The sequence below is a fragment of the Coregonus clupeaformis genome, chromosome 15 (assembly GCF_020615455.1).
Source record: "Coregonus clupeaformis isolate EN_2021a chromosome 15, ASM2061545v1, whole genome shotgun sequence".
In the NCBI taxonomy this organism is placed as follows: Eukaryota; Metazoa; Chordata; class Actinopteri; order Salmoniformes; family Salmonidae; genus Coregonus; species Coregonus clupeaformis.
The window spans coordinates 67,114,258-67,166,224 of record NC_059206.1 but is presented as its reverse complement, the minus strand read 5'-3'; the positions used below and the strand labels follow the sequence as shown (position 1 = coordinate 67,166,224).

Genomic DNA, 51,967 nt, shown 5'->3' with positions numbered 1-51,967 from the left:
TTTCTGTGTGTTCTACTGCAGTGTGTTTCTGTGTGTTCTACTGCACAGTGTGTGTTCCTGTGTGTTCTACTGCAGTGTGTTTATGTGTGTCCTACTGCACAGTGTGTGTTCCTGTGTGTTCTACTGCACAGTGTGTGTTCCTGTGTGTCCTACTGCACAGTGTGTGTTCCTGTGTGTCCTACTGCACAGTGTGTGTTCCTGTGTGTCCTACTGCACAGTGTGTGTTCCTGTGTGTCCTACTGCACAGTGTGTGTTCCTGTGTGTCCTACTGCACAGTGTGTGTTCCTGTGTGTCCTCTCTTGTCTCTCTGCCCTGTATTACTGTTGTTTATATGGAGCATGAATCAGTCTCCTAAGCCTAAAGGATATTGTTTGTTCTGTTGTGCCAGAGTCATAGCCAGTAGCTAGCTAGCTATCACCCCAATTTAAAAGCCCTGACACGTCCTCTGTGTTTTAATCTGTATACACACGCATGCACACACACGCACACAGTAGCACACGCACACAGTAACAGACACACACAGTAACACACACATACATACACACATACGCACAGTCATACAGACAGACACACACTCTCCCGTCTGAGTAGCTATGTGTACTGAGTCTCATGCTGAAGAGCGGAGGTGATGCATAATGAGTATTACAGCAGAGTAAAGGACACACACACACCTCGTGTGAGAGAGGAAGGCATGCTAGTATCTGATTAATTAGGCAGATCTAGGCTTAATCCTCTCTCCAGTTTCCTCATACATACACACTGGCTGACTGACTGACTGGCTGGGCTGACTGACTGACTGGCTGGGCTAAACTCACTGTAGCATTACACTACCTACCTACAGTACCTAGCTAGCTAGCCCACCTGAGGATAAGAGATGGGGAGGATAGAGGGAGGGAGAAAAAGGACGGAGGGAAAAGATAATGAAATAAGAGAGAGGGTTTATGGAGTGATGGAAGGAGTGGGTAGAGGGATACAGAGAGATTGAAGTGTGAGATTGAATGTGTTACCGTGTGTGTGTGTGTGTGTTCGGCCGGGGGCTACTCTTGTTTCTGGGAGCCCAGAGCATGCTGGGACAGCAGGGCAGTGTGTCTCTGACCCCTCCATCTGGAGCTTGGCGCGCATACACACACACACACACACTATCTATCCACGCCCAGAATGTGTGTGTGTGTGTGTGTGCTCAGAGGTAGAACTCTCCAGGCTCTGTTTGTCCCTGAAACGCTCACTCACAAACAAGCTCTCTCTCTCTCTCTCTCTCTCTCACTCTCTCTTTATCTCTCAATCTATCTCTATACAGTATTTTATTCCTCCATATATCTCTCTTCTTCTTCTTCCAGGTAAACATACTAACAATAGCTCATACACAGTTCACCCAGTTCACACACATTCTCCTCCAGAAACCATCCTACTGCTCTCTCTCCACCTCTCTTTCTCTCTCTTTATCTCTCGCAGTCTTACTTCCCCTCTCTGGCAAAATAACACACACCATACTCTTGGAAAAAAGGGTTCCAAAATGGTTATTCTGCTGTCCCCATAGGATAACCCTTTTTCGGTTCCAGGGAGAACCCTTTTTGGTTCCAGGTAGAACCCATTTTGTTTTTCAGGCAGAAACCCTCTACATGGAACCCAAGAGTGTTCTACCTGGAACCAAAACGGGTTCTTCAAATGATTATCCAATGGGGACAGCCGAATAACCCTTTTAGGTTCTAGATAGCACATTTTTTCTAAGAGTGCACTCACACACACACACACACATCACACAAACCCTTGAAACACACACTCCCTGTGTGTATATCCCCTCCCCCACATATTGATGCAGATTAGGTGCTTTGTACTGTGTTGCCAGAGCGTGGCCGAGGCTGTGTGTGTGTGTGTGTGACATGGCTGGTGTGTGTGTGAGGCAGGGTTTGTGTGTGTGTGTGGCTGGGGGATGGTATGGCATATGGAGGCAGGGTTGGCTCGGCGCTGCTATGCACACCAGGTGTGAAATGGACTGTTTAATTAAGTGCTGATGTTGTTCTAATGCAGGGAGGGAGGAAGAGAGGGAGGAGGTGGAGGAGGGAGGGAGGGAGGGAGGGAGGGAGGGAGGGAGGGAGGGAGGGAGGGAGGGAGGGAGGGAGGGAGGTGAAGAACAGCTTGTCGCTAGCTGGCAGGGCTGTGTCTGGGGGTGTGTTTGGGGCTGTGGAGGAAAGAGGGAGGTTGGGGCTTTGGATAGGGCCAGGGAGGGAACATGAGATTTGGGGCTTGAATGGCACAGTCGGTTGGAGTGTAGAGCTGGAAAGATCAAGGTTGTGGGTTCAATTCTCGCATGGATCACTTTCCCTGAATGTTTGTGTTAACGGCAAGTCCCCTTGGATAAAAGCAGCAGGTGAACGAGTATATTGTTATGTTTCTTTGATGGGATTAGAGGTGGAAGGATAAGGTGCTGGGGCAGAGAGAACTTAGCCTGGGGCTGTGTGGAGCTTTGTGTGTACGTGCGTGCATACATGCTCGCGAGCATGTGCGTGAGTGTGATATGTGTGTGCGTGCGTATGCGCCCGTGTGTGTGTCTGTGTGTAGCTCTCTCTCCCAGTTAGGGTCAGCTTGGGCGGTCATGCGTGGAGAGAGGTCTGGGAGAGAGGGACTGGTAATGGCGCAGCGATGGAGAGAGGAGCTACACATTAATCACACACACACGTTTGCCCACACAGACATACACTCAAACACACACACACACACACACACACACACACACAAGCAGGGACAGACACAGAGCGCTCTCTCTCTCCTTCTCTCTGTAGTGTAGGAGCAGAGTGTGGAGCCACAGCTTGGCCTGCAGTCTCTTATCCACCACTAGAGGGCAGAGGACTAGCCTGTTGTTCTTACTGTATGTCCTAACAGTACCAGCAGGGGACTGGCTTACATCGTTTCTGGCTGCATCTCCTCACCCCCTTTCTTTAATGTCTGACTGATCTGAAAGAACTGGACTGGTGAAAGCTACCACCATTTTGCTTTCACCTATCCTTTTTGATTAGACCAATGCAGAAGAAGGAGAGGACAGGAGAAAGGGGAGAGGAAGCATGTTAAGACTATCGAGATACATCCGTAATGCCCAGGGCTGTGTTTGAAACCAGGACACTCCCTTCCTTCTCTCCTCTCCCCTCAGCCCTCAGTGAGTGTGAGCATGTGTGGTGACACGTAAATGAATAGACGAAGGCTGGATCTGCATATGGCAGCATGACACTAGTTTAGGGCCACTCAGATGGCCTGCATATCATTTCTGTCCCATCTGCCCAGTGATGGACTGACTTCCTGTCAACTAGCACTATCACCACAAGAGGAGTGAGGAAGGGGGAGTTACAGGAAAAGACTGGAGGGGGGTTGTATTTACTGGAAAGAGGGAGAGGGGGTAGTTTAGACTTTAGTAAGTGCTGAATATCTAAGATTAAGTGCGCGCACACACACACACCACCCCTCTCAGGCTGTTAAGCGTTCAGGGCCAATTCTCTTTCTCCTTAACTGTCTGTAACTGTTGTAAATGTGTCTATGAAAAATGGATGGCTTCCCTGAGAGATCTCTGCTTGGGAGGCAGGCCGTTTGAAGAACAGAGAGGGGGAGGGAGGGATGTGTGGAAAGAAGGAGGGAAAGAGAGATGGAGGAGAGAGAGTGAATAACAGAACAGGCTGGAGCTGGTGGTGTGGGTGGTTTCCAGAGAAGGAGGGAGGGATGGAGCCTGTGTCGGTGGAGGTATACAGAGGTGATGATGTTGGCTTGTAGAGGAGGACAATGAAGAGGAGAATCAGATGAGGGAATACCAACCCCTCCTCCTCCTCCTCACTTGCTTCTCCTCCAGCTTTCACTCAATTATTCAGTGTGTCCTTCCTCAGCTCCACACACACACACACACACACACACACACACACACACACACACACACACACACACAGGGAAAGGGAGTGAGAACAATGAGGGGGAGATGATGAGAGAGTGTGAGGGGGAGGAAGGGATGGTACCAGGGGAGTAGAGGTCTGTTGCTTGAAGCTCTGGCAGGTCTGGATTACTGTGATCATTATTCATTTCTGCTCTATCCCTTTTTTATCTCTGTCTCTCATTCACTCTTTTGTAATGATTCTTATTTCTCTCTCTCTCTCTCTCTCCCATCCCACCCATTCTCTCTCCCCCCTCCCTCTTTCACTCCCCCGTGGTGGTAGTCTCTTTCTCTCTCTCTTTCTATGAGTATATGAGGTGTGATAGTGGAGCTGTATTAAGTGTCACTCTGCTCGCGAGCCTGAGTGCTCTGGTATTGATTGTCCTGGTCTTCCAGGGGAGAGTAATGGCTCTCTGAGGTGAGGGGGGGAAGGATTAGGCCACTAATTGCTGTTGTGCAGACAAGGTACGCTTCTTCCTCTCTCACCTCACACACATCACCTCATCACCCCTTTCTCTCTCTCTCTCTCTCTCTCTCTCTCTCTCTCTCTCTCTCTCTCTCTCTCTCTCTCTCTCTCTCTCTCTCTCTCTCTCTCTCTCTCTCTCTCTCTCTCTCTCTCTCTCTCTCTCTCTCTCTCTCTCTCTCTTTCTTCCTTTCCCTCTTGTGAGTGTTCTTTCTCCCCTCTAACACTTACAATGTTTTCACCTCACCTAACATGTAATTCCATATCACCCCCCTCTCTCTCTCTCTCTCTCTCTCTCTCTCTCATATAAACTAGCCACAGAGACCCGCTGTGTAGTCTACACCCATTTCCCTTCAAAGCTTTTCCTCATAAACATAAAAAAAAGTAATTACATCTCTAAACAATATTTGTCTCATTAGTAATTGATTAGATTTATAAACAGGTATGTGTCTTAATTATTTCTACCCAGTTCATATACAGACCACCACCATACCTAACCATCAAACCCTATTGTAGCGTGATGTCTGTTGCTAGGGTAACTAAGCTAGGTCACAATGCTTGAATGATAAGGAGTGTTTGATAATCCAGACATATCACACACATCCAGACATCTTGACCTATCACACTCTCCTCAGGCTGTCTCTGTGGGGTCAGGTGGATAGATTGGAGAGGATAGAGAACTGAAACTGGCCTGAGGTTTAAAGCTAATGCTGCTGTGTGTTGCGTACACCACACACTCCTCTGTAGCTCAATTGGTAGAGCATGGCGCTTGTAACGCCAGGGTAGTGGGTTCGATCCCCGGGACCACCCTTACGTAAAAATGTATGCACACATGACTGTAAGTCGCTTTGGATAAAAGCATCTGCTAAATGGCATGTTATTATATTATACATATAAATGTGTGCACACAAACACTTAAAAACAAAAACACACATCCACTCTCTCTCTCTCTTTCTTTCTCTTTATCTCTCTCTATCTCTCTAACTCTCTATTTCTCTATCTCTCTCTCTTTATATCTCTCTCTCTATTTCTCTCTCGTGCTTTCTCTCTCGCTCTCTTTCTCTCTCTTTATTTCTAATCTCTCTCAGTAAACATTACATTCACAAAAGTTACAAAAGAATAAAGACATTTCAAATGTCATATTATGTCTATCTATAGTGTTTTAACGATGTGCAAATAGATAAAGTACAAAAGGGAAAATAAATAAACATAAATATGGGTTGTATTTACAATGGTGTTTGTGGTCCTCTGTAGCTCAGCTGGTAGAGCACGGCGCTTGTAACGCCAAGGTAGTGGGTTCGATCCCCGGGACCACCCATACACAAAAATGTATGCACGCATGACTATAAGTCGATTTGGATAAAAGCGTCTGCTAAATGGCATATTATTATTATTTATTATTATTCACTGGTTGCCCTTTGCAACAGGTCACAAATCTTGCTGCTGTGATGGCACACTGTGGTATTTGAGCAAATAGAAATTGGATTTGTTTTCTAATTCTTTGTGGGTCTGTGTAATCTGAAGGAAATATGTGTCTCTAATATGGTTATACATTTGGCAGGAGGTTAGAAAGTGCAGCTCAGTTTCCACCTCATTTTGTTGGCAGTGTGCACATAACCTGTCTTCTCTTGAGAGCCAGGTCTGCCTTCGGCGGCCTTTCTCAACAGCAAGGCTATGCTCACTGAGTCTGTACATAGTCAAAGCTTTCCTTCATTTTGGGTCAGTCACAGTGGTCAGGTATTCTGCCACTGTGTACTCTCTGTTTAGGGCCAAATAGCATTATAGTTTGCTCAGTTTTTTTCCAATGTGTCAAGTAATTATCTTGATTTGGTTGGGTCTAATTGTGTTGCTGTCCTGGGGCTCTGTGGGGTCTGTTTGTGTTTGTGAACAGAGCCCCAGGACAAGCTTGCTTAGGGGACTCTTCTCCAGGTTCATCTCTCTCTGTAGGTGAGGGCTTTGTTATGTAAGTCCTGTGTAGATCAGTTGGTAGAGCATGGCGCTTGCAACGCCAGGGTTGTGGGTTCGATTCCCACGGGGGACCAGTATGAAAAAAGATATATGTATGCACTCACTAACTGTAAGTCGCTCTGGATAAGAGCGTCTGCTAAATGACAAAAATGTAAGGTTTGGGAATCGCTTCCTTTTAGGTGGTTGTAGAATTTAATGGCTATTTTCTGGATCTTGATAATTAGCGGGTATCGGCCTAATTCTGCATTATTTGGTGTTTAATGTTATACACAGGATATTTTTGCAGAATTCTGCATGCAGAGTCTCAATTTGGTGTTTGTCCCATTTTGTGAATTCTTGGTTGGTGAGCGGACCCCAGACCTCACAACCATAAAGGGCAATGGGTTCTATAACTGAATCCAGTATTTTTAGCCAGATCCTAATCGGTATGTCGAATTTTATGTTAGTTTTGATGGCATAGAAGGCCCTTCTTACCTTGTCTCTCAGATCGTTCACAGCTTTGTGGAAGTTACCTGTGGCTTGAGGTTTGTATAGTTTTTTGTGTGCTCTAGGGCAACGGTGTCTAGATTACATTTGTATTTGTGGTCCTGGCAACTGAACCTTTTTTGGAACACCATTATTTTTGTCTTACTGAGATTTACTGTCAGGGCCCAGGTCTGACAGAATCTGTGCAGAATCCTCCTCTCTCTCTATTTCTCTCTCTATTTGTCTCTCTCTCTCTCGCTCTCTCTCTGTCATTGTACTGCTGCTGTGGTAGAAAGCTGTGGCGTGCCCCATAGACAGGGCTGTGACCCAGTTTGACTGTCTTGGGCAGATGCTTCAGTCAAGCTGTGAGGAGGAGAGAGGGCACACAGAGGAGGAGGAGGAGGAGGAGGAGGAGCACTCAGGTTACCAGAGAGAGAACAACAGAGAAACATAAAGTGAGAGAGGTTGAGAGGAAGTGAGAGAAAGAGAGGAAGGAAGGAAGGAAGGAAGGAAGGAAGGAAGGAAGGAAGGAAGGAAGGAAGGAAGGAAGGAAGGAAGGAAGGAAAAAGAGGAAGAGGGAGAGAAAAATGATCATATGAGATGAGAGCTGCGAAGAGAGAGACATGTGACCAGACCATCACCTTACTCTGCAGGGTTTCCCCGGAGGGACTGCAAATGTGCCACAGCTCATTGGGCCAGCTCTTACTCCCTGCTGTGTGTGTGTGTGTGTGTATGTGTGTCCTAGCGGTGTGTCAGGGCCGTGTGACTCTCACAGGGTTGCTCGTCCTGATCACTGTCACTATCTAATGGCCACCCCGGGCCATCCATCTAGGCCTGTGTGTACGCTAGGCTAGGATATGCTAACCCAGAACAGTGTATCTGAGGCCGCTGCTTCCCCTCTACTACGCTATGCTAGGATATGCTAACCCACAACTGTGTGTCAGAGCCCACTGTCTCCCCTCTAAGGCATACTATATAGCTGCTATTGTGTTCTAGCAATGTTATTTTAGCCTTGCATTGCAGCTATGCTACGTTAGCTCAGAGTAGAGGTCTTCACGGGTCCAAACAGGTTACGAAATGGACCTGGGGCTTTCCCACACGGATCCGATATGAATAAGTAAATGTTTTAAATACAGATCTGTTCCAAACAGACCCGAGAACAACTAGACCCGTTCCGTATAGACCGGGTCAGATCCAGACATAGATAATCTATTTTTTTAAGCTACTTTATTAACCGGAGCTGATAAAGCGCGGGATGAGGGAGAAAGGTTGAGGTGCCGCTCTAGCAGGTGGGGGAGGGGCCGTACTATAAGCGAGTGAAACCGGGAGCAGGGAGGGAGAGACGAGAGACAGCAACCAACCCAGCCGACTCACGCTATAGTAGACTATTAGCTGCCATAGCTAGGTTATTTATCATCAAATGTGATTACGTAGTACCTGTCTTGACTACATCAAACCGGGAGAAGCTAGTCAAGCTAGCTAATGTTCGCTAGCTAGGCTAATTGAAGCTGCAGTGCATGCGCTTTCTCATCCTACAGTTACAAATAACAATAACTCCATTCAGAATATTAAGTAGCAGCCTACCTGTTGGTTGTTCTGCCACACACTGAGGCTCTATGACTGTAGCCTATTGCCGCTTTGATGACTTATGATTGGCCAACAACAACAACAAGCTACACGCTCCACTCGTGAAAAGCAAGAGCAGCATAAATGATAAAAGGCAGTTAAAATTACACATACCCGAGACCTGTGACAATCATATTAGTTCAAATAAAATCTAATGTATTTATAAAGCCGTTTTATATCAGCAGACACAGAACCCAGACTAAAACCCCAAAGAGCAAGCAATGCAGATGTAGAAGCACAGTGGCTAGGAAAAACTCCCTAGAAAGGCAGGAATCTAGGAAGAAACCTAGAGAGGAACCAGGGGTGGCCAGTCCTCTTCTGGCTGTGCCGGGGTGAGATTATAAGAGTACATGGCGATTAAGGCCACTTCACGATGTTCAAACATTCATACATGACCAGCAGCATCAAATAATGATCACAGTGGTTGTAGAGGGTGGAACAGGTCAGCACCCCAGGAATAAATGTCAGTTGGCTTTTCAGAGGTCGAGACAGCAGGTACGGTAGAGCGGGAGGGAGAGAGAGGGAGAGAGAGATCCGACCCAGACGCGTTACGGGATCTGGACCCGCTCGGGTATTCAGGGAACAGGTGGATCCGTGAAGACCTCTAGCTCAGAGACTACACAACTTTTCTGTAGATTCGCTAGCTGAGAACAGCTACTGTGTGGTTAAGCTCTGTCTAGTAACATGTAATGTAATAAGGCTGTATAGTAATAAGGCTCTGTAATAATGTAATTTCCTCCCTTCTCTCTCCATAGCTGGCTCGTCCATCAGTAGTGAGTCGTCTCCGGTCTCGTCCCCAGCCACCAACCACAGTTCTCCGGTGAGCACGCCCAAGAGAGGTCACCTGGGCCCGGGGCCTGTTCTGGTGCCACCTGGGGGCCACAGTGTGCCAAGCACCCCGCCCGTCGTCACCATCGCCCCCACTAAGACCAGCAATGGCCTCTGGAGGAGCGAGGCACGCCAGGTGAGACACACACAGAGACAAACACACACACACACACACACACACATACACACACACAAACAGACAGACAGACAAACACACACACACATACTGTATGTACTTGCTGTGGCTGTCTCCCTTCCTCTCTCTGTCATCTTTCTCTTTTCACATCTTGTTGCCTGTTACGTCATGTGTGTTTTTAACCACTATATTTTCATCCATCTTTCTCACATTTTATCAGCCTAGTCAAAGCAGCGTTTCAACCTCTCTGTCCCTGGAGAGAGATCTAGCACAAAGAGGCTGCCTACACACACACATACACACACACACAGGATCGCGAGGGATTAGCGGATATCCAGGCTGGCCTGTAACCCATGGCGTGGTAGAATGTATGTGACATATGTACATGTGACATAACTGGCGTCTCTGTGAACGCCTCCTCCCCCCTCTCCTCCCCCTCCTCTCTCTGTGTGTTAAACAATGCCAGCTGCCACCAGGCCACCGAGGTGACAGTCTCAACGGCAGCCAACATCTGTGCCCCCTTGAGCCCCCCCCCCAACCCCCAACCCTAGCTTCATCCATAACCCTCAGCCCCTGTCAGACCCTGTCAGCCCTATTTTATAACCCTCACCCCTGTCACCCCCTGTCAGCCCAATTTTATAACCCTCAGCCCCTGTCAGCCCTATTTTATAACCCTCAGTCTGTCAGCCCTATTTTATAACCCTCAGCCCCTGTCAGCCCCTGTCAGCCCTATTTTATAACCCTCAGCCCCTGTCAGACCCTGTCAGCCCTATTTTATAACCCTCAGCCCCTGTCAGTCCCTGTCAGCCCTATTTTATAACCCTCAGCCCCTGTCAGCCCTATTTTATAACCCTCAGCCCCTGTCACCCCTATTTTATAACCCTCAGCCCCTGTCAGCCCCTGTCAGCCCTATTTTATAACCCTCAGCCATAGCTTTATAATCCCAGCCTCAAGCACTAACTACAGCTCTAGCCCCAGCCTCATTCTAACCCCCAGTCCCAGTCCAAGCCTTGTTCTAACCCCCAGTCCCAGTCCAAGCCTTGTTCTAACCCCCAGTCCCAGTCCAAGCCTTGTTCTAACCCCCAGTCCCAGTCCAAGCCTTGTTCTAACCCCCAGTCCCAGTCCAAGCCTTGTTCTAACCCCCAGTCCCAGCCCAGTCCAAGCCTTGTTCTAACCCCCAGTCCCAGCCCAGTTCAAGCCTTGTTCTAACCCCCAGTCCCAGCCCAGTCCAAGCCTTGTTCTAACTCCCAGTCCCAGCCCAGTCCAAGCCTTGTTCTAACCCCCAGTCCCAGCCCAGTCCAAGCCTCAGCAGTCAAGTGCGTCCCCTGCCCCTCTGCCCCTCTTCCCCCTCATGCTGTCTGACCCAGTGTGCGTGTGTCTGTGTGTGTAGCTGCTAGTTTTGATAAGGAGTGGATTATGGATTATGGCTTCCCTCTAAACCCTTTTATCGCAGCTCTGGGGCTAATGGTGAAGGGCAGAGGAGCAGCACAGCACTCCTCAACACTCCCTATGTAACACTCCTCAGCACTCCTCAACACTCCATTTGCAACACTCCTCAGCACTCCTCAACACTCCCTATGCAACACTCCTCAACACTCCTCAACAATCTCTGCAACACTCTTCAACACTCCTCAACACTTCTCAACAGTCCTCAACACTCCCTTTGCAACACTCCTCAGCACTCCTCAACACTCTCTATGCAACACTCCTGAACACTCCTCAACACTCCTCAACACTTCTCAACAGTCCTCAACACTCCCTGTGCAACACTCCTCAATACTTCTCAACACTCTCTATGCAACACTCCTCAGCACTCCTCAACACTGCCTTTGCAACACTCCTCAACACTTCTCAACACTCTCTATGCAACACTCCTCAACACTCCTCAACACTCTCTATGCAACACTCCTCAACACTTCTCAACACTCTCTATGCAACACTCCTCAACACTTCTCAACACTCTCTATGCAACACTTCTCAACACTCTCTATGCAACACTCCTCAATACTTCTCAACACTCTCTATGCAACACTCCTCAACACTTCTCAACACTCTCTGTGCAACACTCCTCAACACTCCTCAACACTCTCTATGCAACACTCCTCAACACTCTCTATGCAACACTCCTCAACACTTCTCAACACTCTATGCAACACTCCTCAACACTTCTCAACACTCTTCAACACTTCTCAACACTCTCTATGCAACACTCCTCAACACTTCTCAACACGCTCTATGCAACACTCCTCAACACTCTCTATGCAACACTCCTCAACACTTCTCAACACTCTCTGTGCAACACTCCTCAACACTCCTCAACACGCTCTATTCAACTCTCCTCAACACTCCTCAACACGCTCTATGCAACTCTCCTCAACACTTCTCAACACTCTCTGTGCAACACTCCTCAACACTTCTCAACACTCTCTGTGCAACACTCCTCAACACTCCTCAACACGCTCTATGCAACACTCCTCAACACTTCTCAACACGCTCTATGCAACACTCCTCAACACTCTCAATGCAACACTCCTCAACACTTCTCAACACTCTGTGCAACACTCCTCAACACTCCTCAACACGCTCTATGTAACACTCCTCAACACTCCTCAACACTCTCTATGCAACACTCCTCAACACTCTGTGCAACACTCCTCAACACTCCTCAACACGCTCTATGTAACACTCCTCAACACTCCTCAACACTCTCTATGCAACACTCCTCAACACTCTCTGTGCAACACTCCTCAACACTTCTCAACACTCTCTATGCAACACTCCTGAACACTCCTCAACACTCCTCAACACTCTCTATGCAACACTCCTCAACACTTCTCAACACTCTCTATGCAACACTCCTCAACACTTCTCAACACTCTCTATGCAACACTCCTCAACACTTCTCAACACTCTCTATGCAACACTCCTCAATACTTCTCAACACTCTCTATGCAACACTTCTCAACACTCTCTGTGCAACACTCCTCAACACTCTCTATGCAACACTCCTCAACCCTCTCTATGCAACACTCCTCAACACTCCTCAACACGCTCTATGCAACTCTCCTCAACACTCCTCAACCCTCTCTATGCAACACTCCTCAACACGCTCTATGCAACTCTCCTCAACACTTCTCAACACTCTCTGTGCAACACTCCTCAACACTCCTCAACACGCTCTATGCAACTCTCCTCAACACTCCTCAACCCTCTCTATGCAACACTCCTCAACACTCTCTATGCAACACTCCTCAACACTTCTCAACACTCTCTATGCAACACTCCTCAACACTCCTCAACACTTCTCAACACTCTCTATGCAACACTCCTCAACACTCCCTTTGCAACACTCCTCAACACTTCTCAACACTCTCTATGCAACACTCCTCAACACTCCTCAACACTCCCTTTGCAACTCTCCTCAACACTCCTCAACCCTCTCTATGCAACACTCCTCAACACTTCTCAACATTCTATATGCAACACTCCTCAACACTCCCTTTGCAACACTCCTCAGCACTCCTCAACACTATGCGACACTCCTCAACACTTCTCAACACTCCTCAACACTTCTCAACACTCCTCAACACTCCTCAACACTCCGCAGCAACACTCTCACAACACTATAGTATTTTAATGTCTCCCTGGAGACTGAGGAAGTCGGGAGAGGAGGATGGAGGAGAGAGAGTGAGGGGTGATGGGGTTCAGAGATAGGGGGTCAGCTCGCCCCTCTGTGTGGGAGCGTCCCAGCCCATTGTCCCCCTGCCATCGCACCCTATGATCTTGCCCTCTCCCACCCCCGCCCCTGCGCCCCTTCACCTCAAGCATAGCGCATTAGCACTGACCCTGATAGGGGTCAAGGGTTAACCAGAGCCCTTATGGGTGGGAGGGGAGGGAGCAGTGATGTCATCCTTTCACAACCCTGTCATCACCTCCCTTGCCTTAGAGGAAAGAGAGAAGGGGGGAGCAGAGAGAGAGAAAGGGATAGCGATAGGGAGAGAGGGATAAGGAGAGAGAGGCACAGGCCTTCTGCTCCCACACACACTGACACACACACACACACACACACACACACTCATATACATTCTCTCCTTCACAGAGTCACACTCACCCTGTTTATCTTTGGGGTGAAGTGGCTCCAGCTAGCTCTTGAGATGCACTCTGTTCCAGTGTATGTGTATGTGTGTGTGTATACGTGTGTCAGTGTGTGTGTGTGCAGGGTCATGCTGGGAGATAGAAGGTCGTGCTGGGGGGGTTTCTGGCGCCTCTGACAGCTCGAGGCCACCCAGCTGAAGGAGGGGGGCGAGAGGGGGGTGGGGGCGAGCGGTAGTCTAGTGGGTGAGAGGGGGGCGGGGGGAGAGAGGGAGTCTAGTGGGTGAGAGGGGTGAGACAGAGGGGGCCTAGCATCAGAGCGTCTCCCCTGTTTACCCTATGACGCTCCAGCGAACGCATGAAACCCTGCCGTCACACAGACCCACAGTGCCACAATGGGCAGGGTCAAGCACACACTCTCTCTTTCTCTCAAAAAACGTCCCTCAGTATTGCAAACAAAGGAAGCTCTGTCCAGCCCTCTGTTTTTATCCCTAATCACCAGCGAGGGAGGGAGGGATGGGGGAGACTCACCCAAGCCAACATTTTAGTAAGATTTTAACGTCCCTAACACTCCCACCTCCGCCCCTGCTCTCCCCACTCTCAATTACTCTTCCCATTCTCCCCTTATTCTCTCTTAGTGCTGTCTATTCCATTAGTTCCTAGCCCGGGCTGTGCTGGGAACTGACCTCAGGCCCCCAGCTTGCATAAGCCTGCTAAGGTTATAACCACACACACAGAGAGAGACAGGGTTAGAACCACTCAGACACTAGCAGGGCCTGGGTTAGAGGTAGGGTTACAGGGACTTGGGGCCTGGAGACCATGCAGGGTTAAAACCAGACACACACACAGAGAGTCTGGCTTGAGCTGCTGAGAGAGAGAGAGAGAGAGAGAGAGAGAGGGAGAGAGAGGGAGAGAGAGTGAGAGAGTGAGAGTGAGAGAGCGAGAGAGCGAGAGTGAGAGAGAGAGAGAGAGACAGAGACAGAGACAGAGACAGAGAGAGGCAGGAATTGATATTCAAGAGAGAGAGAGAGAGCGCAGAGAGAGGCAGGCATTGATATTCAGAGGCAGGAGTCTCATCTCTAGAGCCCCTGTAGAGCATCAGTACTTCATTTACCCTGGACTGCCTGTGTGGGATGATATGTGTGTGTATGTGTGTGTGTGTATATGCCTCAGTGTGTGTGATGATCTGTGTATGTGTGTGTGTGGAGATGTTTCCTTTTTGTGCTGCTGGGTTTTTGCATCCTGCGTGTTTGTGTGTGTGTGTATTATCCTTGGTGTGTGTGCATGTGTGTTGCCTCTCAGTGTGTGTTAGGAGGGTTGATTAGTGCCTCCCTGGCTTAGATATGAGACTCGGGCAGGGTGGGAGTGGAGGCGAGGGGAGGGTGCGGTGCGGTGCTTTGGTATTTTGCTTCAACGACTGCAGGAGCCTGTTCCCGCTGCTGCCTGTAATTGCTTTTTAATTGGCAATTTAGATTCATGGCTCCATCAGAGAGGCATAAATGAGCGCCCTCCCATACGTGGGGTCTCCCACCCCTCACCAGGGGGCCGCCATGGCCCAGGCTTACACAGAGGGGGCAGCCTGGGTGTGAGAGTGTGTGTGCCTGTGGGTGTGTGTGTTCCACTGTGTCTGTGTGGCTAAATCAGAGTATCAGTATCAGATTGTTTTTGTCGCACAGTGTGAGTCTGAGAAATAAGGGGCAAATTTTTGGGGTGAAGCCTCCAGCAGGGCTAAAGGTCAGGGAAAGATGGTGTGTGTGTGGGGGGTCATCCTGCAGGGTCATCCTGTCAGCCCAGCACACAAACAACAAGAGCAGAGTCCTCCATCATCATTAGAGGACCCTTAGTGACACACACACACACACAGCCCAGTAGAAGCAGGCGCTATGCAGTGAGTCTTTTGTCTCTCAGATAGCCTGTGTTTGTCAGACAGTAATCTCTATTCATCTCTGTACTGCCTCCTGCTGCCAGTAAAGTCATCCCAACAGCTCATCAATAGTCTGTGTGTTGTACTGGCACATTGCTTCTGTTCTAGTGTAGGATGGTTTAGCAGGCTCTGATAACTGGTGTTGTCTCTTTATATATATATATGAGAGAGAGAGAGAGAGAGAGAGAGAGAGAGAGAGAGAGAGAGAGAGAGAGAGAGAGAGAGAGAGAGAGAGAGAGAGAGAGAGAGAGAGAGAGAGAGAGAGAGAGAGAGAGAGAGAGAGAGAGAGAGAGAGAGAGAGAGAGAGAGAGAGAGAGAGAGAGAGAGAGAGAGAGAGAGAGAGAGAGAGAGAGAGAGAGAGAGAGAGAGAGAGAGAGAGAGAGAGAGAGAGAGAGAGAGAGAGAGAGAGAGAGAGAGAGAGAGAGAGAGGTCTGTGCCTCAGAGGGACTGGTGTTTGGGGAGGGGGGTGAATGTTCTCCTCCACTGAGACAGGAGGTCTCAGACAAAAGACACAGGATGCGCAGTCAGCCATCTTCTCAACACACACACGCAGGTTGCAGACAGGCGCTACGGGAGTCTCTTTTATTTTTGATTTGCTTTGGCCCAAGTGCATGTGAACATCCTGAGGAGGAGAGAGCACACAGTCAATGGCAATAGTGTAACTTGGCCACCAGGGGGCATCATATATTATCTTTATTTTCGTTCTTTCTTTTTTTCTTTCTTTCTTTCTATCTTTCTTTCTTTTCTTTGTTTTAGATACAGTATAACAGCCATTGTACTATAATATAGAGGAATCATTTAGACTCATCATATACTCTGCTGCTACTGCTTATTATCTATCCTGTTGCCTAGTCAATTTATCCCTACCTATATGTATATATCTACCTCAGTTACTTTGTAACCCTGCACATCGACTCAGTACTGGTACCCCATGTATATAACCAAGTTATCGTTACTCATTGTGTATTTATTCCTTGTGTTATCTTTCTATGGTTATTATGATTATTATTCTCTGCGCTGTTGGAAAGGGCCCGTAAGTAAGCGTTTCACTGTTAGTTTACACCTGATGTTTACGAAGCATGTGAGAAATAAAATTTGATTTGATTTGATTCATTAGGAACAGGATTTAGTTTGAATCCGTCTTTGAAATTGGTCATCAGTTGAAGTCACTGCATTTTCATTTTTGGAACAGAACTGATCATGATACTGTGAATCAAATAATAATTTAGAAAGGACACATTTTAAAATACAATTTTCAACATGGCTGCCTGTTATCAATACTATTCAGGCTCATCCCGATATAAATATTAAAAACAATCAAAAGACATTCTTCCCAACACTCTCTGTGGGGTCATGATTGAATCAAGATGCATCAAAACAGCCGGATGAGAGGCAGAGAAAATACACAAATCCTCTTTTCCTGGTGGCTCTCTAACAGATGTTGTTTAAAAATACACGCTGCCATTTCACAGTGGTGACTAGCAAGGAGACAGACAGACAGGCAGGCACTGCCAGACCAACGTAGCGTAGCGTAGCCTCTCTCCTTGATTTACAGGGATATTAGGGGCTACGCGCGGCTAGCTCTGTTCACTCTGTGCTAATACGTAATATGGCGCTCAGTGGGAGAGGGGGAGAGATGGTGTGGGTGTGTGGGTGTGTGTGTGTGTGTGTGTGTGTGTGTGTGTGTGTGTGTGTGTGTGTGTTCAGCAAGCGAGGGCGAGATGGGCTAAATGTCAGCAGCCCTGCCACAAATAACAGTAGAGTGCCTGCTAATAGGCAGGTCTGTACTGTCTCCAGACAGCCACCATTTACCGCTTGATGGATAGAGATGAAGGCAGAGAGGGAGGGAGGGAGGAGGAGGCAGAGAAAGAGAGAGGGTTGAAGAAGGAGGGTGGAGGAGGATGGAGGGAGGGAGAGCGGGATGGAGTCGTCTTGCGTTTTCCTGGCCTCTCTCTGATTTTGACTTCTTTTGACATATCTGAACCACTTTTCCAGTTGGCTGCTCATCGGAGAGGAAAAGCCCACCTTCATGATGCTAACAGAGCCATTAGGGCAGGAGGGGGGACTGGAGGAGACAGGGGGCTGGGCGTGGGGGTTTGGGGCGAGGGACAGGGGACAGGAGAGTGCCACTGTGCCTGGCTGCTCAGTGAAGCGTGTTAAACAACAAGGAACCAAGGGCAGCAAGGGAGAGAGAGAGAGAAAGGGGGGGCAAACATTAGAGCCATTTAATATTAAATGTTAGTGCGTCAGTGTCACCCCAGGTCATTGGCTGTGAGAGGGGGTGGGGGTAATGGTTCGAAGGGGTGAGCATAATGGGACAGGGGGTAGGGGTAAGGGACTAAATGGGATGTGTTTTCTCAGTGACAGTGGAAAGAGACACACACACTCACACACATACTGTACACACACACTATACACATGCACAGCAATGTAGGAAAGCCTACCTCTATTCCCAGGCATCCCAGGGGTTAATTTAGCAGGGCACCTTCCTCCCTCCTTCCACTGTCTTTGGAAGTGTTTCAATGGCAACAGTACCCTAGCTCTTAGCTCTCCTTCTATTATCTGGTGTGTGGGGAGAGGAGGGTGCAGAAGAGAGGGAATAACCACTCTCTCGTCCCTGGACATTCTCCACCACCATCCTCTCCCTACCTCTTTCTACCCCCCTTCCTTCTCCCTCTTCCGTCTCTCTCCTAGAGCCCTTGAACCCAGCCACTCACGTACTGCTTTTCTCCATCTCCCTCTCCCCATACCCTGGACTAAATGCTGTAAGTGGATATGTATGCAGGGACAAACCAAAGCTTCACAGCGTTCTCCCCCTCTCTCTTTCTCTCTGTCTCTCTGCAGGTTGCCTTTGTTGGGCTGAAACGGTGTGCGTTTATGTGTCTGTGTTGTGAGATTGGGGAAGTGAGCCCAGGCCTGCTGCCAAAGAGCGGGAGGGAGGGGGAGAGGGAGAGGGAGAGAGAGAGAGAGAGAGAGAGAGAGAGAGAGAGAGAGAGAGAGAGAGAGAGAGAGAGAGAGAGAGAGAGAGAGAGCAGATGCTGCTGTGTGCTTTGTTTTCACTGCCAGTTGATGTTCTAGCATGGCTCATCTCCAGACACACAAACACTCACACTCCTGCTCTGTTGTCAGGATCAAAGTCAGTGTGCTGGGTAGAGGAGGCTCAGACTACTGATTCAGTGTATCTACCACACCCACACTCATATGTCCTGAAAAAGACTGTTTCCAACTGTGAAGTAAGAGAACGGTATTACCAGTAGAGTATGTGATGCAGTGTAAAGGAGCTAGTGTCTGTTTGGTGGTGAGGAATGTCTGTGACTGCTGATTTTCCTCCATTTCATGGTCTCCTCTTCAGAGAGCAGATGACTAGCCTTCCTTAGAATGACAAGAGAGCTTTCCATTCACTCCCTGTGTGTGTGTGTGTGTGTGTGTGTGTACGTGCGTGCGTGCGAGAGAATAGGGCCTGGGGGGTGGGGGTGGGGGGGGTGTTGCCAGGAAGAGAGAAAGGAAGGAGGCAGCCGGAGATCGAGAGAGGGGCCTATTCTTCCCTCCTCTCATCCCCAGGATGTGGTCCATGTGTGTGGACAACCGTGTCGGTCACAGGCCCCCGGGAACAATTACCAAGACTGTGCTTCTCCCTCTCTCCCTCCCCTCTCTCTCTCTCTCTCTCTCTCTCTCTCTCTCTCTCTCTCTCTCTCTCAGGCTGACTCGGGCCCTCGTGGGGTCAGTAGGGAGCGTCTGGGGGCAGAGGCGCCCCACCAGCAGGAGAAAGGTGGCCCCTCAGTCCCTGCTCACCTCATGGGAAACCCCTATGCCTTTGGCCTGAGCCCCGGCGCTGTCATGCAGGACGCACGCTTCCAGCCCCTCAAGTGAGTAACACTGACAGTACAGTACAGTGTTGACAGTACACACTGTCATACCCTATTGTTTATTAGGTGTTATGTGTATTTCTAATGATCAAATACAATTAACTAAGTCAATCCCATTTTTCCCTCCCTCCTCTCCCTACCCCTCATCTTCCTTCATTATTCCTAAATACTTCCTTCCCTCTCTACCTCTCCTCTCTCCCTTCCTCTCACCAGTCTGCCCAGACAGCTGCCCCATGGAGTGCCCCCTGGTGGTGTACCAGAGGAGTATCTGCGGGGGTTCCGCCCCTACGCCACTGCCGAGGACCTCCGCATGCCTTCTGGACTGCCCCTGGGCCTGGACCCCGCCACCGCCGCTGCAGCCGCCGCCTACTACCATCCCTCCTACCTGCCACATCCCTCCTTCGCCCCCTACAGGTGAGTCAGGACAACACTCATTGTCCAGCAGCAAGACTGCTACTGCTAGGTAGTGGTGCTAACAGAACCGTTGGCTTGCCTCTAGCGTTGGATACTGTTTCAGTAGTTTTAACTGACAGCAATGCTAAAGCTCCAGTTAGCCTCTAGTCTTTGGTACTCTTTTAGTTTCCAGTGGTTGCTAACACTCAAGGCTAGGGATGCGAACATGCTAGCTAGTGTTTGATGTTGTTATCAGTGGCTACTACTGCCAGGGATGCTGAAGAAAGCCCCAGTTAGCCTCTAGTCTTTTTTTCTGTGGATTGACAGTTCGATGACAAGGCTTAGAATTGATGGAGACAGGTAGTGCTTAGTTAGAATTCGATCCTGTCGTGTGTGTGTAGGTTTGATGTGCTGTTTGCTGTAGGCTATGGGACAGGGTGCATGACCGTGCTATGTCAGCAGCATAGCAGGATGAGAGGAGGGCAGAAGCCATCACACACAGCCCAGTAATGGAGTTAATGAGGAGATGAGCCACAGAGAGGCAGAGACAGACAGCCACGGACATCAGACTGACACACACACACACATTTTCTCACTCTTTCTCTATCTCTCTCATCCACAAACACTCACACACACTCTCTGTCTCTCCTTTTCTCTCAGTCTTTCTTTCTTTCTTTCTTTCTCTCTCTCACTCGCTCTCTCTCTCAAACACATACACACAATGAGAGTGAAGTGTGGCTGCTGTACAGCAGTGTGCTGTGTGGGGTTGATTGAGGTTATATGATAGTTGGCTGACCCTCTAATGCCCCCTCTGATAGAAACACACATCTCAGGTTAATGATGTAAACACTGGTTAACTGGGACACTCTCTCTCTCTCTCTCTCTCTCTCTCTCTCTCTCTCTCTCTCTCTCTCTCTCTCTCTCTCTCTCTCTCTCTCTCTCTCTCTCAGGATGGATGATCCGTTCTGTCTATCAGCTCTGAGGTCACCGTTCTACCAGCTCCAAGGAGGGGGAGGCCTGCCCCCCCTGCACCCCTCTGCTGTCCACATGCACCTGCAGGGTGTCCGCTACCCCGGGGACCTCACACACCCCTCACTGTCCGCACTGCAGTCTGAGAGACTGTCCGAAAGGTACTGTCCTCTTCTACACACTCATACATACACACACACACATATAGTGTACACATACCAAACGGGAAATTGTCTGTTCGGTCTTTTAACAAGTCTTTCAGTGTCTTTCTCACTGAGTGTTGTAATGGTCAGATATAATAATACTCTGTTTCCTCTGTCTCTCTTCTCTCTCTTTACCTCTCTTCCCTTCTCTCTTCCCTTATGCCTCTCTTCTACAGGCTCCAGATGGAAGATGAGCTCCGGCAGCGAGAGAGGGAGCGTGAGCGTGAACGAGAGCGCGAGAAGGAGAGGGAGCGTGAGGCGGAGCGAGAGAAGGAGCGGGAGAGAGAAAGAGAGAGGGAGCGAGAAAGAGAGAAAGAGCTGGAGCGGGAGAGAGAGCGTGAGCGGGAGAGGGAGCGGGAGAGAGAGAAGGATAGAGAGAGAGAGAGGGAGATGGAGAGGCAGATGGAGAGGCAGAAGGAGAGGGTGATGAGAGAGAAGGAGCTACAGTCCAAGGCGATGGAGAGTCACTACCTGGCTGAGCTCCATGCCATGAGGGCACAGGAGGACAGAACCAAGCCTGAGAGACTCACCCCCAACCGGTCAGGTACGACACAACACCACCCCACCGTCCTCCAACACTCTCAAGCACAGTCCTGACTAACTGTATATTATACCACTCAAAATATTTCCATGACCTATGTCACCTCAATAAAAACGGTACACATCACACTGATATAGGTCTTCAATAATCAGAATAAAAATACATATTTCCTCTCTTCTCAGACAAAACCAAAGAGCCCGCCCTCCCAGCTCCTAAGCCAATGCCACCAGGCCTCCACTCCTCCCTGAGTCAATCGCATCACGGCGTTCCCGGCCTGGTCTCCGCCCATGGCCTCTACCTGGGGCCCGGCGGCGTTGGGGCGGGGCTCACCGCCGCCATGATGCTCCAGCGGACCAATGAGGAAGAGCGCTGGTTGGCGCGGCAACGGATGCTTCGCCAAGAGAAGGAGGATCGTCAGTACCAGGTGTCAGAGTTCAGACAGCAGGTCCTAGATCAACACCTGGACTTGGGACGACCTGGGGAGGGAGGAGAGCCACGCTCAGACACACACAGGTTAGACACACACACAAACACACATAGAAATACCCTCTACACCAGGGGTGTCAAACGTACGGCCCGCGGGCCGGATCAGGCCCGCAAACGGGTTTAATCCGGCCCGCGAGATGATTACAAAAAAAAAGTTTTTTTTTTTTTTTTTTTTAAAGTATAAAAATGCGCTGCAATTTTTCTATCAAATAAACTGCTGTTCCAATTGCGTCCACTGGATGGCGCAATAGCAATTGTGTTAAGCAAGCAAACTGTTTATACCGGGGCAGAGCAAGTAGGTCAAGCACGTGCAGCCAATGAGCTACTTTGTTTTGCCCGCGATATTTATTACGGCTTCTACTTTTAACATTATGTGCTTTGGCACCCTCAGTGCCCCAATATGTCTCTGTCAAAAAAGAGAAAAGTGGACGCAGAGTGCAGAGTGTTCCAAGAAAAATGGTCATCCTATTTAATCACGGAATTGAATGGGAAAGCTGTATGTTTGGTGTGTTCAGAGCATGTTGCAGTGCTGAAAGAATATAACCTTCGTCGCCACTATGTGAGTCTTCATGCCGACAAATATGACAACTTTCAAGGACAGCGGAGATGAGAGAAGGTGAATGAACTGTTGGCGGGTCTGAAGAAACAGCAGTCTGTGTTTACTCACAGCCGAGACATCAGTGACGCTGCAGTGAAAGCTAGCTACCTCATTGCTAATGAAATCGCAGTGGCTTCAAAACCATTTAGTGAGGGTGAATTTGTAAAAACATGCATGATGAAGGCAGCGGAGATTGTGTGCCCTGAAAAGCGGCAGGCTTTTGCAAATATCAGCCTGACAAGAAACACAGTTGCAGACAGGATTTCCGATCTTTCAGTGGATTTGGACAGCCAGTTGAAGCAAAAAGTAAAGTCATTTATTGCGTTTTCGTTTGCTATTGATGAAAGCACGGACATTACAGATGTTGCACAACTGGCCATTTTCATCCGCGGAGTTGATGACACATTGACCGTCACCGAGGAGTTCGTGGAGTTGGTGCCGATGACAGATACAACGACAGCAGCTAATATTTTTACCGCACTCGTCGGCGCGCTGGACAGGGTCGGAGTGGACTGGTCCCGCGCTGTCAGCCTGGCTACAGATGGTGCGCCCTCAATGGTATGGAAAAAAGCAGGCGTTGTGACAAAGTTCAGAGAGAAAGTGCAATCTGCAAATGGAGGACGTGATTTTTTTACTTTTCACTGTATTTTGCACCAGGAGGCTTTGTGTTGCAAGTCATTAAAGATGGATAACGTCATGAAGGTGGTCATCCAAACTGTTAATTTCATCCGATCCAGAAGCCTGAATCACCGTCAGTTTGACAGCCTTCTCAGAGAGAAAGACCACATCTATGGCCTGCCATACCACACTGAGGTAAGATGGTTAAGCCGAGGTGCTGTGCTGAGGCGTTTCTTTGATTTACGAGAAGAAATTGAACAGTTCATGGAAGAAAAGGGCAAACCAGTGTTAGAATTTCATTCCGCAGAATGGATGCAGGACCTTGCATTTATGGTGGATGTTACAGAGCACCTGAATAACTTGAACAAACAGCTGCAAGGGCGCAACAAAGTTGTCACGCAGTATTATGACAGCATACGTTCTTTCAAGTTGAAGCTGTCATTGTGGGAGACGCAACTTGCCGGTGGTGATGAAGCTCACTTCCCCTGTCTGAAAAAGTGTGCGCGACCCAACATGTGGCAGACATGAAGCGGTTCAAAGATAAAATAACGGGACTGTTACGGGAGTTTGAGCAACACTTTCAGATTTATGTTTATATGTTTTTATGTTGATGTGCTATTGTTTTTAATTGATTTTATTTTATTTGTATATTTAACCTATTCTTGACTCTGTGGTTCTTGCACTTGTTTGGGGAACAGGATTTCATTATTTTTATCTACATTTCTGCCTGAGAAATGACACCCTGATATAGTTCTGTGATCTGTGATATACTTCTGTGAATCACTGAGGCATTGTGTGTTTGTGTGTTCTTTGTCCTCAGAACTTTCAAATAACTTGAGGTGTTTTATGATTAATAGTGATGTTGTGCTTTTGGACACTGTCCTCAGGCTCCAGCTTTATGTTTATATGTTTTTATGTTGATGTGCTATTGTTTTTAATTGTTTTTATTTTATTTGTATATTTAACCTATTCTTGACTCTGTGGTTCTTGCACTTGTTTGGGGAACAGGATTTCATTATTTTTATCTACATTTCTGCCTGAGAAATGACACCCTGATATAGTTCTGTGATCTGTGATATACTTCTGTGAATCACTGAGGCATTGTGTGTTTGTGTGTTCTTTGTCCTCAGAACTTTCAAATAACTTGAGGTGTTTTATTATTAATAGTGATGTTGTGCTTTTGGACACTGTCCTCAGGCTCCAGCTTTATGTTTATATGTTTTTATGTTGATGTGCTATTGTTTTTAATTGATTTTATTTTATTTGTATATTTAACCTATTCTTGACTCTGTGGTTCTTGCACTTGTTTGGGGAACAGGATTTCATTATTTTTATCTACATTTCTGCCTGAGAAATGACACCCTGATATAGTTCTGTGATATGTGAAACAGTTCTGTTAATCACTGAGGCATTGTGTGTTTGTGTGTTCTTTTTCTTTAGAATTTTCAAATAAACTTGACGTGTTTTATGATTAATAGTGATGTTGTACTTGTACTATTTTGGACACACTGTCCTCAGGCTCCAGCTTTATGTTGTATGTTGATCATATTAAAACAAAGAAAACAATCTGAAGTTGTTGTTTTTAAGTTATATATACCATGATTTTTCCGGTCCGGCCCACTTGGGAATAGATTTTCCTCCATGTGGCCCCTGAGCTAAAATGAGTTTGACACCCCTGCTCTACACTATTAGAGAGGGATTTGGACTCTCTAATTCTCTGGATGTAGTCCTTCTACTCACTTCACTGGTGCAGTTTGCAGGAGCTGTGAGATCTGGTAGAATTTGAGTTGCTCTCTCTCTCTCTCTCTCTCTCTCTCTCTCTCTCTCTCTCTCTCTCTCTCTCTCTCTCTCTCTCTCTCTCTCTCTCTCTGTGATGTGTGCTGGCTGTGATTGTGTTACTGCCTTCCTGATGGGGACAGTTTATAGCTGCATACGGTGCAGTGCCATGCTGCAATATGGCAGCCTTCACAAGTCTCTTAGGCAAGAGGATGTAGAGGAAGATAAAGGCAGTCACATGAATCACATCACATCATCCTCTGTATTCCTATCCCCTAACACCTGACAGCCCCGTCACACTATCTCACACACACACACACACGGTAGGCTCTAAGGATTCTGGGGTAGGGATGTCATTCATGGGTTTCAGTTAGTAGGATAATTGGGGGTCCTAATGCCTGATGGTTATTGGCTCATCAGGAGGAGATTTAGATTATCATTCAGGCAGTGAGTGGGGCAGCTAAAATATACAAAGGCTAATTCTGGGCTAATCCTCTCCACCTTGTACAGCATAAGCCCCCTGTTCTCCCTGTGTGCGTGAGTGTGTGTGTGTGCGTGTGTGTGTGTGTACATGTTGCTGGCCCTGACTGGTGTTTTAGTAGGTAGGTCAGGCTTCATGAGTGGGGTTAATACAGGTCTGGCTGTACAGGGGAGACACACATACACACACACATACACACACCGTTCCTATCTGTAATCCTGCTATATAATCACCCTGATACTTTATACTGGGTTCTTTACAACCCAGGGGCTGCAGATTGCAGATGCACACATCCACACAAAGAGAGAGTCCATAGCGCTGGATGCACATAGAATCAGATTAGGAGGTAGTGCCAGGTTTTGTATTGAGAGAGGTTCTGGACAGTTCTGTCCCTCCGTCTGTGTATCCATCCATCTGCCAATCTCTGTCTCTGTTTGTGTAATCTGTCTGATTGTCTTTTTCTCTCCCTCACCCTGAGTCTGTCTGTCTGTCTGTCAGTTGAATCTGTGTTTGTTTCATCCTGTCATGTCTGTCCGTCTGTCACTATTCCTCTGTGTGAACCCTGTGTGTTGAAAGGCAGTGGTAGATCAAAGCAACCCAGGCTGGCTGTAGAGATGTAGAGTAGAGGCCTGTGTACTCTGACCACATCCTCCTCTCCTCTCCACTACGCTCCGGGCTACTCTGCCTGAACCTGATAAGACCATTACAGAGAGGGAAAGAGAGAGAACGGAAGGAGGGAGGTGCCTACCTATATGTGTGTGTATCTGGGAGAAGGTGTATGTGTGGAGTTTGGGTGTGTGAATTACAGAGGAATGTGTGTGTATCACGGCTCGTTCTGAGTAACACAATACAGTGCTCATTACAGTCTCTTTCTTGCTCTCTCTCCCACAGATCCATACCAAATCACCACGAGCCGGGTGGCCGCGACCTCCACCCCCACCTGGGCGCCCCTCCCCCCCTCATCTCTCCCAAACCCCCCCAGTCCCGCGACCACCCCCCTCCCCCCACCACCCTGTGGAACCCCGCCGCCCTCATCGATACCGCCTCGGACTCACGACGCACCACCCACCACGACCCCCCGGGCTTGTGCCACTACGACCTCAGCCGCCTGCCCCCCAAACTGGAGGATGGGCTCCGGAGGGGCAGGGACCGGGACGGGGGCCTGGAGAAGTACCACCCCCCTCTCAGAGGCCCCCCAGGGCTGCCTGAGCCCAGCACCTTCCTGGCAGAGCTGGAGAAATCCACCCAGACCTTCTTCAGCCAGCAGAGGGCCTCGCTGTCCCTGCCCAGCCAGTACGGAGAGCTGGGGGGAGGGATGAAGAGCAGCGGGGCCCTGAAGAGCTACCAGGGGCCCCCAGGGATGGGGAGACAAAGCCAGGCCCAGGGACACAGTCTAGGTCAGGGGATGGGGCCTGAGTCTGGCCTAATGTATGATGAGTTTCTCCAGCAGCACCGTAGGCCTGTCAGTAAACTGGACCTGGAGGAGAGGAGGAGGAGAGAAGCCAGGGAAAAAGGTGCGAGATACCCTACTGCTGCTAAACCCATTGTTTCAGGCTTATGTTTTTATAGTTTAGTTGATTTACTTTCGATGTTTAGTTTTTCTGTTATGTTGAAAAAGCATTCTAAGTCTAACTTGTGCTGAGATTCAATTTTTGTGGTGTCAGTGTCAGTACGTTCAGTTTGTGTAGTGGTGGTATGTACTGTAGTTGTAAGTTGTATGTAAGTCAGTACTAACTGACTCCTCTGGTCATTCCAGGTTACTACTACGAGCTGGATGACTCATATGATGAGAGTGATGAGGAGGAAGTCAGGGCCCACCTCAGGAAGGTAGCAGACCAGCCCCCTCTCAAACTGGACGACTCCACAGAGGTACGGGTTTTATCCTGCATACACACACACTCTACACTGTGTCATCTCCTGGCTTTATAAGACGTTGCTCTCCCCTTGTAGAAAGTGGACTTCCTGTGTGTGTTTGGTCTGACCACGGTGTCACGACGCGACCACCTGGTGCTGCAGAAGAGGAGGAAGAGGAGGAGGATGCTGAGGGAGCGCAGCCCCTCGCCCCCGGCTGTGCTATCCAAACGCACCCCTCCTCCCCCGGCCCCCCTCAGCACCCACTTCACCCCAGAGGAGATGGACAAAGCCCCTGAACTGGAGGACAAGAAACGCTTCCTCACCATGTTCAGCCTGTCCCATGTCACTGTACAGCAGAGGAGAGGTATGTACCCTACATCCTAAACACTACACGCTAACCCCTACTCACTATGTTCAGTCTGTCCTATGTCACTGTACAGCATATGTACACGCTGTACCCTAGACTCTATACACTACACCCTACACTCTATACACTACTCACCATGTTCAGTCTGTGCCACATCACTATACAGCAGGAGTTATATACATTAACACCCTACATCCTACTCCCCTAACCCCTACTCACCATCCAGCCTGACTGCACAGAACAACTAACCCCCTACCTCTAACCCTGCTTACCATTGTCATGAACTTGTTTATCATGTTCAGTGTGCTCTGGAGACTTACAAAGTGTGACAGACACCTGAGATCTGTATTGTACATTATAAACTGGGTGGTTCGAGCCCTGAATTTTGATTGACTGAAAGCCATATACCACGGGTATTTTTTTAAACGTTGGTAACCAGTCTAGTCTAGAACAGCCCTTACCTGTGGTATATTGGCCATATACCAATATTATATATTTTAGATTCTTCAAAGTAGCCCCCTTTGCCTTGACGACAGCTTTGCATACTCTTGGCATTCTCTCAACCAGCTTCACCTGGAATGCTTTTCCAACAGTCTTGAAGGAGTTCCCACATATGCTGAGCACTTGTTGGCTGCTTTTCCTTCACTCTGCGGTCTAACTCATCCCAAACCATCTCATTTGGGTTGAGGTCGGGTGATTGTGGAGGCCAGGTCATCTGATGCAGCACTCCATCACTCTGCTTCTTGGTCAAATAGCCCTTACACAGCCTGGAGGTGTGTTTTGGGTCATTGTCCTGTTGAAAAACTAATAATAGTCCCACTAAGCGCAATCCAGACGGGATGGCGTATCGCTGCAGAATGCTGTGGTAGCCATGCTGGTTAAGTGTGCCTTGAATTCTAAATAAATCACAGACAGTGTCACCAGCAAAGCACCATCACACCTCCTCCTCCATGCTTCACGGTGGGAACCACACATGCAGAGATCATCTGTTCACCTAGTCTGTGTCTCACAAAGACACGGCGGTTGGAACCAAAAATCTCAAATTTGGACTCATCAGACCAAAGGACAGATTTCCACCGGTCTAATGTCCATTGCTCGCGTTTCTTGGCCCAAGCAAGTCTCTTCTTCTTATTGGTGTCCTTTGCAGCAATTCGACAATAAAGGCCTGATTCATGCAGTCTCCTCTAAACAGTTGATGTTGAGATGTGTCTGTTAATTGAACTCTGTGAAGCATTTATTTGGGCTGCAATTTCTAAGGCTGGTAACTCTAATGAACTTATCCTCTGCAGAAGAGGTAACTCTGGGTCTTCCTTTCCTGTGGCTGTCCTCATGAGAACCAGTTTCATCATAGTGCTTGATGGTTTTTGCGACTGCACTTGAAGAAACTTTAAAAAGTTCTTGAAATTTTCCAGATTGACTGACCTTCATGTCTTAAAGTAATGATTATTTGAGCTGTTCTTTTCATAATATGGACTTGGTATTTTACCAAATGGGCTATCTTCTGTATACCACCCCTACCTTGTCACAACACAACTGATTGGCTCAAACGCATTAAGAAGGAAAGAAATTCCACAAATTAACTTTTAACAAGGCACACCTGTTAATTGAAATGCATTCCAGGTGACAACCTCATGAAGCTGGTTGAGAGAATGCCAAGAGTGTGCAAAGCTGTCATCAAGGCAAAGGGTGACTACTTTGAAGAATCTCAAATATAAAATATATTTTGATTGTTTAACACTTTTTTGGTTTCTACATGATTCCATATGTGTTATTTCATAGTTCTGATGTCTTCAATATTATTATACAATGTAGAAAATAGTAAAAATAAAGAAAAACCCTGGAATTAGTAGGTGTGGCCAAACTTTTGACTGGTACTGTATATTAATCACACTGCTGCTAGTATGCATTACACATTACTCTCCCTCTTCAGTGTGACAGCTGGACTTTCTGTGAGGAGAAACAGATACACACACACACACACACATACACCACACACACACACACACTGCTGTGGCGAGGCGTGGAGTGGCAGCGGCAGGTTTACGGTGATCCCGCGCTAATCCTGTGGATTTACCGCATGCTTCCTGCAGTTGGCAGCGTGCAGCCTCCAACACACACACACACACACACATGCACACACACACACACACACACACACACACACACACACACTCACAGCAGAGGTGCAGCAGGGATTACAGAGGTGTGGGTGAGATGTTAATGCTCTCTCTCTCTCTCTCTGCCAGATAATGAGACCGTGGTAGAGTTGCTTCAGGCCATTAAACAGAAGAGCGTAACCTTGGATACCATCAGACATGCCCCACACCCCCTATGTAAGACCCCCCCAACACAGAACTCAGGTAAGCGCACACGCGCACACACAAACACACACCCTTCCTCTTTCCTTCCCTGCTGTTTGTGCTTAATCTAGCAAAGACAGGTGTGTGAGAGACATCTCTATAATAGTGTTATAGGCAGTAATGTTATGGGTTTCCTATTATTGCGGTTCAAATGATTGATTGCTTGCTGATGTCTTGATACAGTATATTTATATGAAACAGGGTGGGAATGCGTCTCATTTCATTGACTGTAACATCTACCTGTCACGACAGATCCTGCCTCAGCGCTTTCCAGCGAATCAGACGAGCCACTCAGTGCCAGGCCCTCCAGTCCCTCCTCCCCTGGTGGACTCCTGGGGCAGCCTAAACCCCCCTCCTCCTCTGACGCACTGAGACCAAAGGACCCCCTCCTCCGCTCCCCCTACCCGGACAAGACCCGTGGGCTCCCTGAGGCCCCCATCCAAGAGGAGCTCGTCGTCCAGCCTTCTGAATAGCCTGCGGCCCCCCATGCAGCCTAAAGACGCTCCCCCTAGCCTGAACGGCCGGACCAAGCCCTGGGAGAGCTTTACTGCCGAAGAGTTTGCCCAGCAGTTCCACGAGTCTGTCCTCCAGTCCACCCAGAAGGCCCTGCAGAAGCACAAAGGTAGGTTATACCGCAGCAGCTCTTGGTCATACTCCAGGTGGAAGTTACCTCAGGCACAGATGTAGCATCAGCTTATACTGTGAATCTCCAGATACTAACGCTGACCAATAACGTTGTGCAGCATTTTACCTTATTTTAATATTCTGTCATAAAGACTTTTCCCATCTCAAGGGGTTGAATAAAAATAAATACTATAGTAAGTGCCAATGTATTGCCATTAAAGTAACAGGGTTGACCGTAACAGAATTGAGGTTTTCATCTTAAATCAGCCATAAATCTCCTTGTGACAGAGGGAATGGAAGCTTGTTCTGTGTGCAACAGGGATGGGCAATGAAATGCAAGTTTCACCAACAAAAAACAAAAATTCTAGCCTATATATCTATGGGTAACAGAGTTGACGTGTTTTGCTCGACCCGCACAGTTTTCCAGCACAAAACATCAGAAAATGGCCAAAAAGCATAGAACCAGCTCACCTGCTTTTACACTAGTATTTGACTATTATTTGTTCAATGTTTGTTTTGAACAAATATTTTTAAAGGAATAGTTTCTCCATATTAGAAACGAGAGTTCACTAAATGAATCACTAATCACATGAAATAAATAAATAAGAATCTTCAGAAATGATTTTGTCAAACAAGAACATAATTAGGGCTAACAATGATGGTAAAAACTTGAAAAACTTTGGGTTAAAGACCCAATACTGTCAAAAACATGATATTCCGGTGTTTTATAAATATTTCCACACTATGAGGTTGGAATAATACTGTGAAATTTGGAAAATTATGATAATTCCCTTTTAGTGTAAGAGCTGTTTGGTGGGATGGAGTTTTGGCCTGCCTATCACCAGGCAGTATATTTCTTAATAGACCAATAAGAAAGAGAGTTCCAATAACAGCTAGTTTTCAGTTTCCCCCTCCCCACTCAGACCACTCCCAGACAGTCCAACAAAATTCTTGGTTGAGAAATTGCTCTTTGCTAAAAAGCTATTTTTGTTTCTTTTTGACTATTTTAATTGAAAACAATCACAGTAAGGTACTTAATTGTTACCCAGAAATGGTTTGATATTGAGATAAAAACGGCTGCATTGGACCTTAAAAACATGCCAAGGACATGTTAAAATGTTCTGAAGTTTGGCACAAATCTGATTTATTGATTATTCCATGTGGTCAATATTAAAGGGCACTTCATTGAAAATAACAGGCTTATAAAATGCAGTATTGGTGTGCAATTTCTCCTTTAAATATCAAAGGGATGCAAAATGTTCTCTATTCGTGGAACAACCCAAGTAATAACAGTGATGATGTGATAATGTAATATCCCTTTCTCTCCCTCTCTCTCTATCCCCTCTCTCTCTCTCTCTCTAGGTGGAGCCACAGTGATCTCGGAGCCCTCTCACCTCCAGGACTCCTCAGTGCACTACAACATTCCAGAGCTGCAGAGTGCCCCCAGCCGGCCGCCCCCGCCACACACACACCCTCACACACACCCGCACACACACTCCATCCAACACCCGCGCTCACACGCGCACCTGCACCCCCAGCCCAACGGGCAGCACTGCCCCCCGCACCCCCACCGAGAGCCCCCAGGAGCAAGGGAGGAGCAGTCTGCACCAGAGGACTCAGAAGAAGAGGAGGAAGAGGAGGAAGAGGAGGCCCCAGTATCCAGGTGGCAGGGGATTGAAGCCATCTTTGAAGCCTATCAGGAATACATTGAAGGTAAGCAGTCAGTCACTTTTCTACGTTTATTTAAATGCCCAGTGCAGTCAAAAATGTAATTTCAGCCTGTTTTGTGACATCTAGTACATCACCAGGCGGTGAATTAGTTAATAGACCAATAAGAAAGAGAGTTCCAAACCTCTCTGCCAATAACATCTAGTTTTCAGTTTTCCCCTTCCCACTTAGAGCACCCCCAGACAGTCCTAGTAAAAATTATTGCTTGAGAAATTGGTATTTGCTAAGAAGCTATTTTGGTTTCTTTTTGACAATTTTAATTGAAAACAATCACAATAAGGTACTTAATTGTTACCCATAAATTATTGGATATTGAGATAAAAATGCCTGCATTGGACCTTTAATGACTAATGTCCTAGGTTTTGGAATGGTTCATGTATGGTTGAAATCTAGACACCAATGAACATGTTATCGGTATACCTTTGGTTAAAAGTAGTTGTAGCGTATTCCCAACACTAGAGGGTGGTATTCATCCTTTTCTACTACTCTGTTGGTCCAACAAAGAAGATGTAAACAGTCAAACATACACACACACACACACACGTACACGCTGTCTGTAATGAGTCTTGTGTAGTGAGTTGAGTGCAGTGCAGAACAGGCTGTGTGCTGCTAGCCTGTGGCAGTATGGTCTGTTGTAGCTCTAGCAGTGTGCTGCTGTCTGGTTATTAGTACATGGGGGAGACAGACAGACAGACAGGGAGTGTTAGCGTGGATGCTAATGAGAACCCAGGTCACATCCCCTCAGGCTCACACTGTTCTTCTCTTCTCCTCCTCTGCCTCCCTCCTCTCCTTCTCCTCCTTCTCCACTCCCCTCCTTCTCTTCCTCTGCCTTCGGTCCTCCCTCCCTCCTCCAGACCAAGGTGTGGAGCGCCAGGTGCTGCAGAGCCAGTGTCGGAGACTGGAGAATCAGCACTACAACCTGAGCCTGACAGCAGAGCAGCTGTCCCACAGCATGGGGGTAAGACACTGTCTGCTACATCTATCTATCATTGAGGTTCCTTCAAATCGTTTGGAGAAAATATCCTTTCTATTTTCTTCAGCTATGTTCAGTTGTATTCTTCATACCCCCCCACTCTCTCTCTCTCTCCCTTCTTCTCTCTTTCTAGGAGTTGATGTCTCAGAGACAGAAGCTGGCGGTGGAGAGGGAGAAGTTACAGGCGGAGTTGGAGCACTTCAGGAAGTGTCTGACACTGCCGCAGGCCCACTGGGCCAGGGGAGGGCACTACAAGGGTTACCCCCCCAGGTGACAGCCTCACTGACCCCCAGGCCCGGCCCCCTCCCTCCCCGCCCACACAGACACACAGAGTTTATTTTTATGACCCAGCCTGGATCTGGACCCGGATGGACAGCTCCACAGGAGAGAGGGATGGATGGATTCATGGATTAATTGATAGATGGATGGGGCAGCAGGGCCAAGCATTGAAGCACTGACTGGGGCTGCTGCCAGCCTGCCAGGGACGGTGCCACCAGCCAGTGGTCTGTGCTAACCCTGGGTTCAGAGGGAGCAAAGGGCATGTTACACACGGGGCAAAGCTCTAGGACGGCATGGTCAACACACACACACAAACATACAAAGAGGCACACACTCACACCATGCTCTTCAGCAGGCACCAGTTACTCTCTTACATTGCGGTCCCAGACCCATCCTGGGCTCCCCTCACAGCCACACCCACACAGACAATCCTGTAATCTGAGAGCAGCTCAGCCCTGGAATGGGTGTGGTCACGTGACCGAGCGCCATCTACCACCATTCCAATGCCCCTACCTCTGGCCAATCGGACAGCATCTCTCCTGGCGGCAGGTCAGGCCAGCTTTCAAACTTGAAATGCACTTAAAGAGAAAGACCTGAAGAACTACCTGGTGGTACTGTGTTACGACAAAGAACTGTGTTCAAATTAGGAAAGAACTTACAAAATGCACATTTTGGAACGAATAAAGGAAATGTTTTATTTCGAGATGAGAATAAGAATTTAAAAGGTGCTTCGGCCTTGTATTGTAAATAATATTAAGACTAAAAATAATTTTGTATGTTTTTATTACTTTAATCATTGTTCTTTTAAGAAGAAGAAAATAAGCCTGCCATTTTTTTATATGTTAATGCTGTTTTGGGTGAAACAGAAAGCATTGCTTTTAGTGTTTGTTCTGCTGCTGGCCAGGACAGCCCTGTTCGGAGGTGTAGATTGAAGGAGAAAAGGAGAGAGAGAACATGCTCCACTCCGCTCCTCTTCTCCTCTCCCCCTTTGACCAGCCATGTGTGCAGCCATAGCAGCAGCCTGAGCTCCAGCCACAGCCCTCCCTCCCCTGGCCTCCAGGCCCAGTAAGGCTCACTGAGATGGGGGTAAGACCTAACTCCAGGCCCCACAGGCCTCCCAGATCCATGCACTCCGTTAGAACACCAGCCCCACACAGAACCCCTCCTGTCAGGAACAGCATGTTTTGCTACTCTCCCTGTGTGAGTAGTTACCCATGGGGAAGAGTGAGTGACAGCTACAGTTACAGTGTCATCCTTTATGTTATACCTCTTTCTTTCTCTCTCTATATTCCCCCTTTAGCCATAGTCCAGGGATGGGTGCTTAGTAGAACTGTTAACTGATAACTAGACACATCTCTCTGGACCTTATCATTAAGCAGGGACACAGAGGGACACAAAACCCATTATGATGAGATATTCATATCATCACTAAACCCACAGAGAGGAGGGAACAATGCAGTCAGTACCACATGGCAATGTGACAATGCACCGAGTGAGATCTCCTGAGATTCTTCTCCTTTGTATTTGCCATAAAAGGAAATAGTGCCAAAAAGTAGCCCTTCCTCGCACAAAATATCATGATACTTTTTTAAACCTCCTAATAGAGTAATTAAGCTAACTCCCTGAATTTAAATGGCCAACCCACTTCAAAACGTATTATATTACTACATTGATCCCACTTATCATAATGTCCAATCCCTTGCCAACAATTGGATAATGGATGATTTTTTTCTCCACTTGAGGGCCCTCAAATCCAAAGTCAATGAAAGGTTCTCTTTTGCCAAGTATATGAATCATTGTCCTGCTCTGCACTGTGCATTTATAGTGTGTGTTTTCATGCCTGCATCAGTGTCCACCTCGCTGCTGGCCATAGCCGTCTCCTGTGCCTCAGTACCCCTGTTCCACAGTCTGTCTATTCCCCTACATTCTTTCTGTGGGAGTGTCTGGCCTGTAGTTTTGGAGAAAAAAACATTTAGCCTTGCAGGAGGACCTCCGACAGCATAGATCGCAATGCAGCGTGGGTATTGTAGTACTGTCAGTCCGATTTCCACAACGCTTTGAGTATGTAGTCCAAAAGGGGTTCTGTTTGAACTCCAGTCTGATGTTGTGGATGTGAGATGGCAGGGAGGGGAAGGGTGGCTGCAGGTCTGGTCCCTACATCCCTTTTGCTTTCAGAGGAACACCCAGTTAGGGAGGCGGAACCATGTTTACAGACTAGAGCAGAGCTACGATAGGAGCACCGCCTGTCAATCAGACAGCACGCGCTACCACTGAGTTAAGTAGCCAATGAGCTAGCGGAAGGACGTTAGGCCCTTCCCCAGAGCCTCCTTTACCACGCACGCACACGCAATAGCCCCCTTACTCTATGGAGGACGTCTAGACTCTAGATGCTGTGAAACTCTGATTTTAAAATGTACTTGTTTGAATTAATTGTAATGTAATATATTATTTGTTGAATGTAGTAATTAGGTATTTATGAATATATTGCTGTAATTTCAGACAAAAAAATAAAAGAAAATATTTCAAAAATGTACTTGAATAGTCAAGTCTTCTCTTGGCACCATTTCTTCCTGCAGGTTCACCTCATCCATTTTCAGTGTCTGAATAAAATTCTAACTCTGATGTGTGTTTAACAGTGAGAGTGCATTGAAGTCACACATCTGATAAGAGATGGGGGTTATCAATAAAGTGTTTCTACTACATTGGATTTACCATCTGTTTATTATAAAGCAGGCAAAAACTGACTGAAAAAATATAGTGAAATCATCAAATCACTCATGTCAAAACTTAATTGTCTGTGATTACTGGTCATAATATGTGATGGTTAGAATGATGGTTAGAACATGCAGTACATGGCATGGTTATAAAATTACAGTGTAGGTACACATTGTTAAAGTACTTAATTACAACTATGTGTATAGGAGGACTCGGCAAGGAAGAATCTTACCATTACATAGCATAGCTTTATTAAGTTTTATAAAATGGTTAGTTCTGGCTAGGCATTATGATTAGTTCAAACTAAAAGGTATTTTCCATTCATGCTATATATCACTGTATTATATCAAAAACTCTTTGTTAATATTAATTCAGATTAAAGTATTCAGTTCATATAAATCTCATCACAGCCTGAAGGGCAGTAATGTGGTCGCACAGTCAGACAAGTTTCTCTACTCTTCCATCAAACCCTATCTACCCTACATGCATGTTCAAATGGAAAACACAGAGATTTTAATTTAAAAGCAATGTTCCCACATTTGCGGAGACTGCATTCACGGTAAACGCTGCATAACAATCGGAAATTACCTTTAAATTTAAATCGCACTATAGCGCAGATCTTTAGCGCTACGGATTGAATCGCGCTCTTGTAGAGGACACAACAAATATGTTTATGCTGGAAGTGGTGTTAGAGGGTCAGTAGGGGGCACTCTTCCCTCTGGTCTAAGGAGTTCCCAATGCTCAGGGGCAGTGACAGGGACATTGCCCTGCGTAAGGTGCAGGCTTTCAGATGGGACGTTAAACGGATGTCCTGACTGTGGTCATTAAAGATTCCATGGCACTTATTGTAAGAGTAAGTGGTGTAACCCTGGTGTCCTGGCTGACTTATTATATCCCTCATTCCTAATTGGCATATACTGTATATCACTCCTCACCTCTACACCATGAAAGCTGATGTCTGGTGAGTATTCTGGCACAAATGGTTGCACCCATAGTTGTGTACGACAAGAGATTCATCCAGTCATAAGGTAATTTAATGTCCTGTTTGGATATGACATTCTCATTCTGGATTGGATAGATTTGTTTAACCCTTATTTCTGGTTGTAGATATTAAACACTACCTCCAACAGAGGACTTGTGGATTGGCAGTAAAAGTAAAACACGGGTTACAATGGAAAACTATTACGTGTAGTTGAATTTCTGTTAGATTAATTTGTATTTTAAGAATAATTACTAAAGGATTTCACCCCAAATACAGTATAAATGTGTAAACTGTGTTAGAATTATAATGTATTGTCAACCTACTAACAGAGGGGGGCGGGACTAAACATTCCAGGGTGAAGGGGACTGAGAAAACGGGTTACAAAAAGCCTCCTAAAGGTGGGCGGAGCAAAATGCCTTTGTGTGTCAAGGGGTATAAAACAGGAGTGTATGGGTTTTGGCGCCAGAGCTCTCCATTAATAAAAATACAGATCATTCTTGCTGGTTGTGGACCTTGAATCATTTATGATTAAAACCAGAGCCTTACAACCTCTGGTAATGATTCAAGCTTAGGTTGAATTAGAGATAGAAATTCTCATAACAATTTCTCTGGACCAAGCGATACAGCCAAGCAGTCATCAACATAGGGCGGCAGGTAGCTTAGTGGGTAAGAGCGTTGTGCCAGTAACCGAAAAGGTAGCTTAGTGGGTAAGAGCGTTGTGCCAGTAACCGAAAGGTCGCTGGTTCTAATCCCCGAGCCAACTAGGTGAAAAATCTGTCGATGTGCCCTTGAGCAAGGCACTTAACCCTAATTGCTCCTGTAAGTCGCTCTGGATAAGAGCGTCTGCTAAATGACAAAAAAAAAAAAAAAAAAAAAAAAACATCCACTCTGTATTTTTCTCCACTCTCTCTCAAAGGTGCCTTTGGGAATACTATCGCTTTCAAAATAAAAGTCCCCAGGGTACAAACAATAACAGTGCCTCAATACATTACGGCAAAATAAAAGTAATAACAAAAGTAAGGCTACAGATTTTTTTGTCAACATAAGTCTTTAGAGCTGCCATTAGTATATATGTTTTACGTCTCTGATTGTTTTGCTCTGCTCTCTGCCTGCCTGCTCTCATCCCGTTGGTTCTCAGCCTCTCTCACTTTCTTTTTGTATTCTCGGACCGCAGCAGCTGCCGTACACAGGTCATAATATGCAGAATTTATTTCCAGAGGAAGATCAGCACACTTCTCCTGAAATTCCTCATCTGGACAAGTCAACAGTGCCATCAAATGTTTTCTTGTTTTACCAGAACTTCCTTTGCCTTTTAATTCACTCTTTATCTCACCATGCATGTATGCACTTGTTGCCCAAACCCTAGGTTGATAATGTGATTGAGCAGTTATCAGGCCCTTTTCAGTGACTTTAGACCTTGTTGGAACAGAGGTCACTATGGGGTTGCCCTTGGTAAAGACTGCTGTGAATTCTTCACGTTGCTTAACTTTTTTGATCAATTTTGGTGACTCCATTGCTTTGCCTCTACCAATAAAGCTCTCTGTTAGTGTGTCCTCCCCCTCTAGAAGTAAAACACAGAAGTTGGGCTCTGGATAATATGTGCCAAGAGGGAAGTATTTTGCTGTCTCAATTCGAACGCCATTGTCAACCTGGCTTGCCTTCTTGAAATCACCATCAGGAAACTCATAGCCTGTTGACATCACCGTTGGTGGGATGCCATTGTGAGTGTTAGAGTGCTGTCTGACTATCTCTAAATAAGAGCTGTACACTTGGTTAAAGCTTACAGTATCAGCGTCAATAAAACTGAAATAGATCACATCAGTATCATCTTTTCTCAACTCTTTAACTAGCTTTTCAGTTTCTGCATGATTTTTTAGATATTCTCTGATATCCGTATATGGTATTTGTTGTTTTTTAGGGTCAGGTTTTGGGTCATATTTAATGTCACCCTTGGGTCCCCAGGTAAATGAAATCTTTTTATACGTAAATATTGTTTTTTTCTCATTTTCTTCTACGAGCTGAGACAGCAGCTCCCTGAGATCATCAGAATCTTTTCCATTGAGACCAATGATGATGGCCACGTCTTTCAGGTGCTCCTTATCTTCCTCCTTAAAGCCTGTCTCCTCCAGCAACGTCAGTAACCTTTGAACTTGCGACTTGATTTGGTCCTTTGGTCGGTTGTTGTTAGGTAGTGGCACCCACATGGGTACATTGATCAGAAACTTGATCTTTTTATCCTGGTTCTGCTTCTGGGTTTGTTAAGAGAAACAACAAAAACAAACCATGTAAGGTTAGAAAATGATCATACTTTGGTTAAAGGTCATTGTTAGAAATTTGCAGTATCCCTTAGAGAGGACAGATTTAAACTCTGAAGCTCATTAACCTCTCACTGTATTTCATAGATTTGAGCCCAGATGTTCTATTACAATGACACTGTTGTTGGCTCACCTGACTGGACCCCTGGCTGAGCTCGTTCCTTCCATCTTGGTCCCCTCCTTTGTCCTTCTTCCAACTAGAGGGCCCTGGCTGTTGGGGATTGTTCGGCCTCTTGGCACCAGTGGGCAAAGCTTGCAGCTTAGTATTCTCCGAACTGCAGAACAAAACGGGAATAAATCACCAGTAATAGGAAAACTTACTTTGAGAGGACTATGCCACCCCCATCACCCAAATGTTTTCCTCCAAAACTCCCTACATGAGTCATTTTCACCAAATGGTGTCCTCACTATCCCTAATCTCCCTACCGTATTATGTGTTCATTGGTGTCTGGGTTATTGACATGAGACTGTCTGGTGGGCGGCTTCACAATAGAGTCTGAGGGGAGAAACAGGCTATTCAGAGACAGAGCATTTGGGGAGGGAGTTAGAGTTAGATTGAATGTGTAGCGATAAACCATTCTCTTCTCACCTGGTGGTACATTACTAGCTGGGATGTCTACAGGTTCATCAGACGCCATCCCCAAACAGCAGGAGAACATTGAGGAGCGTGGTTGGGTTGCCGGAACCATCACAGGAGATGTCTCTGGGGATCGTTCTTGTGATCTGTCATGTGATCTTTCTCGTGATCTTTGTCTCTGTTGTTTGTTATTACCCTCCATGATGTTTCAGACAGACCTACTGTATAAAAGCAGAAGACAAGACTCATAGGAGGAAAGGATCTATTTAAAATCAAATCAAAGTATATGTGCAATATATGGCTATTGACTTTTTGTGAATCCAACCATACTTAATTGATACTTGAATGTTGATAGAGAATATACTAGAGCTTAGTATAGCATACTACATTTGATGAAGATATCGATCAACGCTTTCACTATTTTCTTGTTTCTTAGTGAAACTAAATTATTCAGATGAAGGTTTTTCCTAATGCCTCTAAAGATCGAGATAAGATTAGGCCTATCTAAAACAAATCTATCTGTTGATGTTCTTAGCGATCTACCCCAGTAGTTTCCCTCTGGGACTTGTGTTATGTTGCAGGTCACCAACATTCCTCCACTATGCTGAATATTTCATTAGAGACCCATCTTCCTTTTCAGATATGTTCGCAAGAAAACACCTGCATCACTGCTGGTCTGATGAAACCAAGACTGAACAATTTGGCCTGAATGCCAAGCGTCACGTCTGGAGGAAACCTGACACCATCCCTATGGTGAAGCATGGTGGTGGCAGCATCATGCTGTGGGGATGTTTTTCAGCGGCAGGGACTGGGAGACTAGTCAGGATCGAGGGAAAAATGAACGGAGCAAAGTACAGAGAGATCCTTGATGAAAACCTGCTCCAGAGCGCTCAGGACCTCAGACTGGGGCGAAGGTTTACTTTCCAACAGGACAATGACCCTAAGCACACAGCCAAGAGTGGCGCAGGAGTGGCTTTGGGCCAAGTCTCTGAATGTCCTTGAGTGACCCAGCCAGAGACCGGACTTGAACCCGATCTAACATCTCAGGAGAGACTGCAACTACGCTCCCCATCCAACCTGACGGAGCTTGAGAGGATCTGCAGAGAAGAATGGGAGAAATTCCCAAAATACAGGTGTGCCAAGCTTGTAGCGTCATGCCCAAGAAGACTCGAGGCTGTAATAGCTGCCAAAGGTGCTTTAACAAAGTACTGAGTAAAGGGTCTGAATACGTATGTAAATGTGATATTTCAATTTTTTTTATTTGTAATACATTTGCACAAAAATAAAAACAGTTTTTGCTTTGTCATTATGGGGTATTGTGTGTAGATTGAGGAGGGAAAAAAGAAATTTCTAAAATTTTAGAATAAGGATGTAACGTAACAAAATGTGGAATAGGTCAAGGCGTCTGAATACTGAATACTTTCTGAATGCACTGTATCTGTTTTTCCATTTAGAAATGAAAACATTTTATGTATCTAGTCCCCCCACTTATGCAACTACTATATTTTAGTTATAAAATGTTCATGAATCTTTTTAAAATGTTAGAATTTTTCTTCCACTTTGTCATTACAGAATATTTTGTGTAGATCATTGACCAAAAAAAAGGCGATCAAATCCATTCTAATCTCACGTTGTAACGCAATAAAATTTGACAGCTTCACTGTCCAAATTCACAGTGCTTGACTAGGGCAGGAGCTCACCGGAGCTGAGTCCCGGCACTTAACATTTTCTACTGCTTGAGCTCCTGTTCCTCTTTTAGAATATTAGCTCAAAAGTATTGTGGAGGTCCTACACCAATTTAAACAGTACCGGCACCCAAAATGAGTACCGGCACCTATTTCAGTACAAGTCAAGCACTACAAATTAATATGGTGAGAAGTACAAATAAGGTGTAATCTTGTTTCAAACACACACATCATACCAACTTTAAAGGGATATTTTACTCTTAACACAAATAAACATTATTTTCCACCTACTGGTACCTTGGCTGTAGTCGATTCAACAAGGCAGTGTTTGGAAATTCCCTTAGATACTTAGTCTTATATTTAGTTTTTTTTAAATATTACCATTAACACTTATGCCTCTGTAATAACACTAACATTTTATTAACTTGTTGTAACATATTGCACTTTCCCAATTGCAAAGCAATGTATTTGAGTTGATAATTTACAGTAAAGGTAATTTAAAGGCAATTTACACGTGAGCCTTGTACTGAATCCCCACCCTAGTCCTTTAGTGTCAGTAGAATTACATAAACAAAAATATATTTACACTGCTAAGTTGTCATATAGGCCTATATTCCCTTTAGTTGTTCCTGATAGTCAATCCTGTCAATTTAGACAAATACATAAATATACATTAAAACCTGAAAGAAAGTCTTACCCACTAATTATCTTCTGATCACTCCACTGTCTTTACATTACTTTTTTATTTATGCTTGAGGCAGAGGTTCTGTATGTGAGCTGTTGAAGGTTCCTCTTTATGAAGCCCAGAATAGGATGTGGCCTCTTATACCTCTCAAGAAGGAAGTTATGTGCATATTCTGCTTCTTTTGTAGTAGGTGGAAGGAAGCATCTGAGAGGGAGAGGTGTGACTGCTGATACACACACACACACATGCACAGACACACACAATAATGTGTCATTACACAGTAGCCTGTCTGCAAATGTAACTGTAGTACAGGCATTTGTGGAAAAAAATTACAGTAAAGTGTGACTGGTTATTTTTAATGAATGAATTTATTTTTAATGAGGCAGTAGTGTAGTCCTACAGATATCTCTATAGACAGGTTAGCTGACAACGTCTCGAAAACGATGTGCACACTTCAATGGAGCAGAAGTCCTTGTGTTGTTGTGATTCTGGATGGCCAGATAGCTAGCAACAATGACAAGAAGCTGCCATGTGGGGAATCCTAGGTGCCTCGATTCAGCTAGTTTTAGCTTGTTCTTGATACCATGTCTTGTTTTTTAGGTGTTTTGACTGTTGCCACATCTATGCTAATATGGCAAAACATTTGCTGGCTAGCTAACCAACAACTGTAACAATGTATTTGAGAGACAAGTGCTCATTGTGCAAATGTATTTATGTTTTCAATAAACATTAGAGATGAAATATAGTTTACATGTTGTCAACAATCTTAGCCAGCCCCATTGGTCAAAGGCAAAATTATCCAAGATTAGACCAGAAATAGATCCCATTTGTGACCGACGTCAGCAGGCTCCTGCTACTTTATTACACATGTTTTGGACATGCCCGAAATTGACAGATTTCTGAATATCAATTTTTGAGTTTTCTAAAATACTGGAAAGACCTATAGAACATTCTGCCTTTATTGCATTGTTCGGAGTGGCACCACAAGTCCCTTCTAAACAGTTCTATGGGCAACATGCTGGCATTTACTACTATTTAAGTGGAAGGATCGGTTTCCTCCTACTTTTAACCATTGGATAAAGGAAGTTATGCAACATCTCAAGCTAGAGAAAATACGCTACTCCGTTAGGCGATCTTCAATTACATTTTATCATATCTGGCAACCTTTCCTATACTTTGAAAAAGACATGGACCCAGCTAATTCCACAACTCCATAAACCAACCCAAATTAGAATTTGTATAATTATTTTGACTATTTTGTAACTTTTTGTTTTATAATATCTTTGTATGTTTTTTTACATGGAGCAATTACAGCTGGAAGTCTCTTGGGGTATGTCTCTATAAGCTTGGCACATCTAGCCACTGGGATTTTTGCCCATTCTTCAAGGCAAAACTGCTCCAGCTCCTTCAAGTTGGATAGGTTCCGCTGGTGTACAGCAATCTTTAAGTCATACCACAGATTCTCAATTGGATTGAGATCTGGGCTTTGTCTAGGCCATTCAAAGACATTTAGATGTTTCCCCTTAAACCACTCGAGTGTTGCTTTAGCAGTATGCTTAGGGTCATTGTCCTGCTGGAAGGTGAACCTCCGTCCCAGTCTCAAATCTCTGGAAGACTAAAACAGGTTTCCCTCAAGAATGTCCCTGTATTTAGCGCCATCCATCATTCCTTCAATTCTGTCCAGTTTCCCAGTCCCTGCCGATGAAAAATATCCTCACAGCATGATGCTACCACCACCATGCTTCACTGTGGGGATGGTGTTCTCGGGGTGATGAGAGGTGTTGGGTTTGCGCCAGACATAGCGTTTTCCTTGATGGACAAAAACCTCAATTTTAGTCTCTTCTGACCAGAGTACCTTCTTCCATATGTTTGGGGAGTCTCCCACATGCCTTTTGGTGAACACCAAACGTGTTTGCTTATTTTTTTCTTTAAGCAATGGCTTTTTTCTGGCCACTCTTCCATAAAGCCCAGCTCTGTGGAGTGTACGGCTTAAGGTGGTCCTATGGACAGATTGTCACGCCCTGGCCTTGAGAGGCCGGTTGTCTTTAGTTGGTTTGGTCAGGGTGTGAGGATCTATGTTAGAATTTCTATGTTTAGGATCTAGATGTGTATTTGGTTTGGCCGGGTGTGATTTCCAATCAGAGACAGCTGTCGCTCGTTGTCTCTGATTGGGGATCATACTTAGGTAGCCTATTGCCTACTGTTTATTGTGGGATCTTGTTCCCTGTTAGGCTTGTATGTGTATAGCCTGAGCGTTACGTTGTTTCTTGTTTTGTTTATGTTTATTGAGTTTAATAAACATGTGCGCTTTTCACGCTGCACCTTGGTCTGATCCGTCTCTCAACGTTTGTGACAGAAGATCCCACCAAACGAGGACCAAGCAGTGTGGCCAGGAGCAGACATCCTGGACATGGGAGGAGATCCTGGATGGTAAGGGATCTTGGACATGGGAGGAGATCCAGGCTGGGATGGATCGCCGTCCTTGGGAACAGACAGAGGAAGCCCGGGTAAGAGAGGAGCAACGGCGACACCGACGGCACCATTTTGGGGGGGCTCACGGGGTGGACGACGAGGCAGCAGGAGGCCGTGAAAGGGCTGACTAGAGAGGAGAAGGCCGCTATTTTAGAGGTCCTCCAAGACCTGCGGATCGAGAGTCTGAGAGAGGAGGCCACCACGTTACGGGGGCTGTTGCTCAGAGGGAGCAGGAGTTATCCGTCCAGAGGGAGGCACTACAGGAGGCTCAAAGGGAGAAGGAAGTAGTGGAGGTAAGGAGAGAGGAGCTGGTCAGGCAACAGAAGGAGCGTGTGTTCATAGAGGAACCTAAGTATGCGGAGATACGCACTGTGTCGCCAGTGCGCATGCACAGCCAAGTGCGTCCTGTGCCAGCGCCCCGCACGTGTCGTGCGAGAGTGGGCATCCAGCCAGGACGGGTTGTGCCAGCTGTACACTCCAGACCTCCAGTACGCCTTCACGGTCCAGTATATCCTGCTCCGGTTCTACGCACTGTGTTACCAGTGCGCCTCACCAGCCCGGTAAGCCCCGTACCTGTGGTGCGTGTATCCAGTCCAGTACGACCCGTACCTGCTCCCCGCACCAAGCCAGTGGTGCGTGTTCCCAGTCCGGCCCGGCCCGTTCCTGCTCCTCGCACCAGACCTGTGGTGCGTGTCCCCAGTCCGGCCCGGCCCGTTCCTGCTCCGCGCACCAGACCTGTGGTGCGTGTCCCCAGTCCGGCCCGGCCCGTTCCTGCTCCTCGCACCAGACCTGTGGTGCGTGTCGCCAGCCCGGTATGCCCCGTACCTGCTCCCCGCACCAGGCCAGTGGTGCGTGTCTCCAGTCCGGCCCGGCCCGTGCCTGCACCTCGCACCAGACCAGTGGTGCGTGTCCCCAGTCCGGCCCGTTCCTGCTCCTCGCACCAGACCTGTGGTGCGTGTCTCCAGTCCGGTCCGGCCCGTTCCTGCTCCTCGCAACAGACCAGTGGGGCGTGTTCCCAGTCCGGCACAGTCCGTGCCCGGGCCACCGGTGCCTGGTCCAGCACCGGTCAGCTGCTCCATTCCGGAGTCAGAGCATTCCGCTCCACCGGTGCCCAGTCCAGCTCCGGTCAGCGGCTCCACTCCGGAGCCAGAGCAGTCCGCTCCACCGGTGCCCAGTCCAGCTCCAGTCAGCGGATCCATTCCGGAGACAGAGCAGTCTGCTCCACCGGGGTCCAGTTCAGCGACACAACTTCAGACCCAGAAGTCAACCACTCTCCAGGTACGGGGTCTCCCACACCAGGGTCCAGACAGGGCTTGGTGCATCGCGGGAGGATTGCCGATCCAGGCCCAGACGTCAGCTCCTCTCCAGGTTCGGGGTCTCCCACACCAGGGTCCAGACAGGGCTTGGTGCATCGTGGGGGAATTGCCGATCCAGGCCCAGACGTCAGCCCCTCTCCAGGTTCGGGGTCTCCCACACCAGGGTCCAGACAGGGCTTGGTGCATCGTGGGAGGAAGGAGAGGGGACGCATCGCGCCGAGGTCCAGACCAGACCAGGGGCGCAACGAGGAGGCAGAGAGGGAGAGGTCGTCACCCCCGGAGCCGGATCCGCCTCCGAAGCTGAATGCCCACCCGGACCCTCCCCTAATGAGTCAGGTTGGTGCGGCCGGAGTACGTACCTTTGGGGGGGTACTGTCACGCCTTGGCCTTGAGAGGCCGGTTTTCTTTAGTTGGTTTGGTCATGGCATGAGGATCTATGTTAGAATTTCTATGTTTAGGATCTAGATGTGTATTTCTAGGTTTGGCCGTGTGTGATTGCCAATTAGAGGCAGCTGTCGCTCGTTGTCTCTGATTGGGGATCATACTTAGGTAGCCTATTGCCTACTGTTTATTGTGGGATCTTGTTCCGTGTTAGGCTTGTATGTGTATAGCCTGAGGACTTCACGTTACGTTGTTTCTTATTTTGTTTATGTTTATTGAGTTTAATGAACATGTACGCTTTTCACGCTGCACCTTGGTCTGACCCGTCTCTCAACGTTCGAGACACAGATACTCCAATCTCCGCTGTGGAGCTTTGCAGCTCCTTCAGGGTTATCTTTGGTCTCTTTCTTGCCTCTCTGATTAATGCCCTCCTTGCCTGGTCCGTGAGTTTTGGTGGGCGGCCCTCTCTTGGCAGGTTTGTTGTGGTGCCATATTCCTTCCATTGTTTAATAATGGATTTAATGGTGCTCCGTGGGATGTTCAAAGTTTCAGATATTTTTTTTATAACCCAACCCTGATCTGTAATTCTCCACAACTTTGTCCCTGACCTGTTTGGAGAGCTCCTTGGTCTTCATGGTGCCGCTTGCTTGGTGGTGCCCCTTGCTTAGTGGTGTTGCAGACTCTGAGGCCTTTCAGAACAGGTGTATATATACTGAGATCATGTGACAGATCATGTGACACTTAGATTGCACACAGGTGGAGTTTATTTAACAAATGATGTGACTTCTGAAGGTAATTGGTTGCACCAGATCTTATTTAGGGGCTTCATAGCGAAGAGGGTGAATACATATGCACGCACCACTTTTCCGTTATTTATTTTTTGAAACACTTTTTTTTTTCATTTAACTTCACCAATTTGGACTATTTTGTGTATGTCCATTACATGAAGTCCAAATACAAATCAATTTAAATTCCAGGTTGTAAGGCAACAAAGTAGGAAAAATGCCAATGGGGGGTGAATACTTTTACAAGCCACTGTATATTACTCATTGTATATCATGCCTGGTTTAAGTCTTGTTTTGAGGTGGGGCTCTAATAGAACATGGGGGGGTTGGGGTGGGTTTTATTTGGTAGGGGATCCGTGTGTGTTCTGCCCTCTACCTGTTCTGTCTATTATCTGTATAACTATAAAAAAGCCAAATAAAAAAACATTAAAAAAATAAAAAATCCTAGCCAGCCCCGTCTGTTTTGCTCCATAGTTGCCACGTGTCGGTTGTGTTGCTAAAGAACCAACCCGTCTATACTATCCTGAACAGAGGCGTCATCAGAGTTTCAGAACATTCAAGGCTCAGCCCTGAAAACCTGGGACTGACTCGCCGGGAGGGGGAAGGGTGAAATAATATGACCTTTATAATAAAGCGTTGCATGTACTATGCCACCTTTTTTATACATGAGGGGAGGTCATCACATCTAGCCAGAATGGTCCCGGAAGCGTAGCCAGAATTGTCTCAGAAGCGTAGCCAGAATGGTCCCGAAAACGTAGCCAGAATGGTCCCCGGAAGCGTAGCCAGAATGGTCCCTAGAAGCGTAGCCAGAATGGTCGCGGAAGCATAACCAGAATGGTCCCTGGAAGCATATCCAGAATGGTCACGGAAGCATAGCCAGAATGGTCCCTTTCGGGATGGTCCCGGATGCATATCTATTGCTATGCTTCTGGGACCATTCTGGCTATGCACTTAAATATTACCCTCTATATAGGCTATAATGTGACAAGATTTACATTAATTCATATTTAATATGATTAATTCAACCTGAACAACAGTAGTCATGGCATTGGTTAACCAGAGATGGAAGAGGAAGGACTTTTGTGTGGGTGGATGACATTTCTCAAGTAGGGTCTGATTCTCCACCCTATCGTTACCCACTCCCACATGAAAAACACTTCCTGAGGTGTAACTTCAAATCTACAGTAAATAGATACCTAACAATTCAATATAAAACCAGTTTAGCAAGGAACCACTCCTATAATAGTTTCTTAGGAACTGTGAAACATGCGGGAGGGCTGCCGACTGCAACATGAAAAACACTTCCTGAGGTGTAACTTCAAATCTACAGTAAATAGATACCCAACAATTAAATGTAAAACCAGTTTAGCAAGAAACAACTCCTATAATAGTTTCTTAGGAACTGTGCAACATGCGGAAGGGCTGCCGACTGCAACATGCAAAACCCTTCCTGAAGTCTAACATCTATTCTGTCAGTAAATAGAAAGGCTACATAACATTGTTAATAATGAAACCTGTAGGATTCTATCCCTAGTCTAACCAGGGAGGAAGACTCATACTAGTTAGCTGTAGTTGGATAGCTGTGTTGTCCTTACTAACGCTACCAAGGGCTGTAATTTTCCTGAGGAAAACCATATTCTTGTGAGGACATTATTACATAAAATCAAGTCAGTTTAGACCAGGGGTGTCAAACTCATTTTAGCTCAGGGGCCACATGGAGGAAAATCTATTCCCAAGTGGGCCGGACCGGAAAAATCATGGTATATATAACTTAAAAATAACAACTTCAGATTGTTTTCTTTGTTTTAATACGATCAACATACAACATAAAGCTGGAGCCTGAGGACAGTGTGTCCAAAATAGTACAAGCACAACATCACTATTAATCATAAAACACGTCAAGTTTATTTGAAAATTCTAAAGAAAAAGAACACACAAACACACAATGCCTCAGTGATTAACAGAACTGTTTCACAGATCACAGAACTATATCAGGTGTCATTTCTCAGGCAGAAATGTAGATAAAAATAATGAAATCCTGTTCCCCAAACAAGTGCAAGAACCACAGAGTCAAGAATAGGTTAAATATACAAATAAAATAAAATCAATTAATAACAATAGCACATCAACATAAAAACATATAAACATAAAGCTGGAGCCTGAGGACAGTGTCCAAAAGCACAACATCACTATTAATCATAAAACACCTCAAGTTATTTGAAAGTTCTGAGGACAAAGAACACAAACACACAATGCCTCAGTGATTCACAGAAGTATATCACAGATCACAGAACTATATCAGGGTGTCATTTCTCAGGCAGAAATGTAGATAAAAATAATGAAATCCTGTTCCCCAAACAAGTACAAGAACCACAGAGTCAAGAATAGGTTAAATATACAAATAAAATAAAATCAATTAAAAACAATAGCACATCAACATAAAAACATATAAACATAAATCTGAAAGCGTTGCTCAAACTCCCGTAACAGTCCCGTTATTTTATCTTTGAACCGCTTCATGTCTGCCACATGTTGGGTCGCGCACACATTTTTCAGACAGGGGAAGTGAGCTGCATCACCACCGGCAAGTTGCGTCTCCCACAATGACAGCTTCAACTTGAAAGAACGTATGCTGTCATAATACTGCGTGACAACTTTGTTGCACCCTTGCAGCTGTTTGTTCAAGTTATTCAGGTGCTCTGTAACATCCACCATAAATGCAAGGTCCGGCATCCATTCTGCGGAATGAAATTCTAACACTGGTTTGCCCTTTTCTTCCATGAACTGTTCAATTTCTTCTCGTAAATCAAAGAAACGCCTCAGCACAGCACCTCGGCTTAACCATCTTACCTCAGTGTGGTATGGCAGGCCATAGATGTGGTCTTTCTCTCTGATAAGGCTGTCAAACTGACGGTGATTCAGGCTTCTGGATCGGATGAAATTAACAGTTTGGATGACCACCTTCATGACGTTATCCATCTTTAATGACTTGCAACACAAAGCCTCCTGGTGCAAAATACAGTGAAAAGTCAAAAAATCACGTCCTCCATTTGCAGATTGCACTTTCTCTCTGAACTTTGTCACAACGCCTGCTTTTTTCCCGATCATTGAGGGTGCACCATCTGTAGCCAGGCTGACAGCGGGGACCAGTCCACTCCGACCCTGTCCAGCGCGCCCGACGAGTGCGGTAAAAATATCAGCTGCTGTCGTTGTATCTGTCATCGGCACCAACTCCACGAACTCCTCGGTGACGGTCAATGTGTCATCAACTCCGCGGATGAAAAAATTGCCAGTTGTGCAACATCTGTAATGTCCGTGCTTTCATCAATTGCAACCGAAAACGCAATAAATGACTTTACTTTTTGCTTCAACTGGCTGTCCAAATCCACTGAATGATCGGAAATCCTGTCTGCAACTGTGTTTCTTGTCAGGCTGATATTTGCAAAGCCTGCCGCTTTTCAGGGCACACAATCTCCACTGCCTTCATCATGCATGTTTTTACAAATTCACCCTCACTAAATGGTTTTGAAGCCACTGCGATTTCATTAGCAATGAGGTAGCTAGCTTTCACTGCAGCGTCACTGATGTCTCGGCTGTGAGTAAACACAGACTGCTGTTTCTTCAGACCCGCCAACAGTTCATTCACCTTCTCTCATCTATGCTGTCCTTGAAAGTTGTCATATTTGTCGGCATGAAGACTCACATAGTGGCGACGAAGGTTATATTCTTTCAGCACTGCAACATGCTCTGAACACACCAAACATACAGCTTTCCCATTCAATTCCGTGATTAAATAGGATGACCATTTTTCTTGGAACACTCTGCACTCTGCGTCCACTTTTCTCTTTTTTGACAGAGACATATTGGGGCAATGAGGGTGCCAAAGCACATAATGTTAAAAGTAGAAGCCGTAATAAATATCGCGGACAAAACAAAGTAGCTCATTGGCTGCACGTGCTTGACCTACTTGCTCTGCCCCGGTATAAACAGTTTGCTTGCTTAACACAATTGCTATTGCGCCATCCAGTGGACGCAATTGGAACAGCAGTTTATTTTATTGAAAAATTGCAGCGCATTTTTATATTTTACTAATTTTTTTTATTTTTATTTTTTTTTTTATCATCTCGCGGGCCGGATTAAACCCGTTTGCGGGCCTGATCCGGCCCGCGGGCCGTACGTTTGACACCCCTGGTTTACACTGACAATACTGCAACACTAGACATTTCATGCAGAGTGCATACACTGAGGCAAAGTACATAGTTATTTGGAAATACACTGAAGCTAAAACTTTTAATTTGGCTCTCTACTCCAGTATTTTGGATTTGAGATCAAATGTTTAATATGAGGTGACAGTACAGAATGTCACATTTTATTTGAGGGTATTTTCATACATCTCTGTTTTACCGTTTAGAAATGAAAGCACTTTATGTATCTAGTCCCCCCATTTGAAGGCGTCGTAAGGATTTGGACAAATTCACTTATAGTGTATTACATTTAGTTAAGTTTAGTATTTGGTCCCATATGCCTAG

At 46.5% G+C, this 51,967-nt stretch overlaps 2 protein-coding genes across 2 annotated transcripts; one reads left to right on the top strand and one right to left on the bottom strand.

Moving 5' to 3' along the window:
- Positions 1 to 9,184: 9,184 nt before the first annotated feature.
- On the top strand, positions 9,185 to 36,058 carry LOC121575677 (genetic suppressor element 1-like; the record flags this gene model as incomplete). Its single annotated transcript, XM_045225343.1, is given in 15 exon segments — positions 9,185 to 9,393; positions 19,109 to 19,275; positions 19,489 to 19,689; positions 20,619 to 20,798; positions 21,017 to 21,384; positions 21,564 to 21,894; positions 26,232 to 26,854; positions 27,097 to 27,209; positions 27,291 to 27,558; positions 29,808 to 29,921; positions 30,174 to 30,367; positions 30,369 to 30,543; positions 31,908 to 32,258; positions 33,128 to 33,231; positions 33,380 to 36,058. Coding segments are annotated over 15 exon segments (3,539 nt in total), but the record flags the coding sequence as incomplete, so codon positions are not given.
- Positions 36,059 to 38,109: 2,051 nt separating this feature from the next.
- LOC121574682 lies at positions 38,110 to 42,585 on the bottom strand. The gene is made up of 5 exons (XM_045225430.1): positions 42,497 to 42,585; positions 40,127 to 40,335; positions 39,964 to 40,033; positions 39,671 to 39,812; positions 38,110 to 39,471 (listed from the first exon to the last, which is right to left on the bottom strand). The coding sequence occupies exons 2-5, from the start codon at positions 40,314 to 40,316 to the stop codon at positions 38,299 to 38,301; spliced, it is 1,575 nt and encodes a 524-aa protein (XP_045081365.1). The 5' UTR covers positions 40,317 to 40,335; positions 42,497 to 42,585; the 3' UTR covers positions 38,110 to 38,298.
- Positions 42,586 to 51,967: the final 9,382 nt, after the last annotated feature.

Excerpts from the sequence above, each read along its gene's own strand:
- LOC121574682 (XM_045225430.1), bottom strand. The coding sequence starts at position 40,316 with ATGGAGGGTAATAACAAACAACAGAGACAAAGATCACGAGAAAGATCA. Across the intron at positions 39,813-39,963 it reads ACCAATGAACACATAATACG|TTCGGAGAATACTAAGCTGC; the intron begins GTAGGGAGATTA and ends TTTGTTCTGCAG. Across the intron at positions 39,472-39,670 it reads TCAGCCAGGGGTCCAGTCAG|AAGCAGAACCAGGATAAAAA; the intron begins GTGAGCCAACAA and ends TAACAAACCCAG.